This window comes from Talpa europaea (genome assembly GCF_964194135.1).
Source record: "Talpa europaea genome assembly, chromosome: 11".
In the NCBI taxonomy this organism is placed as follows: domain Eukaryota; kingdom Metazoa; phylum Chordata; class Mammalia; order Eulipotyphla; family Talpidae; genus Talpa; species Talpa europaea.
Genome location: NC_140078.1, coordinates 18,037,458 through 18,098,405, shown reverse-complemented (window position 1 = coordinate 18,098,405; position 60,948 = coordinate 18,037,458). Strand labels below are relative to the sequence as shown.

The following is a 60,948-nucleotide window of genomic DNA, read 5'->3' as shown; positions in this document are numbered from 1 at the left end:
CAGAAGGACTGGGGTACACTGCTGAGGGGAGCAGCGGGCGGCAGGAGAGGTCTGCACGCCATGTGGGACCCTCCTCCGGTGGCCGGGGATCGAACCGGCGCTGCAGAGGCCGCGGGCAGCTTCGCAACCCAGCGCTCAACCGCTGCGCCACCGGGGAGGCCCCCCAAAGGACATTTTTAAAAGTGAAAATAAGGCCCCCCCTCTACGATGCTTGTACATTTATCTATAGTCAACGGTAGAAGAAAACTTGCCCATCATGATGCTGATTGCAAAGGGGAGGGGACAAGCAGTCTAGAAGGGAGCCCCAGGGTGACCAGGCCAGCACCGTCTGTCAAGTTGTATTCTTTTTAATTTTCTAAAAAGATTTGTTTATGCATACAAGAACTGGGGTACAGGCCAGAGGTGTGGGCGATGAGAGGATTCACCAGACAGAGTGAGGAGCAGAACAGGCAGATCTACTGACATACACTGCTGCGGGGAGCAGCACCCCTGGCAGGAGAGGTCTGCTGCGCCATGTGGGTAGCTCCCTGGCTGGGCAGCAAATTGAACTCGTGCCTCAGTGGCTGGCGATAGCGCTGCCTTTAACCTCTGCGCCACCCGGGAGCCCTCAAGTTGTAGTCTGTAAAGACAAGGGAAGCAGATGAAGCAAAGTTCTCAGGTCAGGGCCATGGGAACATGGTATTAATAACATGAATCACTTGTTCTTGGTAATTTTTACGTCTTACTAAATAAAAACTAGGCGGGCAGTGAGGGAGTGGGCCCGGCTGAAGGGCCAGCACAGCTGACGCTTGGAGGGCTGCAGATGGAGGGGTGCGCAGGGGGTCACGAGTGTTAGGTGCTGGAGGCAGGACTGGGGGGCGACGGGCAGGTTGGCAAACGGGCCCCTGGCGGGGGGGGGGGGGCAGAGGAATGCCACGGCCGCCCTTTGCCCCGCAGCCGCGAGCGGCGACTTTGGACGAGCGGGGCGGGGAGAGGCCGCGCACCCCGGGCTTTGTTCGGGGCGCGCGCTCGCCTGAAAGGCATTCCTGGGCACGGTGCCCCGCCCCTTGGGGACGCCCGGCGGCTGGAGCGCCGCGCCGGGCAGATGGGCCGCCCCAGCTTCCCGCGCTCGACCCGTGGGAACCGGGCCCGGCAGGCGGGGGCGAGGGTGAGGGCGCCGGGAACCGCCCCGGGGGAGCGGCGCGCAGATGGGCGGGGGCCGGGGGCGGCGGCAGATGGGTGCGAGGCCGGCCTGGGGCCGGGCGACAAAGGCGAAGGGCAGATGTTCGCGGCCAGATGTTCGTGGGAGGGGGGAGCCTGGGAAAACTCAGCGTGCTGCCCCGCCGCCCTGCCCCCAGAGCCGCTGGGGCGGGCCCGGAGGACGCGCGGCGGGTGCGGCCACCGCCTGGGGCCCCTGGGGAGGCGAGCCCGGGGCAGGGTCTGAGGGTCTCCCTGGTGTTAGCACTTCACCCCTCACCTGCCACCCCAGCCGGCGCACTCTCAGGCTGTAAAGTACTAGAAAGACATCGCAGGAACCTGCGCTGAAAGTCCCTCCCCGCGCGCGCTCCGGGCGAGTGTGGCCTCCGGAGGGGTCAGCCCAAAGCCCTCTCTGCACCGCGGTGACCGCCATCTGCATAGGAGCGCGCACCGGGCCTTTGAATCATCGGGCTTCATTGTCACACTCCCCCAGGGCAGAAGGTGCCCTAAATCACCGCCAGCTGAGGGGCCAGGAGCGCTGACCCTCACTGACCAGTGCCTGGGTGAGGTCACAGCAAGCGGCAGGGCTAGGGCTGGGATGAGGATTCTCACAGGCGGAGGTTCCCAGGTATCTCACCTCCTGTAGCTTCCTGTGCGCTAGAGCGTGACAAACCTCCTTCTGCCACTCAGCCAGCAGCTCTCTGTGGACCACCTGACACATGCCTGGTTTGGGATATTAGAGCTAGTGACCAGGACAGACAGCAGCCTCTGTCCTGTGGGGTTTACATTTGGAGTAGGGGGTTACACAATGAATAGGGCTATAGGTATGATTTGGCCTGATGATAAATATGGAGAACAATCAGGAACGGAGGGCATAGAGGGCTGGGGGAGTGGGCTGCCCTCTTAAATGGTGGTGTGGGGCAGCAGGGACGTCACAGGGTTCTCTGCGGGGTGACATTTCAATAAAGAACTTGCTCTCTCTCTTTCTTCAGCTATTGGGGCTGGGGGGACACTCACTCCAGGCAGTGTCAGACCCATCATCACCTGTGCAAAGGCGTGGCCCTGCCCATCTCAGCCTGTGTTTTTGCATTTGTATAATAACAGCAGTTGGTTTATTAAGACCAGTGCTCTAATCCCTGAGCTGTGGAGCCAGCAGTTGGTTTTAATCACAATTCCTTACCTTTGCAAGAGGCAAGGAAACCCAGCCTGGTTAGGTTTCAAAGGTGGATGAATTTATTGAAACTTATTTTAAAGATTTATTTATTTACACAAGCACTGGGGCACAGGCCAGAGACGCTGGAGGGTGAGAGAATTCACCAGAGACAGAGTGGGGAGCAGAACAGGCACCAAAGTACACTGCTGAGGGGAGCAGCGGGCAAGACAGGAGAGGTCTGCCTCGCCATGTGAGAATGGCCAGGAATCGAATGAGCGCTGCAGAGGCTGCGAACAGCTTCACAGCACTGTGCTCAACCCGCTGTGTCACGAGGGAGGCCCTGGATATTTTTTTTGAGAGGGAGAGAGAAACATCCACAGTTCTCACACATTGCCAAAGAGGCCTGCGAGGAATGTATAGAGTTCCTAGCAGCCTGTTCATAAGAGCAACCAGTGGGAACCAAGCTAAATGTCCATCAAAATGAGGATGTCCAATAAATTATAAAATACCACGTGGCCCTGGGAAATTGAGACAGCACTTGCACTTTCAGGAATTTATACTAAGGACATAGCTCAGATGTGTGAATGATCTATGTAGAGGGAGAACAGCCAGCTAGGAAAAGAACCTGTATGTGGATCACTCGGGGACTCCAGCAAAGGATTTTCTATCCATGCAGGGAATGCAAAGGAGAATGAGCAGACTTCCTGCTACCCTGATATGCCGAGGTCTCTGAGGTACACTGTGCAAACGAAGCAAGTTGCAGAGTGGTATGTTTTGCCTTATGTTCAATAAAGAAGAAAAAGAAAAGAATAAAGATCATATACACATTTGCTTCTCACTAGGAAACTGATCAGGGTGGCTGCGCTGAGGGGGGAAGGGGGGGTGTTTGTAATTTTAACTTTTGTACCACTAGCATGTCTTACCTATTCAACAATGAAATTAGGGGCTTCCCTGGTGACACAAGAGGTTGAGTGTCGGCACTATGAAGCCATCTGCAGCCACTGCGGTGTGAGTTTGATCCCCAGCCAGGGAGCTGACCCATGGTGCAGCAGACCTCTCTTGTCTTGCCCGCTGCTCCCGTCAGCAGGGTATTTCAGTTAGTCTGCCTCTTCTGTTCCCCACTCTGTCTCTGGTGAATCCTATCACCCCCCACACCTCTGGCCTACACCCCAGTTCTTGTATGTGTAAAGAAATAAATCTTTTTTTTTTTTAAAATGAAATTAAGTTAAGATGTAAAGTGAAGAGGTCTGGACCCAGACAAAATTAGTGTGGGAAAATGTCACCTGGACCCACGGGTGGCTTGAGAACTGCTCACAGGCACAGCCACCTGCTCATAGTCACAGCTGGAGCTGGTGAATACCTTGTTACTGGGCTGTCTGGAGAGACTGAGCATGACTAGAATTTATTATTATTATTATTATTTATTTATGCATACAAGAACTGGGGTGTAGACCAGAGGTGTGGGGGGGCTTGAGAAGACACACCAGAGACAGAGTGGGGAGCAGAACAGGCGGGTGGACTAAAACACACTGCTGAGGAGAGCCTCAGGTGAGACAGAAGAGGGCTGCTGTGCCATGTGGGTCACTTCCCTGGCCAGGGATCGAACTCATGGCTGCAGTAGCTGGCAATGGCTGGTGATAGCTTGATAGCCCTAAGGCTTTAACCCCTTCAGTCAATCTGCCTGTGCCACCAGGGAGGCCATGTTTTAAGTTTTTCTGGAATACTTGTTAATGCCCAGAGGCCTAGCAAGTTGTAGTAGTGACTATCTCTGGGGTTGGTGTGTGGGATCATGTGGAGGACTTGGATTAAAGGTGGACTTTCTTCCCCTTTTTGTTGTCTATTCTTCTGCAAGATTTATTTTTCATAATGTTTCCTTGTACTAAAGCCAATTAAAGTAACCTTTCTTATAGAGTACTTGGGAATACAGATCAGCTCTCAACAAAATCAAAATCAGGGCCTCCCTGGTGGCCTACGGGTTTAAGTCTCAGTGCTGTCACCTGTACAGCTTGAGTTCATCCCTGACCTCTCCTGTCTCACTCACTGCTCCCCTCAGCAGTGGATTTCAGTCCATCTGCCTGCTCTGTTCCCCACTCTGTCTCTGGTGAATCCTCTCACCCCCACCCCACACCTCTGGCCTGTACCCCAGTTCTTGTATGCATAAATAAATAAATCTTTAAAAAAAAAGAAAAAGAAAAAGAAAGAAAAGTCTGGAACCAGCCAGGGCACAGTGCCTGGCACAGAGCAGATGCTCAACAGAATCTGAGAAGAGTCAATAGGTGCCATGACCCAGCAAATAAAGATGTGTTTAATTCCTCAACCACTTCATGCATTCACTCGTCAATTATTAAACACCTACTGTGTGCCAGACTCTGGCCAAGTCCTCAGGAGACAGAGCTGAGTAATATGTAGGGTTCTTTCCTTTTCCAGCCTCCTCTTATCCAGGTTCATTATCTAATTCAGTAATTGTGATAATAGCAATGACAGCAATGATCTAATGCGATAGTTAACGTTTCAGGATCTGAGGTGAGGCAAAATTGGATCCCAGTCATGGCCCTGCCGCTTTGGGACATCAGTGGTGCTTAGGGCACGCGGTCATGTCCATCTTTCTCCAGCCTCAGTCTCCTCTTCTGCAATTGGGATCCTAGCAGCCACCTTGTGACAGGGGCGTGGTGGGGCGGTGATGTACCTTGCCTCCACTGTGCCTGGTCCACGTAAAACTGTGGTGGTGGGGGTGACTGGGGGTTTATCACTGATCTTGTAACAGGGAACCTCCCCCTTTCCTGGGGACCACCCTGTTACAATTCCCTGTTACAATCTCACTCTCCATTCGCCCATGTCCACAGTTCCTTGCCCCTCTTACTTACCGTCATCCCCGCTGGAGTCCTCCCAACCACAGATGACTCAGGTCACATTTTGCAGATGAGGAAACTGAGGGTAGAGACTGAAGGCGGGGTGTCAAGGACATGGGTGTTCTCCCCAGATGACTCCCCGGACAAGGGGCAAATAGGGCTGGGAGGAAGAGGCTGTTCTCCTCCACCCTCTCCCTCCCTTCCCTGGGAAAATCCAACAGGTGGTGGGGCCCTGGCGCTGGGGGCCTTTGTGTGGGGGCCTGGGAGGGCCAGAGGGCCCAGTGTGTGTCTGGGAGAAGATGGATGCCTTCATTACCATGTGAATCCTGGGAAACTGCCTCCCGGGCTGGGTGGTAGGTGGGCGTGGGCCTGGCTGGGGGGCTTGGCATTCTCAGGCCTGGACCACACAGTGGCTGGGATGGGGTCCCTGTGGAATCCTGAGGGACCCATTAAAAATAACAACAGATAATGGGATTTCCCCTCTTGTTTAATTTCTCAGTTTAGGACATCTCCATCCTGTGGGGCTTTAATGAAACAGATTGAAAACAAAAAGATTTTTTAAAGGAAGAAAAAACCTTTTCCCCCCCACCCCCGCCGCCCCCCACCCCACCACTGCAACTTTCCCACCAATTGTGCATTTGGGCCTGAACGGTAAAAGCTAAAGGAGCTTTTCACAGCCAGAGTGAAAATCAGCATGTCTGTGGGACCACTGCCCGGCAGCCCCTCCTTGAATGGCTCTTTCATCCTAGGTAAACCCAGGGTGATTAGCAAATAGTTGCTGAGCAAATTGGGAGAAGCTGGTTTTAGGCTTAAAAAAACAAAGGTGTCCTCAATTTGGCTGGTGCAGAAAGCACTGGCCACTGTGACTGGAAATGAAGCTATGGTAGAGAATAACAGTCATCAAAATTAAGACAACAGTAACCAGTGACAGTGTCTCCCCGTTTTACAGATGAGAAAACTGAGGCCTCTAGTTATTTGGCTAAGTCCAACTGTAACAGGGTGGTCCCCAGGAAAGGGGGAGGTTCCCTGCCCCACCCAAGGGAGGGTGGAGCTGAGCAGGAAGAGGAGAAGCTGAAGAGGAGACTGAGGAAGGAAGCAGGATGGAGCCAGGAGACCTGGAGGAGGCGCGTGGAGCCTAGAGACACGTGAAGAAACTGCGCTTGTCTTTTGGTTGTGGACTGGGTGACACAGATGTGGGTGAGACCCGTGGAGCGGTGACCATGGCAGCTTTTATCTTGATGTTGATTTTGCTCTTTTCCTTCTGGGCTTGTCTGATTGTTTCTGACCCTTTGCTGTGGGTCCCCACTGGAAGGTGCTTTAGACTCATGGCAGGCTTTGGGGCCTTGCTCTGGGCCAATCCCATTTGGATGGAGTTTTACCCACGAGGGGACGGGTAACTTTGGGTGCTTCACTTAGAAACTAGACTCTTTGCCTTACCTGTATTGTTTCCTAGTTTTATTAAAGTTCCTTCCCATTAAAGTCTCCTATGTTTTGTGTTGATGCGGCGGATGGCAGAACCCATTTAGAATAGGCAGGTTTGCGGGGTTTGGGCTGCCCCTCTCCCTGTCCTATAACACAACCATGAGAGAATAGCAGTCAGAATTTCAAATCCTGTTTTTCTAACCCCAGAGACTGTGTTCTTCCAGAAGCTTCTTCACAAGATCGGAGAGGGAGACAGATGGAGACCCAGGAAGACACCAAAAGTTTGGGGTGACCTAGGCAGAGGGGAGCACAGACCACAGAGTGAGACTTGGAACAAACACACACACACAGAGACACACAGAGACACACACACACACACACACACACAGAGAGCCTATCTAGCAGAAAGGACCTGGGTCAAGCAGAAGGGGTTTAGCATCTCCCCCACCTCCACACCTTGGTACCTAGTTTTCCAGCCTTGGTCCTGGGCTTTCTCTACTGACCTGGGGTGCATGTGTCTCTCTCCATGTGCTCCCATTCTGGGTTCCCAGCTGAACCTGTGGGCACCTAACTTTTAGCAGAGAGTGCACCTATCTGCAAGGGGCAAGGCATACAGAAGCCATACTAAGCAGAACCAGGGTCCTTTCCCCTCAACCCCCAGGACTGGCCCCAGGAGGCACAGTGCTGAGCCACTTAATCCACAGCCCTGAGAATGGGGGGGGGGGGGTGCGTGGGGGAGCAAAGAGGGATAGAAAGCCCAGGCAGAGACCCCAGGACCTCATCCGCCACCCAGGGCTCTGCCTTCACATGCAGATGACCTGTTTGCCTCACCTGGTTTGCTTGAAAATGACAAAGAGGTTGAATGCTGTCTGGGTGAGGTGAAAACTGACCAAAATGGGGCGGATAAGGTGATTAACTGTGGAAGCAAAATAGATGTCGTAGTATGCACCATAGCCATGATTTGCATTAGAAAAAATTCATAATAAACATAGGAAAAAAATCCTTGGTAAGTTGTTAATAGCAGTCATTTCTGGGTGGCAAAGAATATGCTGTTTTACTTTTCCATTTTTTAACACATTCTAATTTTCTACAAATTTCTGGATGGTAACAAGGCTTCTACAAAGGGATATTTAACGACATGAAAATGACAACAGGGTAGTGGCTTCCTGGAAGCCCAGAGCTTGGGGAGGCTCTTGATTGCTGTTTGGGCAGGTCCCTTCTCTGTGTCTGTTCCTCAGTTATATCCGGAGACCTAGCACTTGGAAAGTGATGAAAACTTGAGGAGGTAATGATGTGAGCACTTGGAATTATGCTGGGCACAGAGTAAATGCTCAGGACTGGCGACCTCTGCTATTGCTGTTCCTTGCAGGTCCCTGACCATACTGTCCAGTTTAGATTGGACACCTCCTAGGTGCTTGCAGGGATGGGTGTGCATGAGGGCTCCAAGCTCGTGCCTGCATAAGTTCACACACAGATTTGTGCTTGCCCAGATGTGGCTTTGTGTACACCCTAAGCGTGTGCATTGCACTCGTGTGTGGGCATCAGGCACGTACATGTGTGTGTGTGCAGGAGAACAGTCTGGGGTGGGAAATGCTGCTTCCATCTCACTACCTGACCAGCACTCTTACCTCCCTGGTTCCACTCAGCCTGAAAGCCAGGCTTCTTCCTGGCACCCGACCAGAACCAGAGATCTTGAGGGGTCTTAGTGAAACAGTGTAATTCCCATAGAAGGGGGGAGGGTTCCAGGTTCCCTGCCCCACCTCAGGAAGGGTGGACCTGAGCAGTGAGGGGAAACTAAAAAGGAGTAGGAAGGAAGAGAGGGCCGTGGGTGGACCAGCAAGACACGTGAACCCATGTTTGCTCGTTGGCCTTGGACTTGCACCAGGGACTGGGGGACATGGAAGGAGACACTTGAAAGAGAAGTTGGTGAGAGACCCATGAGGAGGCTGACAATGGTGGCCTTTATCTTGATTTACAATTTGATTTTTCTTTCCTTTCAGACTTGCCTGGCCCCTTCTGCCCCTTTCTTATGGGTCCCCACCAGAAGGTGCCTGTAGGTTTTCAGGCCACAGTGGCCCTGCTTTGGGCCAACCCTGTTTGGTTGGGTATTTACCCAGGAAGGGATGGGTAACTTTGGGTATTCAATTAGAAACTTATCTTTTTGCACACTAATTCTATTCTTTTTCCTTTGAAGGTCTTACACACTAGAGTATGGTTTTTAAAAATAATTATTTATTTATGCATACAAGAACTGAGGTACAGGTCAGAGGTGGGGGGGGGGAGAGGGGATGGTGAGAGGGTTCACCAGAGACAGAGTGGGGAACAGAAGAGGCAGACGAACTGAAGTAGACTGCTGAGGGGAGCAGCGGGGGAGTCAGGAGAGGTCTGCTGCGCCATATGGGTAGCTCCCTGGCCGGGGATTGAACTCGTGTTGCAGAGGCTGCAGAGCGCTTCATAGGTTGAGTCTTAACCCCTTGTGCCACCGGGGAGGCTCTAGAGTATGATTTGTCTTCATGTTGCAGATTTCAGGACCCATTTAGAGTGTGCAAGGTTTGGGGTCCCGGAGTGCCCCTCAGTCTGCCTCCCAACATTAGGACATTTTTAAGGCAGGGAGTGGTGCTGTGTGTTAAGTAACCCGACTCAGTGGGTCCGTCCTCTTGGGCGTCTGGGCTGAATAAAAGACCCCGCCATGGCGGATCTAGCACCAGCCAGGCATCTAGTCCTGGGGACGAGGAGGCAGTGGACAGCGTCTATGAAGAGCTCCCCGAGGGGGCGCGCAGGCGAGGGGCCTCCAGGAGAGCCTTTGTCCTCCCTCGGCTTCCAGCCCCGAGACAGCCGGGGCCGCAGCGGGCCCGCGCCCCCACAGCGACGTGGGGAGACGCGCCGGACCGAGCAGCCCCGGTTCCCGCGCGGAGAGCGGGGCGCGGCGTGAGGACGCCGCCCGCGGGCCGCCAGGGGTCGGGGGCGCCCTGGGCCCGGGGCCCGCCCCCGGGGGCGGAGCAGGCGCGGCCCCGCCCGAGCGCGGCGGCCTCCGCGGCGGGGCGGGCGCTTCCTGCCGGCGTCGCTGGGCGGGCGGCCCATCTGGCGGCCCCCACGGGGCGGCGCGGGGAGGCGGCCCAGACTCGCTGGAGCCAGGCGCGGGCCGCCCCCCCGCCCGCCCGGAGAGCCCAGGTGTGGCCGCGGCGGGGGTGGGGCGGCGCTTTCCTTCCCGCTCGGCCCTTCCTGACGCGGCCCGGCAGGATGCGGCTCCGCCCGCCCCCCTCGCGGCCTGCGCCTCGCGCGGCGCCCGCAGTCGTGGGGGGCGCGCGTGGGGGGAGGGGCGTGCGGGAGGCGGCGGCCCCGCTGCTGGGACCCGCTCGCTTTCCCCGCTGCGGAGGGGGCTCTGAACCGACCGCCTGTCTCCCAGCTCTGCCGTGCCCTTGGGGATCGCAGGCAGGAGCGGGGGCCCGGGCACCCCTCCCGCCCGGGGGCGTCTGTCAGCACTGACTGGACACCGCCTGCCTCAGCTGCGCTGTCTCGCCATCACCCCGCCGCTCGGGCACAGTGGGCGCTTGCCCTGGGTCCCCTGCTGCCCGACTTGAGTGTCCGGCTGGTACCTGGCGCTGGAGGCCTGAAGGCGCACCTCAGGTTTACCCCCAATCCTGGAGCGTCCTGGAAGGGAGGGTCTTACCCATTTCACAGCTGAGGAAATTCAACCAGGTGGACAGTCCGCCCGCCCCAGTCACTGCGTGGCCTCACGGGGCCGTTCTTGTACAGCCCCCCAAGAAAGGGAACCTGGGATCCAGGTGTGGAAAGTGGATCCAAGTGTCAAAAACACTGAACGACCCCGGTCTTGGAAGTGAGGCAGCAAGTTCAGATCCCCCCAGGGCCTTAATGTAATGTCTCTTTATGTTTCCTTTATCTGTAAATATTATTGCACCTACCTCCCAGGGTTGTTCTAGTTATTAAATGTTTCTAAAATACGCAGCACACCGCTAGCCTAGTTAAGGACAAAGGAAATACATACTGGGGCGCTTAGCAGGGCTGATCACCAGCCCCCTCCCACCCATTGTAGTCAAGGGGACTGAGAGCAAAGAGGGACAACAGATCAGGGGCAGAACTTGGGGGTTTAGAGCAGTTTCCCAAGAATCCTCCCCACCCCGGGGTGAGACTGGCACTTGTCCCACCCAGGGCTCTGCCCAGCCACCCACCCCCGCCTCTCCAGTGTGCAGTCCCAATCCGTGCCCGGCCTGGTGCCATTTTTCCATGGGACTCTGGCTGTGGCGATCCACATCTGGAGTCTAGACTCGGAGGCTCTGCGGGCCGGGCCTACCGCCCGGGCTGGGCCACCGCTGCCCGCTGTTTGCTCAGCTGAAGCTGGTTAATTGGAATTAGAGTGGCCTCTGTGGTGCCGGCTGGCCGGGCGGGCCCTGGACAGCTACTGCCGAGGTCTGTGGAACATCTGGCCAGGCCAGGACGGTCATTAGGTGGCAGGCACCCGGCGCCACTGCCACCTCAGCCTCCGCCGGGGGCCGGTGGTGACTCAATGAGGTCTTTGTGGGCCCTGGGCCGCAGAGCCAACCGTGCTGTGTGACTGGGCTGCCTGCCCCATCTGCCGCCCTCAGAGCGGCCTTGTTCCAGGACCACATGGCCTCCCCTCTGGAGGTGGCTGGCATTGGTAGAGATCTGAAAAGCCCCTGTTGGGGAGAAGGCTTTAAGATTCCCTACCCTTCCTTTCCTTTCGGTAAATTCCTAGACCCAGAGAGGTTGCGTGGCAGGCTCAAAGGTACCCAGCACACCAGCTAGTGACTCAGACCTTAGCAACTCTGAAATTGCCACCCATGTGGGTGGGCAAGCTGCCTCACTTCCCTTGTTGGCACAGTAGGTCACAGCCTAGCATGGTGAGAACTAACTGAAATTCTGTACTGAGGTACTTGGTACCTGTACACTCAACAGCTAGTGAGGTCATTACAAGGATTCTGTTGATTTTTTGCTCATTCTTGTTCTTTAGCTACCTCCAAATTTTTGGAAAATTTCAGCCCCTGAACCTAAGTCTTGGGCCGGAGAAAGCTTGAGCTGGGAGTTAAGAGCCTGTTGTGTCTCAGGTCAGTGACCATCCTCTCCCACCTTGATTTCTTCACCCAGTCACCCCACACCACGCAGGTAGGTAAATGATAGCTGTACCAACTCCTGGTCTTTTCCATCGGGGGTTCTTTTGCAGGCCAGGGCTGTTGTCTTCAGCAAACTCTGCAGAAAATCTGGTCCTGGAATCTCCAGATCTTGGGCATGGATGGCCTCTAAGAAGCACCAGGCTCAATCCCTCCCTAGCTGTCTCTCCAGAGGCCCTGGCCCTTGGGCTGTGAGTGGCCTTGAAGTAGTCACTTTGGGAAGAGTCCCAGGAATGGACAGAACAGGAGTGATGGGACTTTGATCTCCACGGCAACCTAGATTCAGGCATTTTCCAGCTGCAGCCATATGGTCCTGGGGACCAGGAAGCCGCTCCTGTCAGCACACAATAAATCTAAACTCTTCCTAGGGCCCATGAGGGCCTGCCTGTTACTCTTGCTTTCAGCTATGGTCCCCTTGCTGAGCCAGGTCAGTCTTTTGCTGCTTCCTCCCACCTCTTGCTGGAGATGGGGACAACACTGGCACACCTTCCAACATCCCAGTTGCCCCCAAGTGCTGGGTGGTAGGTGGTAAGAAGGGCTCGTGGGCCCCCTCTGCTGGCTAGAGGGCGCCCATGGGGTGCTGAGCTGGCTGACTGACTTGCTTGGGCATCCAGGACAGCCAGGGCCCAGAGGCTGGGTTCTCGCCCCAGGTTGCAATACTGCACAGTTGCCAGGGAGGGGCTTATAGGACAGTCTCTGGGTGGGCACTGAGGCCTAGAGATCCTGATGCAAGATGCTGGGTGCAGTGCAGTGGCAATGGGATGAGTCTTTAATGTGAGGCAAAGTCAGTCCACAATACAAAAAGCTAAAAATCAGACCCACTTTTCCCACCTGGCACTTGGAAGGGGTGGGGGAAACTGGGGCTTCCTTAGCTGGCAGGGGTGAGGAGGGGCAGAGGAAAGCCACAGAAGGGGGGAGGCCCCTACTGGAGGGCTCCGGTGCCCCGCCCTGTCCTGGAGTTGCCTGGGCTCCGGCAGCCTTGCCTCTGCAGGCCCGCGCTGGTCCAGCCCCCGCCTGGCCGGTCTGGCCTCAGAGGGTCAGACAGCACCGCATCATTTCTCCTTCTTCTCCAGCCCCTTCGATGCTGATGCCTCTGTTCCTTCTTTGGATTCTGTCACTGCCGCTGGATCCGTAGGATTTGACTCCTCATAACTGACCAAAAAATGGAACAATAAAAACAACACATTTAAAGGAGGATTCAGAAGCTCTGTGCCCCGCCTCCCCACCATCCGAGGGGAACCCCACGGCGCACACTGGAGAACACCAGTCCCACATCCGCTGCCCAGCACCTTCCAGTACTTGGCCCCGGCCCCACCGCGTGCCCTCCTCCGAAAGGCTGCTCTGCTTTCACTGTGCCTGGTAGTGCCAAGAGGTGGCAAGGGCAGTGGCAAGTGGAGGAGAGGTTGGGCTTGGGCTTGTGCAGGCCAACTTTAAGCTTCTTGAACCTTCCGCTGGAGAGAGTGGGAAAAAAAGGGTGGCCAGGACAAGGCTATGGGAGAATGCTGCCTCCCAGGACACATGGCAGGAGTCAAATAGCTTAGCTCCAGGGGTGCGGGTGGGCAGGGGGCTGCTCTACTGGCCAGGGGCACGGGGCCAATCTTGAAGGCGGACACCCTGGCTTTCCTCTTACTACGGACTCTACTTATTGAGCAACTGAGTTCATGCTAAGGACAATACCACGTTTCCTCACCAGATCAACTCCCCGAGGCAGGGATGTGCCCACTTACAGATGAAGAAAGAGAAGCTTGGAGAGAGGAAAGTGACTTGCCCAGGGAGACAGCGATATACATGTCCGTAAGTATATGTATATAAAATACAGTGATGGAGACATACTCTTAACCGTATCTCCTGCTATATGACGTGCACTCTCATGTGAGGACACAGGCAGCTCTGCGGCCTTGGGCCCATGGCCGGGTGCAGCGACTCCTTGGTGGTTGTGGATGAGCTGCCTCTTGCTGCCCGCCCCTGGCCATGCTCCCTGCCCCGGACACTGGAGCTGGGGTGTCAGCCCTACCTTGGGCCCCGGGACAGTGGGGGGAAGCGGGCAGGTGGGCACCCACTGGGTATTACATGGCGCTGGGATTCTGCGGGCGCCGGCGGCGAGGGCCAGCTAGCTTCTGCTGCATGGAGTCGGCCAGGCTGGCTGGGGAGCCCGAGACTGTGGGGAAGTGGGTGAGCCTCGGGGTATGAGGCAGGATTTCGGCCGAGGACTCGTAGCTGCGTAAGAGACAGACAGACAGACAGGAAAAAAAAAGATGGAGAGGAAAAGACTAAGGGAGGACAGAAACTTCTCTTCCAAGGAGCAGGGAGCACAACTGTGTCTGACTCTGATCTACCTCCGTGCTTGCAGGCTTTGTGGAAAGAAGCTGGTGCTACTTGGAGAATGAAAAAGAAAAGAGGCGTCTATACACAGGGGTCGCCGCAGCTGTGCAAAAGAACAAGGACGCTGTGGATGTGCAAGTGCTGCCGCGCAAACAGCACCGAGACACACTGCGGGCGCACGGGCCAGATGCCGGATGCGCCAAGAACGCCGCCACCTGCGCGAGAACGTGCGTGCACACGCCTCGGAAGGGCTAGTGACAGGGCGGGCCTCTGCGGTGGCTGGGCCACGGGGGTGCTGTCCATCTCAGCTATGGGATTTTGGACCATGAGAATGTGTGACCTACTTAAAAATAAATAAATCAAGGGAGCGTCAATAAAGAGAAAAGGAAAACAAAGGATAAAGGTGGAGAACTAGGGAGAGACGGAGAGAGAGAGAAGAGAATCCCCTGCTTCTCACCTCAGCCCATGGCCCTCCTGAGCGCTTATACAGCAGAACATTCAGGGAAACCAAGCACCTCGGTTTTGGTCTCAGTGTTCAGAGCTGACCAACGAGGACACAGTAGTCTGGGGAAGGCCCCTAAGGGGTGGGGGGCAGGGCTGAGACTGGATGAGAGTCAGGGTGAGCGTAGGTGCTGGATTCAGGAATTAGATCCCACCCCTGCCCCCCTGCTCTCCCAGATCTGGCCCCAACTTCACCCCCCAGCCTTGCCTCAGAGTCCACAGGGCTTTGCCAGGCCAGGAGATATGGGCAGGCAGGTTGGAGCCTGGGGCTTCTAGGCAGGGCAGGGAGGGCAGAGGCAGGTACGGGGGAGGGTGAGTCACAGGTTCCCCTGCAGGCAGCCAGGTGCACAGAAGGGCCTGGCAGGCACTCGAGGGACAACTCGGAGGCCAGGCAGGTGGAGCTGGGTGGATGGCCCCCGAGTGGGCAGCTTCAATCACAGTTGGCAGCTATTTCTGGTTCCCCAGCAGGCGGGGTCGGTGGTGCCAGGCCTCGACACCTGTCAGAGTCACGCAGGCCTTGGGGTATGGGTGGGGCTGTGCACAGGGTGTGGCAGGTGTGCATGTGCTGTGGGGAAGGGGTATGTGTGCAAGGGATACAGCCCACTAGGCTACAGCCACGCAGGTGGCCCAACGGGGCTGACACTTCTAACCCAGGGCACTTTCTAGCACAATATTTCTCTCCTATTACTCACATGTGAAAACTGACACCGGGGAGGGAAAGGACATGCCAAGGTCCGTGCTGGCCATCGGGGTGGGAAGCCAAGGCTCTTGACAGAGCGGCAACCCAGAGACAAATCTTCACCATCCATTCCCATCTCAAGACCCAGCTGGCATCTGGGTATCTGGGCTGCCTAGAGATCCATGGCCTTGCCCCACCCTGGGTCCCAGTCCATGGAAAAGCTCCCGTTGGTGCCCACAGCCAAGTACCCACATGCTGGCGGAAAGGGCAGCGGGTGGAGCTGGCGGTGGGAACAATGTTCCCCTGGAGACACGCACAAACAGCCCAGGCAAGCCTCGCTAGCTGCCTGCAGGTGCACCGTGCCACGCAGACGGTGGCCCCTGCCCTGCCTTACCTGAACATCTCTGTGACTTCTCCCTTGGCCAGTGCCACCAGGACAGGGAAGCCAATGCAGGCGGGGACCAGGTACAGGAGGGCAGGCTGCAAGAGGACACAGGCTGGTGAGGCAATGCTGGGAGGTCACCCTTCCAGGGTTCTGCCCATCACCCCAAACCTTTCCTGGGCTTGACAGGGACAGAGAGTGCCTACCCAGGCTCAGAGCATGGGCTCAAGAGAGGCATGCGTGACTCCCATACCAGGGCTGTCCCTCCCTGGGAGGGAACACGGGACACCCACAGAAACTCAGATATGCAGGGCTTTCAGGGTGCACTGCGTCCCAATCACCTGGAACATCAGGTGCAAACCTGCACCCTCCTGGGTGGATCTTACTCCCAGAGACACTGTTGGCCCCCGTCTGGACTGGAAGCTTGCATTTCTAACAAGTGCCCCAGGAGATGCTGTTGTAATGAGGATGACGATCACATGGGTGCTGTGTACCAAGCACTTGCTGGGTCCCCCTGCTGGTAGCTGGCTCTGCTGGGACTCACCCCCAGTTTCCAGGTTTCATCTCTGGGTTTCCCGCTCCCTCTGGACAAGGAAGACATCTCATCATCTCTAAGGACCTTTGAAGAAAGTTACTAGACCCCCGACTTGGTTTTTGAGAGGCTACATATATTGCAGGCCATGCAGGTAGGGGTGACTCCTATCTGGGGAACCGCCAGCACTGGATGTGCCTTGTAGAGGACGAAGGACCTTATGGAGCAGTCCTGTGTCTTGGATTCCCTTTCCTTTCTGAGAGTTTCGCACTCGGCTGTCTGGGGAGAGCGGCTGGCTACCGTGCAACTCGGTGAAGTCTCCCTCTCTCTGGGTTGCAGTGTCCTCATAGAGAGGACCACCCCTCCTGCCTCTGCACCAGCGGGTGAGAGCTCCCAGAGGGGGCCTCTTCTGAGTCTAGCCAAGGCCGAAGGCAAGTCTGCCACCTGGTGGCCGCTGGGGGAATGGCTTTGGACTTGGACTAACCCTCCAAGAAGCCCGCAAATTGGCCCTCCAATCCAGAGCCTCGATCCTCCTTGCCAGGTGCAAGCTATTCTCAGCTTGCAGAGCCCCTGAGGCTTTGTGATGCAGAAGTGAATGAGGTGGCTTTGGTCTCTCCAGCTATGAGCTAGGGGACCTTGGGCCTTCTGTAAAATAATACTAGTATGGTAGGTCTTCACTTAAGATCCTGGATAGGGTCTTTAAAAACCATGACTTTAAGTGAAACAATGTATAATGAAACCAGGGCCTTGAATAATTTCATTTCCTGCAGTGTTTCCCATCAATATTGTAACAAATGACATTAGAGGAAAGGCTCTTTCTAATTCAGACACTATAGATCTAGAAACATTGTTACATATGAAAGGAGCTAATGAGCGGTTTTGCACAGTGCCTGGCTTAGAGTAACTGCACAACAAACTCCTCTTGTGCTCATCAAAGCTGGCTCCTAGGCATCCCGGGCCTGCGGGGGAGGTGCGGGAGAGGAGGGCACAAGAGCAACAATCACAGCTAATACTATTGCGCCAGACATAGTTTTGAGCACTTAAGTTAGCTCTCTGAACTCCCAAACAACTCCAAGGGGGATGCTGCTATTTATCCCCATTTTCTGTTTTCATTAATTGCTGAGGATTACCAAGCATAACTTCAGCAACCACCCAGAGCCCCAGGGGGCAGATGGTGGCACCCACATGCACACTGGGGCTCTCCTGGCTTTCACTCCACACGGCCTTTCCCATGGCTGGAGGTGTAGCACCTGGGCTTGGTTTTCATACGACACAAGTTTGGCTCTGCACCACACGTACCTGCCTGTGGCACCTGGGCTTGTTTGCTCCTGGCTCACCAGGACCCTCAAGAAGTACTGCGCCGGGCCCGGCATTTGGGAAGTCCTCTTACTAATTCCAGCAGAGTAATCCTGTATGCTCTCCTGTCCCCCCCCCAGCCTTTCCCCTCCAGTCCATGCCTGTCCCAGCCCTATCCCACCTTGGTGCACTCTGTGGCAGCTTATTACCCATCTTGGTGGAGGTCTGCTCAGGGAGCTGGGGCCCCAACAGCCTATCACTCATCTGGTAGGGCAGGAACTGGGCTGAAACACCCATCCCCACCCAATCCCGCTCTATCTGGCTGCCACTACCAAGGCAGAGAAACCTTATTTTCTCTTTCTTGGAATTCCTGCAGCTGGGACTATGTAATACTGATCTGGCCCATGAATGGGCATAAATCTGCTAAGAGGGCTCTGGGAAAGGTTTCCCTTCCTGATGAAGGCAACAGGCATGGCTCCTTCTTGCCATTAACATGCATAAGCTGCCGAGAGCAGGGGCAGCAATCCTACAAGAATAAGAAAGGCAAACAGGGTCAAGAACTTGCTTGCGACCAACGGGTAGCCCTAGCTCTGGATTGCTCATATATAGGACAAGTTGTGTGCAATCCCTGTCACTTGGAAGCACCCCTGACACACTGACCACAGCCCCGCTCACCTGGGCATGCTTGAAGATGTGCATGATGAAGATGGTAAGGCCCAGGCCAAAGATGTAGGCTGCAAAGCTGGTGTAGAAGTAGGTGTGGGTGTTCTTCTTCAAGCTTCGGGGAAGGCATGGGGAGAAAGAGGAGGTTAGACGCAGGCACTGCAGCAGCATCGGAGGGAACCTGGGGAAAACCTGGAGGCTACATGGGGTGACTATAGTCTGGAGGTGGGCAGGCTCTCTAATATTGGCCCCAATTGTGTGTTTGAATGTACTCTTGAACCCCTCTCTCCTTGCCCTGGCTGCTTCCAGCCTGGAGCTGCAAGCACATTGAGAGCTGCCCTATTGTGACACTTTGGGGAATGCAGTGCAGATTCTGGAACCAGCTCTGAAGGTCTTGCTTATCCTGCAAGTCCAGACCGGGAATGTGATTGTGCCTCTGAAGCTGCTGGCAGCTTAAGCTGCGTCTCCAGCAAACGGAATGGGGGCTCTTGTGGACAGCGGGAGAGCTGACTGGCACAGAGTCCTCACAAGTGAGCAGCTTCCTTCCAAGGCTGCCTGTAAGCGTGTCTACAGGTGCAATGGCACTATGCAAACCACCTGACGGATGAGTGGCGAAAGTGAAGCTGCACATGTTGGCTGGGTTTCAGTGACTCTGGTGCTGAGTTTCTCATGACTTCTGTCAACACTATCACCATTTTTGCAGTTATGGCTCAAGAGGTTAAGGAACATTCATAACCCCCTTCGAGACTAAGGGCACAGGCAAGTCCTCCAGCTGGGATGGGATGACTGAGCGCCACCTGCTGGCGGCAGGCCCAGCTGTCCAGGTGTTAACTCTTGACACCTTTTCTGTTTTAGGTGGTGGCGCAAGTTGGCCCCTTTCCCTCTCCCTGTTCCCACATTCTACAGTGGACTGAAAAAAGGAGAGGGCGGGGAAGAGCTAGAGCAGCTGGGACACAGTGACCTGACCCTGGGCTGACAGCACGGTAACCATGACGACTGCAACAGCAACTGGATTTCCTGAGCCAGCCTGTGCACCATGGTCTCCAGCTGGTCTTGGTAATTCTGGGGTCTGCTAACCACTAGCTTCAGGATGAGAAACCCCTAAAAGGTTGAGTCACTTGTCAAGGTCATACTGTGAAAAAGCACTAGGGGCACCTTCAGGATATCTGGGTTTAAATCTCTTGGTCTGGGATTCCTTGGGGGTTTTTTTTTGGCAGCAGACTCTTTGAACACTTAGAATCTCAAAAGCAGATAAAATCAGAATTGCTCTGGGTGTTGTGGGATGGAGGATCTGGTCTCCTGAGTTACGTCCTCTAGGCTCTTGAGAACCGAGAGCCTCTGCCTGGGGAAGGTTCCTCCTAGGGGGAGCCTGAAGGTTTGGGCAGCTAAGTCACTTACCTGATGTCAAAACGCAGCAGTAAGGCAATGAAGATGCCTGCAGGGAGAAAGCCAGGGTTAGAGGGTGGCAGGGAAGTGTGTGTCTCAGAAGGGCTTGGAGACAGAGAAGAGCAAACAGTGAACTAAATAGGCAACAGGGCCGGCGACTTGGTGTTCCCTGTGATGGAGCAATCACCGGGGTCAAGGGCATGGCCAACATTACCAACTGCCAGCAGAAATGCCCTTTCTTTACTACCAGGTGCTTTGGCCTGGGGCCACATTGCCATGGCACCATACTGTGTCACACTGGGTCCTTCCACCCAAATGTTTATTGAGGGTCTGCTAAGTACTAGAGGGGCAAAGCAAAAATCACGGCTTTCATGGAGCTCAGCCACAGGGGCACAGGACAGACATGCCAAGCAGACAGTCCTGAAAATCAACATAGGATAACTGAAAAGATGCTTCCAGAGTCATGGGAAGGTGATCAGGGGATGAGACCCAGGCTTGGGGAGGGAGGCGTGGAGGAAGAGAAAGGAGGCTTTTTTGAGGACATGACAATGTCAGGAAAATGGAACAATGTATGCAGAAGTCCTGAGGAAAGAGCGTGCAGGGGTCAAGGCACTAATAAGCTTGCAGCCCAGAGCAGGAGATGCAGGGAATGGACTAGTTGGGGAGCATGGGGTCTTTATCCTGAGAGGAAGGGCATACAGGAAGCGTTCTAAGCAGGAGAACCACCGCAACAGGTTTTGAAAAGGTCCCCATGGTGGCTGCTTGTCCAGAGGGAGGACAAGAAGCTGACTATGAGGAAACTCTGCCACTGGGGCTCAGGAGAGCCTGGTTTACGCTGTTTACTGACCGCACTCCTAGTCACACTGCAAAGCCCAGCCCAGACACCCAAGAAGCCTGGGAGCTCCTGAACCACAGCCAGCCAGCCCCGGCTCTGTATGTGGCGCGCACACACACATTAGCCTGAGTGTCTGTGTCCCTGCGGTTCAGGAGCTCAGACAGGGCAAGGGCTGAATCTCATTCAGTCCAGAGCAGACTCTCAAGGATGGAAACATTCTGGTCAGAAAGCTTCAGAAGGCAACATACTAGCGAAAGCTGTGTAAGTGGGTGGGGTGGACAGAGGTGGCCAACGAGCAGTGTAGGTGGCAAATGAAGCCTTTCCCCCAAAGCCAAGGGATCAGCGCCCTCTGGTGGCTGAATTTTCCAACTAACCCGGGGGGTCAGAGTTGGCTGCAGTTTTCACTCCTATTAACACAGCTGATTCTTGGAACAAAGCCTGCAAACCATCCTTTGAAAAACATCACCAGGGCTCTGAGCATGTAACTGACTTACACTCACGGTGACCACTGACAGAATCAGCCGGACGTGTTGTGCACAGACACACGCAGAGACGTCCCCGGCATGCCTCAAGCCTGGAGGCACGACCAGTGAGGGAGGACGTAGGGAGGTCTGTGTGGGGGCCTGTGACCGACTCTGTCCACACAGAGCCCAGTGCTTTATGGAACTCAACTTCTCCCTCCTGATGGCGGTGCCTCTTCCTGGGGAAGCAAGTCTCCTTGCCTCACCACGCCACAGCGCATGGGAACACCTGGGCCCAAGACCGTACGCCCGCGTGCCCCAGACCTCAGGCAAGTCTTTGTGAAGCTGTTTCCTCATCTGTGAAATGGAAATACCCTCTACTTCATCAGGCTGCTAGGACAATGTACAAAATGCACCTGGCATGAAGCCTGGCACACACAGGTGTGTGCCTGGGTCACAAATGCATGGTCTGTAGCTTCCTATTACTGCAGAGAGTACAGTTCATTCTGACCGTGCAAACTTTTTCTTTTTAGTCAGACAGTCCTGGTCTGCGCTGTGGCCCTGCTGCTTATAGTGGGTGTTTATAGAAGTCTCTTCTCTTTGAACCACTGCTTTGTCTCCACATGTGGGACAACATGAAAGCATCACAACAGAAGCACCTGTGCCAGCCAGGTTACTGAGAGAACTGCAATAACTTCCTACAGTGGAAAGCAATTTGGCTTTTAATTTTCCAAAGTTTTTAAACTTTGGAGTTTTATTTAAAAGTTTTTTAAGGGCCTCCCTCAGTGGCACAGCAGTTGAGCACTGGGCTGCGAAGCTACCTGCAGCCTCTGCAGTGCTGGTTCAATCCCTGGCTGCCGGGCGAGGGTCCTACATGGCGCGCAGACCTATCTTGCTGCCTGCTGCTCCCCTCAGCAGTGTACTTTGTCAGTCTGCCTGTTTTGCTCTCCGCTCTGGCTCTGGTGAATTTTCTCACCCTCCCGCGCTTCTGACTGTACCCAGTGCTTGTATAAATAATTAAATAAATCTTAAAAAAAAATAAAAGTTTTTAAAAAGCTTTTAAGCAAGCACCAGGCCTCTTTTGAGCTTTTGGGACTCATGCCGTTTAGGTGTGACCAGGCCCAGATCTGCAGGTGTACAACATCCAAGCCTCAGCCATTTCACCTGCCTTAAGTGGCCACTCAGCTTTGCTCTTAGTCTCTTGCCTGGCAGTTTAGGCCACTGGTGCCCTGCAACAAGACAAGGTCACAGCCCTCAGAGATGTATGCCTACCATTGGGCCTGCATTCAGGGGCACTCGAGCTTATAAACGCAGGTACACTAACCGGCACCCACATGGAGCCATGGGTCAGAGGCCAGCTCGTGTACCGTGCATGGGCCACATGTCCCTCAGCCAAGACTGTAGAGGCCATGACCCCATGAGGCCAGGTCCACACACAGGCATTCTCCCTGGAGCCTCCTGGCACTGGAGAGAGGAGCAGCAAGGGGAGTGTGGTGGGTCAAGCCCATGTGCAATGCCAGTACACACTGAAAGTGCAAGGACGCATGCAGGCGTTTGAGGGTCAGGTTCCTTCGTGATGGTCACGGATATGCTTTTTCAGAGTGTTTCAGTCTGTCATTAAACAGGTACTTTGTAACTAAACAACCTCTGTTCAACCAAATCAGAAGCTCTGTGAAGACTGTCCTGCTCTCTGCTGTCCTCCCTGTGTCCAGCTCAGGGCCTGCCGCACACCTGCAGTTCTTTACCAAACCCTCAGCTGACTGGGGGCTGGGGGTGTGCAGTCACCTGCCTAACCCCTCACCCCTCTTTCTCAAGGGGTAAGGCTGGTGGTTTCATAGCATTCCTCCTCTACCCAGGCAATACCCTCTCTACCCCTTGTGACTCGGCCCCCACCCCAGCCTGGTCACCTGGAATGACGATATCTCCAAGTCCCAACATGGCAAAGTTGTCTGCTTCCAGGCCCTTCTCCAGCAGATCCTGAGGAAACACCACTGCAGGGGGTGGGTAGAGATTGCGAGGAGTCAGTCAGGACCCATGTCCCTTCCACTGCCAGCCCCCACCTCCTTGCATGAGTCTCACACTGGCATTTGTGGGAGGGGAGGAGGGGAGAGAGAACGCAGACTGGATGAAGGGCAAGGTCTCCATCTGGAACCACAGCTGATTAGAGTGGGGAAGAATCCAGGATCATCTAGGCCAAAGTTTAATGCCTTTGTGGAGTTATAACTAACACACCACACATACAATTACAATGACCTTTCTGGCCATGGAACACTTAAGTTAAAAGAGATCAACCTCACAGCACAGCACAGCACATAAAAGAGTCCATGTATTCCCAACATCTAATCAGCAACATGGGTTCTCCCTGCAACATGGGTATGGACAATGACCTTTGTTCTGAAGCAGGGGGAGCTGGGACTGTTTCTGGATCTGCCAAGGGATCCACCCTTGCAAATTCCTTGCGTTAAGCCCCTCACTCAGAAATCCAATTGGCTGGCTTGACTGAATAAATGCAGACTGAGAGAAACCCTTCCCCCTGTGCCCAGTTATTGTAAGGTTTCACTCATAAGGCTTTGCAAGTAGAAGAGCAGTTACATGTGGGCTTCAGAGTCAGGCTGAGTGGGTCTGAATCCTGGCTCTGGCTGTGCCTTAACGTCTCTGTGCCTTAGTTCTCTCACCTGTGAAATGGGTACAAAAGATCGGACGCTATAGGGTGTGGTGAGGATTAGTGATCTGCACACAGCAGCTACACCATACATTCTTTACTACCCTAGTCCTGACTGTGTGGAGCACCCTTCCCTGGTGATGGATCCAGTATTGGTGCAAGGCTAAGACAATTAGAACAATCCAGATTCCTGACCCCCTACCCCTGTGACCACTAGGCGTGGTCACGTGACCTGGTTTTGGCCAATGGCATGGAAGCCGGAGTGCGTTGGAGGTAAGCTTGTGCTTCCATGGTACACAGAGGCCTTCCCTGCTCAATTCTTCCTGCTTTGACTGTACACGTTCACTGCACAGTCATCTACAGACATCCTCACTTGATCCTCTCCATGCTGTACCGTTCAATTCTGAGTGGCAGCTGAGGAAATCAGGGCCCAGAGAGGGCAAGTCTCCTCCTTAAGGCCACACAGCCAAGAGATGTCAGATCTGGGTTTGAAGTGCAGGTGGCCTGACTTCAGCATGTGTGCACATGCACACTCTGCCTCTGAGCGCCACTCCTTGCACTAGAAGCAAGACGGCTTCTCCCCAACCCAGAAAACCAGGTTCCACACACCAGAAACCAATACCACAATATGATTTCCCTATTCAGAGCCTTACAAGCTTCCTGGCAACTCGTCCTCCCCAAATCTTGTCTCTTTCATGCTTCTTCCCTCCCTGAATCTGCTCCCAGGGTCCTCCATCATCTTCCTGCCTCCAGCCCTCAGCTGAAGCTGTACTCTTTCAAAAGCCCATACTGCTCCTGCAGGCCTCGTGAATGTATAGTCATCCTTTCTGACCCAGGAATGCTTTTCCTGACCTCTTGGCTGGGTTCAGCCATCAAAGCATGCGGGGACTAACTGTTCTGGCTTGCCCAGCATCTGTCCTGTCGCTCTGGAGAACTGACCTCACTTCAACTGTGGGGGGCTGGCAATTCAAATACTCTGCCCCTAGGCACTAGGGAGGGCAGAGACCCAGACGCCGTCCTGCCGACCCTCCGTCTCCCCAGTGGTGAACGTGCCTGACTCGTGGGTCAGGCCCCAGAGGTTTATTCAAGCCAAAGCAGGGAGAAGACAAGGTATGACCAAAGCAGGGGCCGAGGGGACACACAGCCGGGCAGTGGGGGAAGTCTCTTACATTTTATTGGTGCCTCAAAGGACTTGGCCACTGTCACCATCACGTTGGTGCCAAATACCTAGAAGAGGAGAGAGGTGTCTGGAAGGAGGAGAGGGCGGTGGGAAGGAATGGCTATCTTTGGGCTTTGCATGCTGCAGCCTGAGAGCTGCAGGGCAGGGGGTGGGGTGGGGTGGGGGGGGACCCAGAGCAGAGGTGAAGCGAAGGTGAGGCAGCCAGTGATACTGGTCAGTGGGATACTTTCCAGGGTTCCAGGTTGTGGGCAACAAAGAGGGTCAATTTGAAGGAGTGTGAAAGGGCAGAGGAAGGCTCCAGCCAAGCTTCCCGTTTGTCCAGGGTTCTGCCCCTTTGAAGAGAACAAGTCCTCCAGCACTGCATACTAAAGGGGAGAGGCAGCCTGAGGCCTGGAAAGGGAGGGTAGGGCTGATGAGTGTGGCTGGTCCCCCAGCCCAGCTGTGTAGACAGAGCAGCTGCTAACACGCCCCTGACCTCAGGCGCCAGTGTGCTATCTACTACACTGCCTGAACTGCTGAGTCTCAGCTGGTCTCTGGGGTGATGTAGAATTGAGTGACACCCCTGCTGGGGCCACCTGAAGGAGCCCCGAGGGTGGCTGGGAGGCAGCGGCCAGGAGAGTCTCAGCAAGCGGTAGAATCTGCTTTTGTCAGAGATGAGAGGCACCTGCTCTGGGGTGTGCTGTCAGGCCAAGGCAGGTGCCCCTCATCAGATGACTGCCTCTTGGGCCCAAGAGACGGGGGCGGGGGTGGTGGGTGCAGGGTACTGGAAGGCAAGGGGGTTGGCAGCCAGACACCCTTCTTTGTGTCCCCGCCTGACTCACCCAGAACACATCGTAGATGAAGAGTCCGCCCAGCAGGATGCAGCCAGTGCTGACATTGTTCAGATGCAGAAGCTCCACCCCGTTAAGGGAGAAGGCCAGGCCAAAGAGATTGTTGGCGATCCAGTGCTGGGGAAGGTGGGAGTGAGACCAGCCGCAGTGCACGCCCTGTCCTCCCTCTTGCTCCTCCTGGCACTGGCTACTTACCTTCCGCAGCAGGTACCAGACACCAACGATGCTGCTCAGGCCCAGGCACACCAGGTCCTTGGTGTCAAACTCATAATTGATGATCTCTGGGCAGAGAGGCCGGGTAAGTCCACTCCCCGGGGCGGGGCTGCCCCTCCCACCTGTCAGCCCCTGGACGGAGGAGGGCATGGCTGTGGGCACTGTCAGAGGCCCACAGGCTGGGGTGCTCACTGGAACCACCCCAACCCCTCCGATTTCCTAGAAAAGGACAACAGAGGCCCAGAGAGAACGCAGGTCTGGCTTAGGAGAGTGGGACTGGAAACGCAGACTCTGCACTTGTAGGTGGGTGACCATCGGGGAAGACCGTTTTCTCATCTCTAACAAGGGGTTCATGGCACCTCCGTCACAGGGCTGCTGGGGGGGGGCACATGTGAGATGGTCCTGACAAAGCGCTCAGCAAAGTGCCTGGCACCCAGGAATGCTCAGTTGATGCCAGCTGCCACCAGACCCAGGCCTTTAGCAAGGTCCCAGCTCACTGGGGAACCTTTCTGCTGCCACCATAGGGGTCAAGAAGGCTGCTGGCAGCCCAGTGACACCCATGGAGGAGGAGGAGAAGGAGGAAGGAAAGAGGCCAAGGCCCTGGAGAAAAAGCAGGAGGCAGCGCTGAGGCCGCTGCGGCAGGGAGCCCTGAGCAGCCAGTCCGTGTCAGAGCCAGTCTCCATTGCTTCCCAGTTTCTAATAAGGAAGCTGGGACAGGTGGCTCACAGAGGACAGTTGTTTCTTTCAGATTTCAGGGAGGGGTAGACTGGTTGGCGCCAGTTTCTGTCCTCTCCTCTGTGGTAACAGCTCTCTGGTGATTTTTAACTGGACACAAGGCCAGGTCACAGCACATTTTCTAGGCCCCCTGCAGCTACATGGGCCATGGCAGAGCTGCCTCTCCCTCTGGCTGGGCTGTAGAGGGATGGTGCATCCATATGGGCCTGCGGGCCACTGCATGTGGCGGAGCATGAGACAGACTGTGTGGTACACGCTTAGCCATCATACAAAATCGCTGCTTTCTGGGGACAGGGAGAATGTGCTGGGCAGCAGTGAGAGAGATGCGGCAAGTCCAGGCTTTTTTCTGTCAGCGACGGCTGCACCATCTAGGTGTGAGCCAGCACCCTTGAGGACAGTCCCGTGATGAGGCTGCCTACCGCATTTTTCTCAGAACACCGCCAGGTCGTTAAGAGACACATCACTGTCCCTGCCACTTGGCCAAGCCGTTTATAATGCATTTATTACAGCACTTGAGCCTGTGCCCTAACTAACCCCCAAAGGACTTTCCCTAATTCCCCATAGTTTGCATTTTCAAGAGCCACAGAACCTCATTTTCAAGTCCCAGGGAGGAGAGCACTCACTCTAAAAACAGACATGTTAAAATAGCTACAAGAACCCCCTTTCTGAGTCCTTTTTTACAAGGCAGGCAGGGTGCTGAAGGCTGCCTACCGAGCGCTCACTAGCAATCCTGACAAGAAGCCTGTGAGGGAGGCGCTAGGTAATTCGCATTTTACCGAATCAAAAACAATCCTCAACACCCGCCCCCACCCCGCACCCTCTCTGCACAGAGAGGTAAAGGAATTTGCCCAGAGTCCCCCATTTAGGCCACAGCAGAGCTGGGAGGTGACCCCGGCAGAGTGGTCCCAGAGCCCACCTTCCCTGTCAGTCGAATGGAACTGGGAGACACCAGGGCACACCTGGGGCGGGGGTGGCACTGACCTTCCTTGTTCTCCCCGGAGCCCTGAGTGAAGAGCAGCTGGTACTGTCGATATGGGAAGTTGGCTGGAAAGAACTTATTCATGAAGGGGCTGGAAGGAAAGACAAAGCAGGTTGGCAACAGAGCCCCCAAGAGGCACTGAGAGCTGTCCCCTCCTGACACCCTCACAGCCGCCCTGGTAGGCAGGTGCTGCTGTCCCTCTTCTATAGGTGTGGAAACAGGTGCTCAGGGGGCAAGTGACAGCCCAGAGCCACAGAGGGAGTCAGGATCTGAGCTAAGACTCAAACCCCGTGTCTGGATGCCCAGGCATCTACACTGCCTCTTGGTCAGCACCCAAGAAACACAAAGCAGACAGTTAGATTTCATGTAAAATGCAGTTTTGAGGAGAGCAAAGGATACCCAAGTCTGGTCCATGTACTGCCCAAGAGCTGTCAAGAATGCACTGTTCCTGTATACCCTGCTGGATCCATCAAGGCAGATAACCTGATGGTCATCACTACCCATCCCAGGACTTACTAGGCCTGAGGCTTGTACATGTTTGCCAGACCTGATCAGCCAGATAAATCACAGCCCTAAGATGGGAGCACCCCACATTCACTCGTTCCACAAGGCCTCCCTGGCTCAGGATGGCCTCATGGTCGTCTCTGGAAGCATTCTCTCTGATACTCTCCTTCCCTGTCAGGCAAGGAAAGGAGACTTTTTTTCTTGCACCTTCAGAGCAAGATTAGTAAATCAGGGGTCCCTTGGCTCAGTATGGTCCTGGGGCAGCAGTGTTGCAGAGTGACCACAAGCTTGGGTAGCCCAGCCCTGAAGCCTGCTCTGCCATACACCAACCCTGTGGCCCTGGAGGGTCACTTGAGTGGCTTGGTGTCCACAGCTAGTGGGGATAATACCACTGCTGTGAAGCTGTGAGAGAAGGCAGGGGAGCTTAGCTCAGCAGAGGACTCACAGCAGGGATAGAAGAACTCTGAGCTTCCATCATCGCTGGTCCTTATCCAGAGGCTGAACTCCAGAGCATCTGGCAACACTAGATGAGTATGACAATGACTAATGAAGTGGGGAAATCCAGAAAGATGCTCCCTCTGGTAGGTAAACAGAGGCAGGCCAAGAGGTACCCAGGGCAGGGGAATACAGGCTAAGACCTTCGGCCTTGGGGAAAGAAGATGTGGAGTCAACTATCTCTGGGCCTGTTTCTGCTTGTCAGTCAATGCCTCCCATAGACGAGAGGGCTGTGTGATGAGAGGGGACAGGCATGGGCTTCTACTTGATGCTACTTCCAACCCAGTATACTACATCAGTTTTGATGAAGTCTGAAGTCACTGTGTGTGTACAGAGCGAGAGAGAAGGCCTGAGGAGTTCATGCCATCCTGTCTCTTCCTCAGGACTTTGAAATTTAGCTCCTCAACCAGCAGAGTATAGTGATGAAGAGTATGGACTCTGCAGTCAGACTTCCTAGGTTCAAATCCTGGATCTGTCACTTACTAGCTGAGTGACCCTGGGAAACTTACTTAGCTGCTCTGTGCAACTGTTTCCTTATTTGGAACACAACAATCTTTCTCATAGGGTAATTAAGAGAATTAAGTGGGGCCTCCCCGGTGGCGCTGCAGTTGAGCACTGGGTTGCGAAGCTGCCCGCAACCTCTGCGGTGCCGGTTCGATCCCTGGCTGCTCCCCGGCCATCGTAGGAGGGTCCCGCATGGCGCGCAGACCTCTCCTGCCGCCTGCTGCTCCCCTCAGCAGTGTACTTCGGTCCTTCTGCCTGCTCTGCTCCCCGCTCTGGCTCTGTGAGTTCTCTCACCCTCCCGCGCTTCTGACTGTACCCAGTGCATGTATAAATAAATAAATAAATCTTTAAAAAAAAAAAAAAGTTAAAAAAAAAAGAGAATTAAGTGAATACTTGGCAGCCATTAAGCTTAACGGTAGCTTTCGTTTCAAGTTGAAAGTTTCTACTGATGTCTTTGTTATCCTGAGAAAAGAGGGGCAGCTGGCTAACGCAGGACCAGGTCCAGGCAACCTGGCTGGACTTGAGGGAGGGGGCCTGTCTCAAACCTTTGCCCTACCGAGGGGGACGGCATGTAAATGCTGAGCAGCTCTGAATGTAGACTTCTGTAGCAGATAGAGGTTCTTTCTGGCCCTTGATGGCTCACATCAAAACTAAAGGTTGCTGGGCCTCCCTGGTGGTGCAGCGGGTTGAGCACCACACTGTGAAGCTGTCTGCAGCCTCTGCAGTGTGTGTTTGATCCTGGCCGGCCGGCCGGCGAGAATCCCACATGGCGCAGCAGACCTCTCCTATCTCGCCCGCTGCTCCCCTCAGCAGTGTACTTCGGTCCTTCTGCCTGCTCTGCTCCCCGCTCTGGCTCTGGTGAATTCTCTCACCCTCCTGCACCTCTGGCCTGTACCCCAGCTTTTGTATAAAAATAAAAAAATCTTAAAACGAAATACTAAAGGTTGCTGCTTCTGGGAAAGCACATGCTGGTGCCCCTCTCCCCTGGGTGTAGAAGCGAGCGGGTCAGCAATGAGTCCGAGGGTCAGCCATGTCCGATGTGGCTGCCTCCTCCCGGGTGGCAGAGTTTGGCCTTTCTTTCTCTAAAGGTCAGCTGAGTAGGGCATGAGCTCAGAGGTGGCAAAGCAATCTGAGGTACCCTTAGCAAGAAGGATTTGGGGACTATGCAAGGTGAGGGCAGGCTTCGGCTCGCCTTCTCCTGGAGCCTCAGGCTGCGGTTTCTCCCCAGAAAGGCTCGAGGTGGGTGGAGGTGGTGGGGAGGTGAAGACCTTCTGTGAGAACCTGCCACCACCGCTGCTGCAGGGGCGCTGATGCAGTCTGGGGCTCAGCTCTTTCAGCAGGTCTCCCCTTTGCCAATCCTCAGGAGACCGCCAATTGCACTGACCCCTGGGAGTGGCCGGCCAGGCCAGCCTCTGTAAGCTCTTTTCCTCTTCACTTCTGCCAAAGTTGGAAAGAATGCTGGCCGTGGAGTCTGACAGACCTGCTCAAACCCTCTGTGCTCCTCTGAGCTATGAACCCCGGTGATGGAGCCGCTGAGCTTTATTGGCCCCGTCTTGAACTTTCAGACGTTACTGTTTGGATCCCGACTCTATGTGGGCTTGAACAGCTTACCAAAATTCTAACGACGAGGTTACGCACCCCTTCCTTTTTTGTTAAAATTGTTTTTACCGGATTTAGCTCTTTTCCATGTAAATTTTACAATAATGATTTCATTCATCCCAGAGTTTGGTTCATATCAAATTTTTCAGAGACTAGCTTTGACCCTGTATGGCGAGCACCCTTTGCCCAGGGCTAGTCATTATTTTTACAAGGACTAACTTTCCTAGATCATATGTTGTGCTCTAAGTCTTATGAAGGAAAGGATTCTTGTTAAATCTCAGTTGCTAACAAATTTCACCATGCACAGTTTTAGCTGCTGTAGGCTCTATTTTGTGTTCATAATTTCTATCAGTAAAAATTATGAATTGCCTGAAACAACTGTTTCTTGGTTAAAACATGAGAAATTTGGGACCCTGCTTCTCAGTGATTGTTCCAAAAGAGAAAAAAGTATCTCTGGTGTCAAAACACTACAGGTTCCAGAACCCTGCTCAGGCAAGTGGGTGGCTTGCTCCCTGGGGGGCAGTGAGAGAAAGTGATTCCTCGGCCTCTCAGCACACAGCCCCTGGGGGCTTTCGAAGGCTATTGGGCTTTTTCATTCTGAGGTGTGGCTGGGCTGTGGGGAGCCTGGAGGCCTCGGACTCTTGCCAGGTGGGGTGGGCTAGAGTTGGGAGATCCTAATTAGCATGGGAAATGCAGGGTGCAGTGCCTGGGACTGGCCCGAAGCCCTTCAGGAAAGGAGGTCTGTCCTTTGGGGAAGGGCGCCACCATCCTGCTAGGCCCAGTTCTCCAAGCCTGCCTTTTTTTAGGCTGGGGGCTGGAGTAGAAGTACCCCACCCTCCAGACAGTGTGGGAGTGTGGCCAGTGAAGTGATGGTGTAGTTGTAGAAAACACTGAACCCAGTCAAAAGAAAAGAGCGCAAGTGCCAGCTGTGTGGCCTTGGACCAGCCACTTGACTCACAATTGCGGCAGCCTCTGCCGCTGAACGCCAGTGAACTTACTGGAAAGAGGGAGGCTTTCACTCAGACATATAGTAAGTCAGAGTGAATAAGACACCCTTCCCCTGTGCGCTGGACTGGACAGTCAATGACGGGTAAGATCGGGGGCAGACTAAAGAAGGCACTGGCCAGCCTCATGTCTGTGACTCCTGATGACCTAAGACAGGCGCAGTCCCCGAGGGGCTTCATTATGATAATCTTTGGCGATCAAATCAGACAAATGGCTAAAGGCCTGTAAGCCTAATCCAGGCGTTAAGCCCGCAGTAAAAAACCCCTCCTTTTGGCTGAGAACAGGGCTGCTGCCTGATGGAGTCACCAACAAAACGGTTTAACTATTAACCAGTTGGTCATTGTTCCTGCATAAGAAGCAACATAGCAACCAGTCTATAATTATACTATTTTCTTACCTACTTTACTTTTTCTATATATGTGTAAAATCAGTTTCAGGAAATGCATGATGAAGAAAATAGTGTGTGGTAAAAGTAGTTTCGGAATAATCATAATGCTTCTCACATGAGTCAATACTACAAAAATTACGTAGAGAATATATTGTTCGTGATCACTAAAAGTAAAATGTAGCAGTAGTTAAATATTAATGCTTTCTGATAATTGTGGTCTTGGAAACAAAACAAGAAAAGCTACCTTAAAGAATGCTGTTCTGTGTAATCAAAAATAATTGTGTAGATTTAGATTCCTGTAATCAGAACCTTGCGATTGTTTAGTGTACCATGCCATGGAACATCGATCACATGTACCTGAATGATGAAGTAAATGTCTTATGTATGACTAAACATCTCATGCTGAAAAAAAAATTAACTTGTATGAAATCATCCATTGTTAAAAAAGTATAAAAGTGTATAATGATTTTGAGCACATTACATTCAGATCTTCACTCTTGAAGTGTGTCTGTCTGTCATTTATGCGCTGAATCCTTGACCATCCTGCACGAGTTTCACATCCCTGGGACGGCCTTGCCAGTCTACCGCTACGCTGGTCCGTGGCACACAATGAATTTCAACTGCTAACAAATTTGACTCCCTCACTGACCCACCAGTGTGGCCAGAGGAGGGAGGCCACACTTGCCCTGGCCGTCACTGCCTGTTGCGAGCAGATCCCGCTGTCTGTCTCTCTAGCTTTTTCTTTGAGTGTTCTGGGGACCCCGCTGTGTCTTCCACGTGTGTAGACCCTTTGGGAATCTGTGACTGTCTCTGGTAGTGAGGTTTTGGATGACTGCTGTTTTCACCTTTTTACTTGGCTGGCTTCTCCCTCCTTGTACCTCTCTCAGGTTTCCTGTCTCGCACAGCTGAGTTCAAGCTGTGTTCCTTCTTTCCAGGAACATTCCCAGGCCTGCTGGCCACATGATGGTCTATCACTTGTTCTCAGCTGAAGCCACCTCAAGGGGCCAGACAGAAGCATGTTGGGACACTTTTGTAGTCACAAGCTAGTGGCAGGGCTGAGGACGCAACTGCCATTTGCTAAGCAGGACCAGGGATGCCAAATGTTTACACAATGGAAAACTGGTCTGTCTAAAAGAACAACAGCAGGCCCCCCTAGGGACTGCTGGTCTAGATGGTTCATCCTCCTCAACAACACAAGCATGTGGCAATCTTAGCAGGGGGCCATGGTAAGAGGATGGTCTCTGGGGCCACAAAGGCCTGGCTTTGAATCTTGGCTCTGCTGTTTATTAGCTGTGTTATCCTAGCAAAGTTCCTAACCTCTCTGCACTAGTTTCCAAAGGTAACATGGGATTAACAGCAAAAGCTAACCTTCTAAAGTTATCAGGTCAACATAGGAAGTAAGCATTAACACATTAAGTGCCAGATACTATACCAAAAGTTAGTTTCCACATGGCCCATGAGGAAGGTTCTATATATTTTCCTCCACGTGTAGATGGGGAAACCGAGGCCAGAGAGATATAAGTAACTTGCTTAAAATCAGGGCTAGTGCATGTCAGGATCTGGAATTAAAGTCTGACAGCCAAATTCCAGAGGCCACACTGCTAGCTTCTCACTCCATTGCCTCGCTCTCATTATGAACTAAGACTACCTGTGAGGAGCCTGGCTTAGGGCTGGCTGCAGCAGGCTGCAAGGCCAGGTCGGAGGCAGACAAGTGACACAACTGCTGTTCACAAGCAGCTTTTCCCACAACCATGAGGTCTTTCCCACCTCATGGGGTCCTTCCCACCTCATGGTTGTGGGAAAAGCTGCTTGTGAACAACAGTTGTGTCAGGGAAAGGCCCACTGGGTACTCCTCTCACGCCCCGTAAGGAAACTGTGGCCTGGTTGTCGTCCTAGGCCACTCACAAAGTGATAAGGGGAAAGATTCCCTTGGTTTTACAGCCAGGATTCAAACCCAGCTCTGAATGATGCCAAAAGGCATGTTCTCATCCAAGACCCTGTACTGGCTCCCGAGAAAGCTGCTTCAAAGGTTGCGGAGATGCCATCTGACCTGATGGTGTGGGACAGGGCCAGGATTCCCAGCACGAAGAAATACATGGACAGCAAGAGGTTGATGTACTCCTGGGAGAATATCTGAGGCAGAAATACAAAGAGAAACAGAAAGTCAGGGTTGTAGGTGACCACGAAGAAGCCAGAGTTCTCACTTCTCTTGTGAAGGCTGGTCTCCCCCTTCTGGAGGAGGGGAACGGTGTCAGGGAGAATCTCAGACAGCACTACAAGCTCCTAGTTTCTGTGGCGATGGAAAAAGGAAGGCACTTCAAGCCCCCAGATGTACCTCCTGAAGGAACCTATGGATTTGCGCTTGGTGGCTCCATTATTTGGAGTCAGGCACTGTTATGTCTGCCCAGAGTTCTGGGGAGGGGAGACTGAAGTGTAGAGTCCCATGAGAGCCTCTTGAACCTTGGAATACACTCTTCCAAGTTTCCTTCTCCCTGCTCAAAATCCCCACAGGGCCACCAAGGCCCCACGCGTGGGCGCGCCCACTCCATTCTCCACACCGTGTTCTTCTGGATGGTTCCTCCCAGCCACAGCTGGAAGGAATGACAGCAGGCTCCAACAGCTGCTTCTTGGCCCTGTAACTGTTAGGTGAAACTGAGAAATGTTCTCTTTCCAATGCTCCAAAGCCAACTGCCACTGTTTATTCTGGACTTTGGAAAGGTTATGCCACATCACTCCCCATTTGCTGCACTGTCTTCTGAGTTTTTTACTGTGATGGAGTCTCACGGGAGGGAATATGTGCCATTGTATGGGGCGTAGGCGTGTGGCTGCTCTCAAGCAGGGCTGCAGACTCTGTAAATCCCTGTCCGATGGCGTCACTCCCCTGCTTAAAGTCTCTCAACAGCTTCCCTCTGCTCTCACATGTGCAAGGCCCAAGCCCTCCCCTGCCTCTCAGGCTCTCTGGTGACCACTGCAGACCTCCCTGGCTGCCACTCACGCCACACGTGCTCGTTTTACATGCTGTGGCAACACTGGCATTTTCGCATGGCCTTTTCGCGCCACAGTCCCATCCACGGGCAGCCCGTGCACATGGTCCACTGCCAGAGTGGTTCCCCTCCTGCCACCCCGGCCATTCCTGCTTAGTCTTCTGCAGCTCCCACCTCAGAGCAGCCTTTCTGGACATAAGCGTCCCCTCCTTAAGCGATTTACTCCCCCTCCTTAAGCGACATAAGCGATTTACTCATCGCTTATTATGTGCAGGGCATTTGCTAGCCACTGGGGGACATGGTAAGGAAGAGGGCAGAAGAGCCTCTGTCCTCATGGAGTTCAAGTGCCAGTAAGTGTAAAGGAATCTGAAAAGAAATAAATATGCAACACCCTCAGGTGGTGATGGGTGCTAAGAAGCAAAGCAAGGCGAGCAGAGTGAAGGATGAGAGCTGCTATTTTTGTCAGGTCGCCAGGGAGGACACTTAGCAAGATAATGGAGCACCTGTGAGGATATTTTCGGGAAGAACATTTGAGGTAGGGGGGTGAGTGGAAAGGTCCAGTGTGCAGGGAACACTGAGAGCTACAGAGTCTTGGGCTGAGGGACTAGAAAGTGTCAGCAGATGAAGCTGGAAGGTGAGAGGGCGACAGGCCCTACAGCGCTTTGAAAAAGACTTCAGCTCCATCTGGGTGAGAGAGGCTGGTGCCGGAGGCCCAAGGGCTCTCGGTGGCAGCTGTGAAAGCCGGATCTCCACTGTTGTGCAGAAGGCCTGGGGAGGGGGCTGCTGAGTGGCAGGCTGAGGGCTGAGAGCAAGCGCAGGGTGGATGCCGGCTCCTGGGGCATTCGGCAGGGCAGCAAGGTGAAGGGAGGCACTGCCATGTGAGGCTGGGGCCTGGGCAGAAGCAAGGTTTCCCTCTACGCCGGTTTCCTATGCTCTCTTGGTACTACAGACCCTGCCGAGGACTGTAAGCCCCATTCATCTATGTGATTATTTGGTTGGCGTCTGTCCCCACTGTCAGCAAGGTGCTCCTTGAGGCAAGGGTGGGTCGGCTGCTTTTTTCATTGCAGTATCCCCAACACCGGACCTGGTGCAGAGCAGGCGCTCAGGAAGCATCTGTAGCACAACTGGCTGCATGAGCACCTCAGAATGCTGCGGGCACCAGTCCGTATGTGCTATGGAGATGAGGTGCTCTCTATGTTCCTTCAGGGCAGGCATGTGGGAAACATCGCTCTCTGGCTGCACCTCTGAGGTTGCTCTGACTCGAGGCATGCACTGTGCAGCAAGTCCCACTTTCCTCTGCGCTTTACCCGCCAGCTAGTCAGAGCCACACTGGCACTGGAACTACTTGGAGTAGGAGTACAGGGCATGGGGCCTGGGGCCTGGGTCTGGCCCTCACCCAATGCTTCGATGTCTTATCCCATTTTAATGGTCTAGTTTACTCCAATTTCTTCCTTTACTTATTTTTCTTATGCTGCTAGATTTAATTTCTATCAGCTGCCTCAAAGCATCTGTTTTAAATGAACTGGGAGAAAGTAATTTTATGAGTTGGATAAATGTTACAAACTCCAGTGCCCTGCCAGGAGGAGCAGAAAAGGGGTAAGACACACTGTTTTTTTTTTTTTGTTTTGTTTTGTTTTTAAAGATTTATCTATCCATGCATACAAGAGCTGGGGTACAGGCCAGAGATGCGGGGGGTGAGAGAACTCACCAGAGACAGAGTGGGGAACAGAACAGGGAGACTGACTGAAACACACTGCTGAGGGGAGCAGCAGGTGAGACAGGAGAGGTCTGCTGCGCCATGTGGGTTGCTCCCTGGCCGGCCAGGAATCAAACTCGTGCTGCAGAGGCTGTGGATTGCCCCACAGTGGGGTGCTTAACCCCTTGCACCACCAGGGAGGCCCAAGAGCCACTGTTAAGCAAACCCACCAACCAGCTGTCAGTCTGGAGTTTGGGAGGAATCTGGGAGCTGTCGTCCAGGCAGCTGCCTTTCAGAAATCTCAGCATGGATGCTGTGGAGATGGGAGAGAGGCATACTGTATCCTGTGACACAAGGCAGGCTGGGGTTTACCTGCCTGGAAAGGGCAAGCTGGCCAAAAGGCATCCAGTGACTTAAAAGTGTTCACACTCTCTGCTGTCAGAAATTCCTTGCTGGAGAATCTAGCCTAAGGAAAGAACCCAAAATACTAAAAAAGTTAGAAGGTCTGGAGGCAAGGGCTTGGGTGTGTTTGGCTGGCACTAGCACAGCAGACTTGAGAAATATCTGCCAAAAACCAGGTCCAAGGCAAGGGGCCAGAGGTACACAGAGCCACAGCGAGATCTCACAGGCATGGGGACAGGAGGACAGAACGGAGGACGGAGGCCACACCGCACAGCTCCACTGTGGAAACCGACTCCCACTCAACACACACATCTCCCATGGCAGAACTTTTATGCGGACACATACACACCTAAGGACATAAATCAAACGCATTAGAGCAGGCACCTTTGGCGAAGGAAATGAAGGTGGGAATGGAGGTGAGCATTAGTGGTGTAAGGGGAGGAAGAACAAGGAGGTGGCTTGGCATGGACCAATGACGACGTGCTATGAACCAATGCACTTGACAGACAAGTTCAACTCTTCACCCGAGGCCCAGCAAAAATAAACAAACCAATGACTACCTAAAGTTATCTGATGCACTCTCTTTAAAAGAGTAAAAACCATAATGGCCTTTCTGTTTAAGGGAGAGGGGTTGCTGCAAGTATCTGGTGAGGGAGTGATGGGAACAGTATTAAAAATTGTTTTTGACTCACATTGATAAAAATAAAAAGTTGTAATGCTACGCAGTGCAGGTGGGAGTACAGGGGAGCTGGCACACTGGCAGCTGTTAGAAGAAATGTCACCAGCACTTGCTCAGCTGGCCTGGACATCCTACTGCAGATGTCACTGAAAACAAGTGCTGAGGGGGCAGCACACGCAACCCCTCAGGGCACTTCCCTAACTCAGAGCCATGAGCAGCTCCAAGGAAAAGCAGACAGATTTCACTACGCTGATACAAAAATATCTCCAGGGTAAGAATTGAATGTGTGATGTGTGTTTTTGTTTTTAGAATTTAACGTAAACAAAGATGTACGCAAAATAGAAACTATTTTGGGGAGAGGATTTTTGATTCATTTGTATCTTCCCTTAGTTGGAAAAATTCTTCACCGAGTACATGTATTTTTAAAATGTAAATTAAAACTCATCCTTGAGGAATATTCAATGATCAGGACAAAAGTGCTTGTGACATGCTATTAATAAAACCAAAGGACACAACACGACAGTTACCATGATTAAAATTATGTTAAGAATATGCTTATTAAAAGCCTGAAAGAAGCTATGCCAAAGCGATTCTCTCTTTGTACTTTTCCCTCTCTCAGTATTTCTCCTTTAAGTTTTCTCTATATCCTACTTTCATAGTCAGAAAGCAATACCTGTTATAGAAAAAAAAAAAAAAAGGTTTGAGGAGCGTTTGCAGTAAGATGAGAAAATGCCGATGATGTGAGTGGAGGGAGTGGAGAAGCAGCTAGAGACAGGCGCCACGTGGTCACGGCTGGGGACCATGCACAGGGAAGAAGAGCGAAGGACACACCTCCAAAGGGAATCTGTGACTGTCTCTGGTAGTGGGGTTTTGGATGACTGCTGTTTTTCCCTTTTTACTTTTCTGTGTTTTCCAGGTTTTCAACACTGAGCCTGTGTAACTTTTATTGGGAAAGTAAACCTCGATAAATTAAAAAAAAAAAAAAAAAAGAAAGCAATTAGTATGGTAGAGGTATGTCAGAGACACAAGCTATCCCCATCCCGATATAAATGGAATGATGAGACCAAACTGGTGTCAAGGAAACAAAACAAAAAGCTACCCGAGAAATGCAGACCAGTGGGAAGGAGTTCCAAACACCAAGGTGCTTGTTTCTGGGTACGGGGCCCGAGGTCAAGTACTATTTTGTCCTGTTCTATATTTTCTATAAATGAACATGCATGTCTCCTGTGATGAGAAAAAGAAAAGAAAAGGAAGTCACTTAAACCGAATGACACGCAGGTGGCAAAGGACTTACCTTGAAAAAGAGGTAGAGCCCCAGGAGCGTGCAGCTGGCGATGATAGGGAACCGGGCAGCGTCCCGGCTGGTGATGGTCTCCGGCATGTCCGAGGGGCTCTGGAAATGAGAAGCAGGGTGCTCTGTGAGCAGGGGTGTGGTTCTGGTCACAAGGGCTGCGTTCTGGTGAGGATTTGATACCCCCATAGCTCATACATCTCCATAGGCTCTAGCATGGAGGCTCAGAGAGCCAACAGGCTGCCCTCAGGGCTTCCCACGGCTTCTGACTTGACACTTTTGTTAGTGGAGTTCCCAGCTAGGTTGCTGCCTACCCACCCTGGGGCAAGAGGCTCTGATCCGGTAGGTCATTTTACCACTGAGGAGATCGGGACCTTGAGAGGGACAGTCCAGGGCCGATGGAGCCAGTGTGTGGCAGGCCTGGGGAGAAGGTCTAGGGCAGAAGCAGGGATAGTATGTAGCAACGGAAAGAAAACTCCTGGAAAACTGGAAAACAGGGCAGCCTTAGCCCTCATGAGAACCATTTCCAATTTTCTATGGATTAGCTAAGAGGTGAGCAGGATTACTTTTACTCAGCAAGTAGTGAGTGGAAATAATCCCACAATAAAAAAAAACTGACAATGGCTGAAACTAAACATGGGAAGATACTAACTGCAAAGAGAAGTAACTCTTGACAAAATGCAAACTTAAGAAATTTAACTGGGGGAGGAGGGCGGAGCAACATGGCGGCGAGGAGACGCTGTGAGTAAGATCTCCCATTAAAAAAAGTTAATAGGGAGGAAAAGCGGCAGGTCCCAGTGAGAACTGGGACACGGAAGATAAACGGGTGACCCCAGCAAACTACCCGAAGAAGAAAGTGGCCATAAAAGAGGACCAGAAGGGAGGAAAGCGCAGAACCCTGCTCCCCTCCCCCACCCACAGAGTCGGCACTCTCCGACCAGCAGAGAGGAGGAAAACAACACACTAAAACGACCAACAAGAACAAACTATGCAGCAAGCGGGACTGTGAGTGGAAAGGAACTATTGCAGCCACCACACCCCGTGAACGGGAGCTGCGGAGAACCCTGCAGGATTCGCTGTGGAGGAGAGCTCCAGGCACCATTAAACAGAGACCCCGCCCCCCAGGAGGAGGCCAGGACCAGCACACAGCCCCGGGCCGCCCGGTAAGCTTGCACGGAAAAGCTGCGTGCTGGAAAAGCAAACGCGGATCGGGATCGGGATTGGGATTGCGCGGAAAAGCGGCGTGCTGGAAAAGCAAACGCGGATCGGGATCAGGATAGCGCGGAAAAGCAGCGTGGTTGAAAAGCAAACGTGGATTGGGATCGCGGCTGCCCAGGTCCCTGCGCCTGCGACCTAGGCTTGCAGGGAGACGCGCGCGAAGACCCTCACTGAGGTGAAAGTCCCTCACTGAGTATCCAGGAACCAGGCACCCAGGCACGGGAGCGGGGTGCAAAAGACGCCATTCTGAGGACAATGAACTGGGCTACAGCCCGCGTCCTGGACCTGAGGGCTTTGGAACTGAGATCCGGAGCACAAAATTTGGGGCGTGGGTTCTCCACGACGGTGGGGCACAAGGCAGACACAGCACCCCAAAGCCATTGAGGTTTACCCTACCATTCCCGCTCTGTTTCCTGTCCCACGGGGTGAAAAAAAAAAATAAAAAAAAACAGCTCCCCAAGGGCTCTAGGAGAGATCTCTGGCGCCACCTAGCGACTTGAAACCAGCAGAGGCTCCTGGAGGAGCCAGTAGCCAGCTGGGAAGTTAGCCCACGCTGGGCCCCAGCCGACCAGTAGTCTGAGCCCACGGGGGAGCGAATACCCAAAGCCGGGGCAGACCAGGCGCGCAGAAGAGTGTGCCTGAGACTGGACACGCAGGGAGTGTGTCCCGCATCGCCATTTTAGAACAGGGACATTTCTTCAGTAAAGACTGCCTGCAGAAGGCTCCCTCAGGAGCCAGAGGTGAGCCGGGGAAGTTCGCCCACACCAGAACACCTCTGGCCTGCAGTCCAAGCCCAGAGGGGGAGAGGGAACCCACCACAGGGGCAGACCAGGAGCACAGGGGAGTGTGTCCCCACATCGGCATTTTAGAACAGGGACCCTTCTTCAGTAAAGATTGCTTGAAACTGACAGATGGCTCCCGGAGGAGCCAGAGGGGAGCAGAGAAGCTCACCCAAGATGCCGGCCAGTCCCAGCAACACAGTGTCCCAACGCATACGGCAAATTAGAAAACAGACAGTAGGGAGTAGAAGAACCACACACAACATAGCAACTCCTCAGGGAAGAAGCACACCAAAAAAGAAAACCAGCCCCCAGATTGCAACGACAGTAACTTTGAAGAACTTCTGAGCCTTCCAGAAAAAGAATTTAAAATTGCCATGATTAAAAAAATGACAGAACTCATTAAGGAAAACAATGATAAGGGAAAAATAATCAACGATCAGAAGAATGATAGAGTCCCTAAAGAGGGAAGTAAAAGAAATGCAGGAGATCAAAGAATTAATGGAAGAACTAAAGAATTCTGGGAAAAGCAATGAAAGCAGAATAGATGAAATGGAAGAACAAATAAGTTCTCTTGAAGACACAGAAATAAAAAGAACCAAAACAGAAAAGGAAAGAGAAGTACGAAAAAAAAAAAAAAGAAAGAAAGAAAGAGAAGTACGAAGGAAAAAGAACGAAGAAAGACTTCGGGAACTATCGGACACCATGAGGAAAGGAAATATAAGAGTTATAGGAATACCAGAAGGAGAGGAGAGAGATGTAGGAACAGAAAAAATATTCCAGGAGATAATTGAAGAGAACTTCCCAAATGTGAAGAAGGAGCTGAAAATTGATATACAAGAAGCAAGAAGAACACCAAACTTCCATGACGAAAGGAAAAATACAGCAAGACACATAATAGTGAAGCTCCCAAGAATCCAGGACAAGGAAAAAATAATGAAGCTGACAAGAGGGAAGAAACAAATAACATTCAAAGGAAAACCAATCAGGCTGACATCAGACTTCTCTGAAGAAACACTACGGGCAAGGAGAGAGTGGAAGAACAAAGTCAATAGACTCCAAGAAAACAGATGTCAACCAAGAATACTCTATCCCGCAAAGCTTTCCTTCCTCTATGAAGAAAGAATAAGGACCTTCCCAGACAAACAGAAACTATGGAACTTCATTACCAATAAACCCCCACTCCAAAAAATACTACAAGGAATCCTAAAGCCAGAACCTCAGAGGGACGAATAACAATGAAAGAAGGCAAGGAAAAAAAAAAGATATTAAAAGAATAAATAAAATCAAAGGAAAGACAAACACAATGGCAAATACAGATGCTAACATATCAATATTAACCCTAAATGTAAATGGACTAAACTCTTCAATAAAAAGACACAGAGTTGCAGCCTGGATTAAGAAACAAAACCCAACCTTCTGCTGTCTCCAGGAAACACATTTAGCTACAAAAGATAAAAACAGACTCAAAGTTAAAGGATGGAAAACAATCCTACAAGCAAGTGGACCAAAAAAGAAAGCAGGAACAGCTATACTTATATCAGATAAAACAGATTTCAAACTCAAAAAAATAAAAAGGGATCCCAACGGTCACTACATTATGATCAAAGGGACAATACTTCAAGAAGAAATAACACTAATTAACATATACTCACCAAACGAAGGAACACCAAAATATATCAGACAACTGTTGTCATCTCTGAAAACAGACATCAGAGAAAACACATATGTAGTGGGAGACTTCAACACACCACTATCAACAATGGATAGATCAACAAGACAAAAAATAAGTAAAGAAACTAAAGCTCTAAATAAGGACCTAGAGCATTTGGGCTTAACAGACATCTATAGAACACTAAACCCCCCAAAAACGGAGTACACATTTTTCTCAAGTGCACACGGATCATTCTCCAGGATCGATCACATACTGGGGCACAAGACAAACATCAACAGATACACCAAGATTGAAATCATACCAACCATCTTTTCTGACCACGAAGGCATCAAGCTAGAAATAAACCATAAAAAGAAGGCAAGGAACTTTCCTACCTCATGGAGACTAAAAACCACACTACTGGAAGACCACTGGACTAATGAGGAGATCAAAGAGGAAATTAAAAAATTCTTTGAATTGAATGACAAGGAGGACACCAATATCCTAAATGTATGGGACGCAGCAAAAGCAGTAATAAGAGGAAAATATATAGCAATAGAAGCTCACATCAAGAAACAAGAAAGAACTCAAAGAAACAACCTAATCTCGAAGCTCAAAGACCTAGAAAAAGAACAACAAAAAAACCCCAAAACCAGTAGAAGAAAAGAAATAATAAAAACCAAAGCAGCAATAAATGAAATGGAAACTAAAAAAACAATCCAAAAGATTAATGAAACCAAGAGCTGGTTCTTCGAAAAAATCAATAAAATAGACAAACCCCTAGCCAAGCTCACAAAGGAAAAAAGGGAGAAAGCACAAATAAACAGGATCAGAAATGAAAGAGGAGAAATCACAACGGGCACAGCAGAAATAAAAAGAATAATCAGTAACTACTATGAAGAGTTGTATGGAAACAAGTTCAACAATCTAGAGGAGATGGACAAATTCCTACAACTCTACAATCACCCAAAGCTAGATAAAGAAGAAATAGAACACCTAAACAGACCAATTACAAGCAGCAAAATTGAAATGGTAATCAAAAACCTCCCCAAAAACAAAAGCCCAGGACCTGATGGATTTACAAACGAATTCTACCAAACATTCAGAGATGAATTGGTGCCTATCCTTCACAAACTCTTCCAAAAAATTGAGAAGGAAGAGACAATACCAAACACGTTCTATGAAGCCAACATTACACTAATACCAAAACAGAATAAGGACAACACAAAAAAGGAAAACTACAGGCCAATCTCCCTAATGAACACTGATGCAAAAATCCTCCACAAAATTTTAGCTATCAGAATCCAACAATATATCCATAAGATAATTCACCACGACCAAGTAGGATTCATTCCAGGGACACAAGGATGGTTTAACATCCGAAAATCAATCAACGTTATCCAACACATCAACAAAAAGAAATATAAAAACCATATGATAATATCAATAGATGCTGAGAAAGCTTTCGACAAAGTGCAACACCCATTCATGATAAAAGCCCTTGAAATTCTTGGGATACAAGGAACATACCTCAACATCATAAAGGCCATCTATGAGAAGCCAACAGCCAGCATCATTCTCAATGGTGAAAAGCTGGAAGCAATTCCATTAAGATCTGGAACAAGACAAGGATGCCCACTCTCACCACTGCTTTTCAATATAATACTGGAAGTCCTAGCCAGAGCAATAAGACAAGAGAAAGACATCCAAGGAATCCAAATAGGAAAAGAAGAAGTCAAACCATCACTATTTGCAGATGATATGATAATATACATAGAGAACCCCAAAAACTCCACAGAGAAACTAATTCAACTCATCAATCAGTTCAGTAAAGTGGCAGGATACAAAATCAACACACAAAAGTCAGTAGTCTTCCTATACACAAACAATAAATCTGAAGAAGAAGAAATCAAAAAAACCATCCCTTTTATTATTGAAACAAAAAAAAATCAAATATTTGGGAATAAATCTAACAAAAGAGGTAAAGGACCTATACAAAGAAAACTATAAAACACTGTTAAAAGGAATAGAAGAAGACACAAAGAAATGGAAAGACATCCCCTGCTCATGGATTGGAAGAATAAACATTATTAAAATGGCCATCCTACCAAAAGCAATATACAGATTCAATGCTATTCCAATCAAAATTTCAATGTCATTCTTCAAAGAAATAGAACAATTATTGATGAAATTCATATGGAATCACCAAAAACCCCGAATTGCCAAAGCTCTCCTGAAAAAGAAAGAAGGGAATGGAGGCATCACACTCCCAGACTTCAAACTATACTACAAAGCCATAATCATCAAAACTGCATGGTATTGGAACAAGAACAGACATACAGACCAATGGAATTGAATAGAAAATCCAGAAATAAACCCACAGATTTATGGTCAACTAATCGTTGACAAAGGAGCAAAGACTATGCATTGGAGCAAAGAAAGTTTGTTCAATAAATGGTGCTGGGAAAACTGGGTTGCTACATGCAAAAGAATGAAGCTTGACCACTACCTCACATCATACACAAAAATCAACTCAAAATGGATTAAAGAACTAGACATAAGACCTGAAACCATAAAATATATAGAAGGAAATATAGGCGAAACACTACGTGATTTGCACATCAAAGACATCTTTACAGACACATCACCCAAAGCAGTGATAGTGAAGGCAAAGATAAACAGCTGGGACTACATCAAATTAAAGAGCTTCTGCACAGCAAAAGAGACAATAACAAAAACAAAGAGAAACCCCACTGACTGGGAGAACATTTTTGCACCCAACACTAATGATAAAGGACTGATCACAAAAATCTGCAAAGAGCTGATGAGACTCAACAACAACAAAGAAAATAACCCAGTCAAAAAATGGGCAGAAGAGCTAAAAAGAGACTTCTCTGAAGAGGAAATGCAAATGGCCAACAGGCATATGAAAAAATGTTCAACATCACTTGTCATCAGGGAAATGCAAATCAAAACTACCATGAGATACCATCTTACACCAGTGAGAATGGCACATATTAAAAAAACTAGCAACAACAAATGTTGGCGAGGTTGTGGAGAAAAAGGAACTCTCCTGCACTGTTGGTGGGAGTGCAAACTGGTCCAACCACTATGGAGAACTGTGTGGAGATTTCTGGACCTACTAAACATAGAGCTTCCATATGATCCAGCAATTCCACTCCTAGGTATTTACCCAAAGGACACAGAAACATCAATTCCAAAGAGCACCTGCACCCCTATGTTTATAGCAGCACTGTTTACAATAGCTAAGCTTTGGAAACAGCCCAAATGCCCAAAAATAGATGACTGGATCAAGAAGATGTGGTACATATATACCATGGAATATTACTCAGCATTCAAAAAAGATAAACACATGCAATTTGCAGCAACATGGATGGCACTGGAAGGGATCGTGCTCAGTGAAATAAGCCAAAAAGAAAAAGAAAAATACCGGATGGTCTCACTCATAGCAGGAATCTAGAAAACTTAAATAAGGGACCAGGAAAATGAATAACTATAAGAAAGTGAAAATCAAAATCAACAAAAAACTATGAACCAGAGACACTTTTTGGGGGGTGGGGGGCGGGAGGGGAGGGATTGGGGTCAGAATGGGGGGGTTGCAATTGTATGGGGAATAAAAAAATAAAATTTATTATAAAAAAAAAGAAATTTAACTGGGGAAAAAAATTTAACTGGAGAAAACTAAATCTGGTTAAGAGTAAAACCACAATTAAATCTACAATGGCAGATGTTATGGTTGGCAAGAATGTGATCTGGGTAAAGAGCTGATGGGAGATAAATATTTACACAAAAAAGACTGAATGCAATCAAAATAACTTCAGTATTATAAAAATGGAAAAAGTTGGAACAGGAATAACAATGCAACATAGGGATTAAATCAGCTTCAGAGAATTCACGCCAAATTCTTTCTAACGAAAATCCATCAATAGTAGTGTTTCTGGTTTATATTTATATTTATATTAAAACAGAGTCAAAAGTTTTCATGATCATAATTCTCTCCAGGGTCTCTGCTAGGCAAAATCTTCACAGTCCTCCCAACAAATGTCACTGCCATGAAGTCTTTCCAGATGTCCTCAGTGGGAAAGCCTGCTGTCCCAACTATAATACCCACTATTTGGTATCACTGCCACTCAAGGTCCCAGCAATGCCAGATCAGTCTTCCGCTCAGCCAAAGTGAAGTTCTCTCAAGAGCCAAGGCTCATCAGCGCCTGGGACTCCACCTTCCCTACGGCCATCCTGTAAATAAGGCACCAGCCTCGCCAGAGGAGGGATCCTGTTCAGCAGCAGTCTCACCAGTGTTCCGGCTTGTAGCTGCCTCTTAAAAATCAACTGGACAGGGCCTCCCTAGTGGCGCAGCGGTTGAGCCCTGGGTTGCGAAGCTGCCCGCAGCCTCTGCAGCGCCGGTTCCATCCCCAGCTGCTCCCCGGCCACCAGAGGAGGGTCCCGCATGGCGTACAGACCTCTCCTGCCGCCAGCTGCTCCCCTCAGCAGTGTCCTTCGGTCCTTCTGCCTGCTCTGCTCCCCGCTCTGGCTCTGGCGAGTTTTCTCACCCTCCCGCGCTTCTGACTGTACCCAGTGCTTGTATAAATAAATAAATAAATCTTTAAAAAAAAAAAAAAAAAAGAAACAAGACTGATGGACATCTCAACAAAAGAGTTTATTAACCAGCTGGTCATTGTTCCTGCATAAGAAGTAACCTAGCAACTAGTCTATAATTATGTTATTTTCTCAACTAACTTACTTTCTCATACTTATGAAATCTCCTTCTTGGAAATGCATGATAAAGAGAATAATTTATGTTAATATTAGCTTTTAATTAACCATAGTACTTCCCACATGAGGCAACACTATAAATGATAAATTCCTTACATACATGAAAAACTAATATGTGTTACATAAAGAAAAACGTAAAACAGGTTAAAATCTATAAAATCTGATAAGCTGAAGAAGCCTTGGAAACAGAACAAGAAAAACTAGCTTAAAGAATGTCTTTCTGGGGCCTCCCCGGTGGCGCAGCAGTTGAGCACCGGGTTGCGAAGCTGCCCGTGGCCTCTGCGGCGCCAGTTCGATCCCCGGCTGCTCCCCGGCCACCAGAGGAGGGTCCCACATGGCGCGCAGACCTCTCCTGCCACCCGCTGCTCCCCTCAGTAGTGTACTTCGGTCCTTCTGCCTGCTCTGCTCCCCGCTCTGGTGAATTCTCTCACCCTCCTGCGCTTCTGACTGTACCCAGAGTATAAACAAACAAACAAACAAACAAACAAATAAAACATGCCTCTATAAAAAAAAAAAATGTCTTTCTGTGCAATCATAAATAATTATGTAGGTTTAGTTTTGTATAATCATTACCCTCAGATTGTTTTTTGTATTTTACTATGGAACACTGAACATGAAATAGTATATCTTGTATTAGTAATCAAATGTCACTGAGCAATGATTAAATTTTTTTTTTTTTTAAAAGAGGAATCCCTTCTTTTTATTTTTTAAGATTTATTTATTTATTTATTTATACAAGCACTGGGTACAGTCAGAAGCACGGGAGGGTGAGAGAATTCACCAGAGCCAGAGCAAGGAGCAGAGCAGGCAGAAGGACCGAAGTACACTGCTGAGGGGAGCAGAGGGCGGCAGGAGAGGTCTGCGCGCCATGTGGGACCCTCCTCCGGTGGCCGGGGAGCAGCCAGGGATCGAACTGGCGCTGCAGAGGCTGCGGGCAGCTTTGCAACCCAGCGCTCAACCGCTGCGCCACCGGGGAGGCCCAGCAATGATAAATTTTTATGTAATCCTATATTGTTAAAAAATGTATTAAAATGCATGATGATTTTGAGCACATTACATTCAGATCTTCACTCTTGAAGTGTGTCTGTCTGTCATTTATACGCCGAATCCTTGACCACCCTGCACAGTTTCTCATCCCTGGGTCGGCCCTGCCACTCTGCCGCTGAGCCGGTCACTGGCACATAAATAAATAAATCTTAAAAAAAAAAAGAAAATCTCTAAAGTATACTGAGATTTCATTTTTTATCAGAATGGCAAGAATCCATGTTTCATAACATACAGAGTTGGGGAGACCCTGGGGAGACACAGATACTCTCTCACCTGCTGCCAGGAGGGCTGGTTGGTCTTTCTGTAGCAAGCACCTTGGCAATAGATGGCACAATCACAAGTGCACATACCCTTTGACCAAGCAAGTCTATTTCTGGGAGCTTTTCCTACATTCACATATATGCAAAATGATGCATACAAAGTATATCCACAATGCTCATTGCTCTATTAGTGGCCTGCTGGGTGACTGAGGCTAATCATTTGCTCTCTGGGCCTCAGTTTACCCATCTGCCAGACAGGATGACAACCTCTTGCTTTACTTACCTCTAAGAGGGCAACTTCACATCAGATGTGATGTGAAAACTTGGCCAACTGTAAAGAACTATGACCCCATGTGGGTGGTGATTATCAGCGAGAGGTGAGTGGGAAGGCCCTTAACCTTAAGTTCCAGTGGCTGGTACCATATACCATGTACCAGTAGCACAAAAATAAATGAGACAGCTCCTCCTGACTTGGAAGAGTTCACAGGCAGGTAGGTCAAGACCTTGAGGTGTAAAGAGAACGTCACAAAACAGTGTGACACGTGATAAAGACACACACTGGTGTGATACGTGGTTTAGTGATGCATCAATGGTTGAGTGAGGGTGCTGATGTCAGTGGGCCTGGTCTGACTTCTGGCTCCGCTTCTTCCCAGTCGTGGGACCTTGGGAAAGTTATTCTCTCTTTCAGAGCCTCAATTTCTTCAGCCATAAATCTTGAGTTGTCTGGATTCTAAGTTTTGCACTGGAAGTACTTAAATGTTGTGCCTCGAGTGTTTCACCCCCGTTGTATAAACTGTTTGTATTAGCATTAAGTACAAGGGGATTGTGAGGGAGCAGACAGGACAGCACTCCTGCAGCGAAGTAGGGGAGTTTCTGCTCTTCGGCAAGAGCAGAAGCCACTCAAGCAAGGCCCTGAAGGTCAAGCACAGGGTCTGGTTAGTAGGAGGAGTCTGAGAGATACTGAGTTGAGGAGCAGCTCTAATGTAAGGGGAGTGCTGACCAGACAGGGCGCGGCTGGCACAGAGCACAGAAGCACCCGGTGTGAAGCCTGCATACTGGTTTTACTTACAACCAGTGCTATGGCTCATTTCTACGTGTTCTCTTCAACTCAGCCTCACTTCCCGGGGTGGGAAGAGGCTTGATATTATTTGATAATAAACCAAGGCTGGACAGATGCCCCACCATACAGAGGGATCTGATTTCCTCTGTGAGTGACTGTTATAAATATCTCATGCTGCAATGTTGAGTCAGATGGGACACTGGAAATCTGACTGCCAAGAACAGTGATAAGAATAACACCAACTGAGGGCTCTCTACGTGCTTTGCACAAATCCTCACAAAGCCTCCATGAAGCAGGTGCTTTTAATAGCGCCACTTTACAGGTAAGGAAACTGAGGCTCAGAGAGGTAATGTAACTTTCTTAAGATCATCAGCTGGAATGTGGCAGAACCAGGATTCAAACTGAGGCAGGCTGGTTCCAGAGCCCACACCCCTACATGACCTTTACTTTTCCTGTCTGGAAATTTCTGCTGGAAAGTTGTGACATGATGCTCAAGGAGCCTGTGACATTTCCGAGGAGTCAGCAAAAGAGTCTGAAGGCAGCAAAAGAGTCAAACTTCACATGTAGTTACAAAAATATTAAGAGTTGTTAGGAATCTCTACCAAGTTAATTTGGATTTTTTAACCAGATGCTTTTAGGCAAATCCAATAGCTCCTGAAATGCAAAACATGATTGGGGGGAGGGGGGCGCTGACACAAATAGCAGAAATAAATTTAGCTTCCAGTGACATTCTGGATATTTAGTTATGAGGGCGGAAGCAAAAGCGGTGAAGGAAGACATGCCCAGCCCGCAGGCACTGGCTCAGCCGGAGCTCTGGGAGTTGCGCTTCCAGGGCATGCCCTAGAAATGATCTAGAACTTGCAGACCATTCTGCCATTCTGTTGCTCCACCTGGCCACCCTTAGGTCTCCTCTCCTTACCACATTCACTCACTCCCCTTGTCATGATTCTGCTTCCAAGCATTTCTTGAACTCAGCCCTGCCCCTCATCCTCTGGCTCCCTGCTGCAGTCAGGTGCACAACCTCAGCAGCCCCTGCCCCTTCCTCTCAACACCTACGCTGCCAGGAGCTAGGCAGTCTCATAAACCAGCTCACAAACCTCTGGAGAATGGACCACTTAACTAGCCATTCAATAGGAACAGAGCTCACTGTTGGTGAGTGGACACTGGTATAGCCTCTAGTACCCATCTAAGACAGATATGCCAAATTCAAGGAATTTATCCTATGCTCTAAGTGTGAAAGAGCAAATGTACAAGGAGATTAAGTATGTAATAGCCAAAGATGGACATAACCTGAATGGTAAGCGGAGGACTCTAAAGCAGGGGTTCTCACACTTGAGCATGATCCGAATCAGCAGGCTTGTGAAAAGAGGTTGCTGGGCCCACCCTGAGCTTCTGACTCAGATTTTGCATTCCACCAAGTTCCCAGATGATGCTGATGAAGCTGCTCCAGGGCCAACACTTTGAGAACCACAGCTCTAAACAAACTATGGGGCCTAGGTGGGACACCACACAGTTGTCAAGACGACCGCTCCATGGCTGACATATTTGACACTCAATATATATATATTCAGTGAAAAAAGCAAGATGCAAATACACAACAAAATATGTTTTATCAAAAATAGGGGGGAAGGGCCTCCCTTGTGGCACAAGGGGTTAAGACGCAACCTATGAAGCTATCCGAAGCCTCTGCAGCACAAGTTCGATCCCTGGCCAGGGAGCTACCCACATGGTGCAGCAGACCTCTCCTGACTCGCCCGCTGTTCCTCTCAGCAGTGTATTTCAGTCAATCTGCCTGTTCTGTTTCCCACTCTGTCTCTGGTGAATCCTCTCACCCCTCATACCTCTGGCCTGTACCCCAGTTCTTGTATGCATAAATAAATAAATCTTTAAAAAAATAGTGGGGAAGCAAATTTATTTACTTGTAAAGGCCTAGAATCTCTTTGAATGTATAACCAAGAAACAGGGAACAGAAGCTGCGTCTGAGGAGGGAAAGTGGGCAGCTGAGTGGGTGGGAGACTTTTGCTGTGCCCCTCTCACCCCAGACCAGTTCTGTCCCATAGACATGTGTTACCCAGCTTCCTCACCATAAAACATGATAGGTCTACAAGTACTGACATAAGAAAATGACCAAGACACATTGGCAATGAAAAAAAAAAAAATCAAGTTGCAGAGTAATACGTACTATGTAACCCCATCAAAAACTTGTACACAGAAGTACATACAGGCATATTTGTGTTTGCATATATACAGAAAATGTTATGGAAAGTTACAGGCCGAACAGGTAATGCAATTACTTCTAATGACTAGTACACTGAGGATTTTGCTTTTACTTCAGCATTGCTAGAGTTTTTTCCATACATGCAAGTGTGTAGTAATTTTCTAACTATGAAGGTGAATCATTGTCTTCAGGATTCTGTACCTCAGGAAGGCTCCATCTGCCCTTCCCCTTCCCTGCCCACTCCCCAGCATCTTGTCACCACTCCTAAGACCTTCTGTTGGGCTCCCATCACATTACTCACTGCCTCCCAGACCACACCCTCTGGACCCAAGTCTCCCTCTTCCTTTTCTGCCTGCTGAATGCTCACTTGTCCACACAGACAACTGCTGCCTCCTCTAGCGGCACATCAGAACTCAGTTTAGCGGGCTGCCCACACAACTGCTTCTTGGTGACTGAGCTGTCATGGCAGGGTTTGACCTGGCACCTTTGGGACCCAGTTCAGGGCCTGCCACAGAGCAGAGGCATGACAAGTTAACTGAGGGACTCCTGTAAGTTACAGGTCAAGGGCCCCTGAAGCCATCTGACGTGCAGCACGAGCTGGGATTTACCCTCTTCTGGGAAGCAGGTGTCTGACAGGGATGGGCACTGCTGGAAGACTGTTCCTCCGAAGGCTGCTTCTTCCAGACCTGCTCCTGGACAGTCCACCTTCTCCTGCCACCATTTCACAACCCCGTCCCGCCTGTTAGGGCAGTTTGGCCCCAAGGAGAATTCTGTTCTCACTTGCCGTCTCTCGGCTGGCTTTTGGGGTCTGACATGAGCAGGAAACCAAAACTGCTAGGCTCCCAACCAACTTCTCTTGCCTTGCCAAATGACCAGGGAAGAAAAAGGGAATCATATGGCTTTCCCCAGGCCAATACGCCACTTGTGTGAGTCTGCAGAGGCAGCTGCATCAAGGAGACAGAGTCCTGGCCAGGGTTAGAGACACCAGGTTCCGCCCCTAATCGACAGAGTGATCTTGAGAAGTCATTCCTTTGACCCTCAGTTTTTTCTCTGTACAATGGGAGAGTAATTAAACTAGTTCTGCCTGTTGCACTTAATGGCTGTGAGAATCAAAGAGGGTAAAGGTTTTGGAAACTTTAGAATATCCTGGTTCTAGATGGTGGGAAGCTACTAAGGGTGTCTGCTCCATGCAGTTGTCCAGCCTCAGCCTGCAGGTGCTCGGCTGAGGTATTTAGAAGCTACCATGGGTCTAAAGCTCTTCTGCCCATACCCTCTGCTCCAGCCACATCAGACTTTCCACCATCTCCTGAACTGCCTTATACCTCTAATTTCCTCCTGGCTGAGACTCTACATCAAGGCTCAAGTCCTCCTCCAGCACCAAGCCTTCTCCCCTGCCCCAGGTGCACTCCCTCTCTCGTCCTAAACTCTGCAGCACTACACAGATCTAGTTATTCCTCCTTCATCCAGTCCCCCAAACTCCTAGGTGACAGAGTTCTGACTCACTTGGTAGCATCCCCTCACCAGAGACAACAGTGGAGTTTCAGGAAATTCTGTTTCCTGGAAGATGTTTTCTGAAGGGGTCAGTGATCTGCATGTGGAAAGCACCAAGGGGAATTACTTAATTTGGGGAACCCCTCAGATCAAACTGCCAGTCTTATAACCATGCTGCCCTTCACCTCCTTTGTCCTGATGTATTTCAGAGCTTCTCCCTGCACCAAGTGATAGTCCAAAGGGCATGGTAGGGAGGCTTATAGTCAACTGATTTCTGCCTAGATGAGGCAGAGCAGAAAGACAAATGGGGTCACCTAAGTCCTGCATGACCACGCCCCTTCGTGTGCGACCACAGATCCAATAGCAGAGTCTCGAATTCTGGGGAAGGAACGTGGCAGGCTTCAGTCACTGCTCAAATTGGTTAAAGTTTCAAGAACCTGGGGCCTCCCCGGTGGCGAAGCGGTTGAGCGCTGGGTTGAGAAGCTGCCCGCGGCCTCTGCGGCGCCGGTTCGATCCCCAGCTGCTCCCGGCCACCGGAGGAGGGTCCCGCATGGCGTGCAGACCTCTCCTGCCGCCCGCTGCTCCCCTCAGCAGTGTACTTCGGTCCTTCTGCCTGCTCTGCTCCCCGCTCTGGCTCTGGTGAATTCTCTCACCCTCCCACGCTTCTGACTGTACCCAGTGCATGTATAAACAAAACAAACAAACAAACAAACAAACAAATAAATAAATAACATGCCTCTATATATAAAAAAAAAATCTATAAAAAAAAAAAAGTTTCAAGAACCTGGGCTGGGGCAGTTTCAAAAGTGGCAGCTGCTCTGTGGGCTTGCCCGCCCTGGGTAAGACAGCTTCCTCTTAGGTTCAACATCAGGTCTGGTTGGGGGAGGAGCAGCAGGGAGCTGCAGATCAGGAGACTGTGAGCAGAGAGGGTGCTGCAAAGTGAGAAGTCATTGGTACAAGGGAAAAGAGAGTGGTGGTGGAAACGAAGTCAGGAGGTAGAATGTGCTGGGGTCCTCTAAGGTGGCCAGCGGTTGAGGAAGGCCAGGGCTAGGGTTGGCCCAGTCTCTTAAGAGTGGCCAAGAGCAGCTCAGTTACTGGGTGGATAGGTCCAAATTGGTGGAAGGACAGTCTTGGGGGCAGAGGGGGAAAAGTTTCTTTGAGGCCGGGTAAGGATCTGGGGTGAAACAAGGTCTGGGTTTAGCTGAGGGCAGGTGCAAAGCTGGCTGGTAGCAAGGAAGAAACCAGCAAAACTAGCGGTCTATATTTGGTTAAAAAGAGAGGCACCGGGATGCCAGGTCTTAAGGTCTGGCCAATTGGGAGTGGTTCCAGAAAGTGATACAGAAAACTGGGAGCTGTTCCTGGGTTAATTTTTTTGAGGGAAGGGCAAGGGCCTGATCTGGGGCTTCTGGGAAGGCACATCTGGGTCACAGATTCCAGTTAAATAGGTGTCAGTCTATGAATGGGCCTGGATGCTAGAATTTGGCCTGGGGTAGGTGAGGCAGGTTTCCCTACTGACGGATGACAGGAGATTGTACCATTCAGGCCTTCTCAGGACCAGTGTTCCATCAGGTTCAAAGTGGGGGTCGATCTAGCGCCCCAGATGAAATGGGGTTACTGCCCCCAGATAAGATGGGGTGACTGTCCCAGAACAGTTAGGGTTCGAATCTCAGTGCGAGGGCTGAATGACCCATGAGTGTTCCCGGCATGCAGCACAGAGGCGGCAATGTGTTGGGGTCCCAGTAGGGGTAGAAACCAGTCTCTATTCAGGAAGGTATCAACACCCGGCTCGCAGATCGGTGCCCAGATCCCGAGGCACCTAAGGCGAGCCCTGGGATGTGGGTCCGGGGTGGGGAGGAGGTGGTGCTGAATGCCGGGAGGGTCAGTGTCCGGGAAGAGGAGGTGTCTGTCCCGTTTAGGGCGGACGGAGCCGGGCCCGAGCGCCAGCCGCGTCTCGGGTGGCAGGGGACAGGCGCTGGGTTTGGCCGCTACCCCTACCTTGCCGCGGGCGCAGCGCACTGAACGCAGGGCGCCGAAGAAGATGGGCAGCAGCGCCATGAGCAGGAGGCTGCCGTAGGCCAGCGCGATGCCCTCGGGCGTGGACGGCGGGCGCGTCGTGCCGTTGGCCGGGCCGCTCGCCTCGGCGCTGCCGTTGTGCGGGTCGCTGAGGGCCGAATCCATGGTGAGGCTGCGCTCGGGTCCGACTCCGGTTCCGGCCGCTGCAGCACAGACGCGCAGAGGAAGTGGAGCGCAGCGGGGAAAGCCACGTTCCCCTAAAGAAACAGGAAGTGACGTGCCTCCCTCGCCGGCCCGCTCCGCTCGCGCGTTCGCGCCCCCCCGCCCGCACGCCCTCTAGCGGGAGCTGGGGGGGGTTGTCCCGGGCCGCTGGTTGCTAAGCAACTAGGAGCGGTCGGAAAGGACCGCGGGAATCCTGAGGTGGTGGCCGGAGGACCCCGGCCCCAGTGCCAGACGACGTCCTCCATCCCACCCAGGCCGTCCCATCTCCACAGAGTCTCATCCTAAGAACTCAGATTTTGTTTATTCATGCATGTTATCCATCCCGTCGTCAATCTTTCCTTCTCTCCTGACATGTTTGCGTATCCCATTATGTGCCAGGCACTGTGTTAGGTTCTGGAGACACTGAGGCGAACAATACACGCAGAAGCCCATCCCTGCCCTCAGTGCAGTGGGATGGAGGGAGTTGTGGAGACAACAAATAAAACGGGGGGGGGGAGTCTCTAGCATATTAATGGAGATAAATAATCTAGAGAGACCTCTGTCCCTAAAATGTGACATGGCCAGGGTGTTCCAGACAGTTCAGAGGACGATGGTCAAGTGGCTGATGCCATGGATGACCAACCTTGTGGGGCTCCTGGGGAAAGTGTGTCCACAGGTGAGTAGAAAGTGTGGCTAGGGGCGACCTGGATGTGGGTGCAGCCCCAAATTGTTTGGGGCTCCTGGCTATGCTACTACTTCTCTAGTTAAGATCTGGAGAAAGCATGTGATAGACAATGAAAATTGCACCTGACAGGTATCTAGTACTGGAGATACTTTGGGTCAAGCACTGTATAAAAAAAGTGTGTCCTCCGGAAATCCAGCAAGAGACAACTTGGAACCAGCAAGGAAATATAAATTCTCCTCCAGAGTCTCTCTAGTATAGTCTACTGAAAAGGCTTAGTTTATGTCAGCTGGCAAAGGAAGACTATAAGGTCCAGCTCAATTATTACAGCAGGCAAAAAAGAGTGAATTTAGAGCTGGAGATAAGTCTACTAAAGACACAGATAGTATAAAATTAGGTGGTCTGGTACAAGATTGACAGGTGGTGTGGGGGGATCAAAGCATGGAGTTCATGGTGAGGGGAGATAAAGGCCAGTGTCAGACTCTAAAAGTTTGAATAGAGCTGCTTGCCTAGTGCATGCCAGGTATTGTGCTACAATGTTTCACAGATGAGGAAACTGAATCTCATAGAGGTAAACTAGTCACCTCAGCAGTGGAAGAAGAGGGCCTTGGACTCTGGTCTGTAGGACTCCAAAGACTGTGCTCTTTCCAACATTCCAGCTACACAGAAGGCTAAAGGGTTTGGATCCGAGTAAGTTAGTTCTGGGAAGATGGTGTACAGTTTCAGGCTCTGTTTTTTCAATAAGCTGGATATGACCTAAGTGGATAGGAAGACGGTGTGTCTGATGAATTCATCCATCAATAATTCAAACCCCAGGATTTTCCCAGAAACTGGCTATTATAAATCTGAACCTCCTCATCTGAGAGCAAACTGGCAATAGGAGATATTCCTGCTTCCTGCTAGGTTGAGCACTTGACTTAGTTTGTCTCAGGGCAGATCTGGCCATCTTCTTGAATACTCCAGAGTGAGAGATTGTGAAAATGACCCAGAGAGCTGAGGGGTTGACCCAAGTTCAGAAATCGCCTGTCAACACTTTTGGAGGGTTCAATTTCTGGCTAAAAACTGACCTGTCTTGATATTCCCCAGAGACTGGGATGAGATAATCTGAGGGCGGGGGCCCAAGGCTCCACTGGGTGAAAGCTCCTTTATAGGGTAATTTTTCCAGGGGTGATCTGAACTAAGGACCTGTTTAGAGTGTGGGATCGTTACATTACCAAATATGTGTTCCTAAGTAAGATGCAGCCCTTTTCACTTATTACTGGATTTGGTCATTGTGAATGAATTTCGTAGTTCCCCATTTTTTCACTCACATCTGCTCACACATGTGTACACAGACACTATTAAATATTTAAATAATGAAGATAACGAACAAGGATCATCAAGGTTGCCAATGCTACTGAAAGAACACGATGTTCACATGGTCTTAGTTACCCCACAGATGACTTATTAGTTATCATGAGTAAAACTTTCCTTTACCATGGAATGATCTGGTGGATACTCCCTTAACCAAGTGATCACACTTAGCATCACCAAACAAGAAGGGACAGACTGACAAGATATGATGCAATGTGAGGGACACATCACCTGTGTGGTCTTCTTGATAATCATGTTTACCCTGCAGCAACTCAGGAGGAAACATCAGGAAAAAAAAATCAGAAAAACCTAGACGGTGGCACAGTCTACAAGACAATTATCCTGGACTCTTCAAACATGGCAGTGACATGAATGAAAAAACAAAAGTCATGAGGATCGCTGTGGAGGAAAGGAGACAGGAGAGAGGCAAAAAACCAAATGGGGTAGGTCATTCTTGACTGGATTTCGAATCACAGTATTTTTTAAAAAGGCTATAAAGGAAAATCTCAGACGTGGGGAAATTTGACTACAGATTGCTTGGGTGAGCAACGGTGCTATAGTTCTGCAGGGCTTTGCTCATCAAGGTGTACTCCCCATACTGCTGGCCCTGCCATTGCCTGGGAATCTGTAAGAAATGCAGCATCTCAGGCTGGCCTCTAGACCTACTTCAGGTGATATTTATTTTGACAAATGCAGGGGTAGGAAAACCTCCTTAGTTATAGGAGGCACAAGTCTGTCTCAGAAGCCCAGGTGATCCCTGTTCTTGATCCTCATAAGAGAAGGGGTGGGGGCCTCCCTGGAGGCCTAGGGGTTAAGTCTCAGCATTATCATGCTATCACCGCTAAGTTCCATCCCCAGCCAGGGAACTAACCCACATGGCGCAGCAGACATCTCCTGTCTTACCGGCTGCTCCCCTTAGCAGTGTAAATCCAGTAGATCTACCTGTTCTGCTCCCCACTCTGCTCTGGTGAATCCCCTCACCTCCAGCATCTCTGGCCTATACCCCAGTTCTTCTATGCAAAAAAAAAAAAGAGAATTGGGAGGGAAAGAAAATTATATGTTTACTGTTCTTATAATCTGCTGAGGCAGATTTAAATATTTGTGTTCAATATTTGTATACGAGTGGATTCATTTATTGTTCCCTCTGCCTAGCCTTCCTTTTCTCACCCCACTTCCCTGGTTAACCCTGCTGTCCCCTCAGTCATTCAACACCGGTCAAATGGCTTTTCCTCAGGCACCTCAGAGACTGGCTGAGTTTCTAGCAGGGTAGAGTCATCACTAAGGGCCACAGGGGTTTTTCTAGGAGGAAAGAAGGAGGATCATTTCCTGTGCCCCACAAGTCCTCTCCCCAGGGCTGGAATCCTCTTTTGGGAAAATGTTTTTGGAGGCCTGCACTGCTCATGTGGTTCATGTTTTCACCTCCACAGTCCTAGAGAAATTCGCACATAGGTCTGTTAGAATTTTTCCTGCAATTTTTTTTTTCTTGCGATATGAGAAGTTAGTGCAAATCCTGGTGTGTGTCGCAGGGAACAGAGACAAGACACATCTGGGTGCGTCCTATGGGCTACTGGGAGCAATGACCCACGGGCCTGGTTGGTCCTGCCGCACCTGACTTGGGCAGGACGGTCATGGTTTCTGCCCTCTGTCCTGAGTTAATTATTAGGGGACTCCTCATTCCAAAAAATGCACCACTTTGAATGGTAATGGGTGGTCACGATCACAGGTCAGGCTCCCAAGGTAGGCCAAGCCTGAGTGTGGGTTCTTAAGTGGTTTGCGGGGGAAGTGTTCTTAGGAGGATATGTTCTCAGGAGGGAGGGAATGAGAGGAAGCAGGAGAGAGAAGGCTTAATGAAGATGGGGTCACAGTCAGAGACTTGCTTCATTCGGCCCTCAAGTGCAGTTCTGGGGCCCAAACAGACCCTCAGAGCGTGGGTTCCTGAACCTTGTTATCTGTCAGTCATGGGCCAGTGTCTTGGGATCAGGTACTGAAGGTTAGTTTCCCTGCTTTGATCAAGGGCAATTGTCCAGCAAAGCTGGCAGCTATGCATGGTTTTTCAGCCAATGCTCACCGCAGCTGGGGGATGGGCATACTATGCTTGACAAAGGGGGTCCAGATGGGCCACTGGCTGCCCCTTACCAATGTGTTGAGGTCTTTAAAACATAGAGCTGGGCATTAAGAAAATGTGTGATATGATTTATGTAAATTGAAAGTACCAATCACATAGCAGCTTTGCAAATCAAAGAAGGGTATTACCTATGGCGGGATAGGTGTGAGAGTGGGAACTGGTAATGACACCAGAAAGTGTATGTCCATGAGTAAAATCAAAAAGGGAGTCTTGTGGGCAACAGTGATGCCAGCCTGCCAGGAGGGCATGAGGAGGGCAAGAGCATTCCTCTGGTCTTGAAAAGATCTTTGAAGACTTCAAGAAAAAGTGGTGACTTCAGAGTTGCCTTTGTTCTCTGCAGGGTTGGGAGCAGAGGCTGGATTGGCAAAGGGAACAGCCCGACAAGAGCCATCTGGCAGAGTCAGTTTCCTTTAGTTTGCAAAGGCTGGAAGCCCAGTTGGAAGCACTTCGGGCCAATGTGGAGGCATGGAGAGGTGGTTGAACTCCAAGGTAGAGCTAAATAACCAGAAGCCTGGACCGGATAGGCAGGGACAGAGGGGACCTCAGTCCCCCCTCAGAAACCAGGGCATCTCTGCTGCCAGGACCCCACTCTGCCTCTGCTCTCTGCTTTCTCTTTATTCTCTTTTGCAGCAGACCTGGAGCTACTCAGGTGCCCGTGGGTTAACTCAGCCTCGTGAGCTGAGTTAACATGTTGTGGTTTGTCTCATGAACCCAGAAGCTCCCAGGCTCACGAGTCTCCTTGGCTCAATGTGGCCAGTATGTCCAGTTTCACTGTCAAAAGGCCTCTGGGGTGAGCGAGACTTCCATTATACGAGCTGAGTTTGAGCATTTCTGTAATCTTGGGCCAAGTCATAAGCCAATGAAATGATGGAATGACAGAGCTAGCATCGCAGTGTACTCAGGGTGCAGACGCTTGGTCTAGGCATTGGTATTTTGCCGAGGACAGGCAGCATATACATGTATGGCAGGGGATGCTGCCTTTGATAATCTGCTTGTGGGGGATAGGAGACCCTAAGAGCCCCGAAAGGCTAATGTGCTTTGCATTAGAAATGAACAGGAGGGAGAGAAAGAGACAGGAGTGAGGGGAGCATGGAGGAAGGAGA

General features: G+C 50.9%; 1 protein-coding gene across 2 annotated transcripts; it reads right to left on the bottom strand.

The window, feature by feature from the left end:
• Positions 1–12,543: 12,543 nt before the first annotated feature.
• HM13 (histocompatibility minor 13) lies at positions 12,544–55,684 on the bottom strand (the record flags this gene model as incomplete). Of its 2 annotated transcripts, XM_084247170.1 has the most annotated exons (13): positions 12,544–12,899; positions 13,818–13,964; positions 15,644–15,729; positions 18,135–18,237; positions 19,521–19,557; positions 22,712–22,795; positions 24,636–24,693; positions 25,468–25,593; positions 25,672–25,757; positions 27,406–27,494; positions 33,949–34,031; positions 38,954–39,052; positions 55,467–55,684. In XM_084247170.1, the coding sequence occupies 13 exons, from the start codon at positions 55,647–55,649 to the stop codon at positions 12,800–12,802; spliced, it is 1,281 nt and encodes a 426-aa protein (XP_084103296.1). In that variant the 3' UTR covers positions 12,544–12,799. The 2 variants fall into 2 exon arrangements, with proteins under 2 accessions (XP_084103296.1, XP_084103295.1); XM_084247169.1 differs by lacking the exon at positions 13,818–13,964 and having other exon boundaries at positions 55,467–55,649.
• Between the last annotated feature and the right edge of the window lie 5,264 nt (positions 55,685–60,948).